We start from the raw sequence: 51,531 nt of genomic DNA on the forward strand, positions 1-51,531 counted from the left end.
TCATATTTGCTTATTTAATGTTTAAAACTCTCATGGCAGCTGAAAACAATAATTGCGAAGCATTTCTCCATGTTTATAAAGTTTCCGCCGCTCAAGTCAGCGCTATTGACCTATGCAAAATGCAAGCGTACAAAGAGCTCATTCCGCTGGGATGGTCGCAGCGTAACGAACAGCGCCTCTGAATAATTCAGCCCCGAACGCGTATCAAACCTTGATTGCAATCAACCGCGTGGATACCAACCATAGTTTGAACTTACCGAGCCATAACAGCACCTCTTCCTTCAGCTGATGATTGCAGTGACGTTTCCACGTTGAGCTATTTTTCTACACGACTTCCATGCACTACGACTTTATCAAATTATTACACGTGCGATTTCGAAAAAAACGGTACATTTTCCAACGCTACATTCTACATTCACGCTGTATTCTGCCTGAGTAAAGTCTAGCTGTGCTCCCCAGAAGTAAAGCTGAACAAACACAAACGGTTCAGCGCGTCACAAGTCGTCACGCCGGACCGATGTATCGTTGCACAGCCACACAAGCAGGTCTGAAACTGTTCATCAAATTGTTTGTTTGCAATCAGCGCAAAACTGGTTGCGCACACATTTACGGTCAAGTATGCTTTAAACTGAACACTGTTGAAGCCTCTTGCCACAGCAAGCCAAGTGCTGCGGCTGTGGGTGACGTTAGTGACTGAACCGGCCACTGGTTACAGTATCCGGCTGTGTCAGCCTGTCGCCGGCGTTCATCTCCGCTTTTCCGCCGCTTTTCATGCTGCCTGATATCTCAAGTGTTTGCAGAAGAAGAGACGCTGGGGCGCTCTCGTCGTCTCCTTTCAGCGAGGAGCCACTCGACGGTGGATCCTTTCGTCGTGAGAATATTCAGGTCAATCGACTGAAAACACTTCACAACGTCAGCACAAATAGCGTTCTTCGTTTCACAATTTTCTGAGGTGCTGAAATGTTGGGCCATTTAGGCGCATGCCGCAGAGAGTCCCGGAGGCCTTCTGGGCAGCTGTCGCACCAAAGACGCGCGCCGTGGCGTCAGCGTCCCATGAGTGAACAGATGCATGCAAGGATGCGGCTCACAGACAGCCTGCAACACTTTGACTTTTGTTTTTTTGCTGTGGCATAACACCTGCCCACAATAACACATTGTGACGAATTGCATTAAATGGAAAGTCCTACCGCCACATTCATACTTTCCGCTTACACCACACGTACTACGCCGACAACATAGCTGGTGCATGCTTATAGGTTCTTATGACATCATATTATCATATCAATGACATTCATGGACGCCCTTTTTTGAAAAATTACCTCGCGACAAACTGTAGCGAAGTCAGGAAAGCCTCGACCTTGCACATTTTCAGTACGCTCTTACACGGAAGCGTTTTCTTTGTCACATTTCCCCAATAATCTGAAAAGTTAACCTGCCAAACTGCTTCACCGTACGGTAGGTGGTGCTATTGTTTTGCCTTTTTAAGCGATACCTTGACATACTGAGTTGGAATATATAAAATAGGTTTTTACTGATCCGTTTCGTGTTGGAAATTTGTTTTTTTGTGTGGCACATGGTGCCTGCTGCTTTTTATACCGTCTTTTCGACGGGGAACGCACACAAATACAGTCACACACACACACACACACATACACACACACACACACACACACACACACACACACACACACACACACACACACACACACACACACACACACACACACACACACACACACACACACACACACACACACACACACACACACACACACACACGTGTGCGCATGCACGCACACGGGTCCACATTAATTAGGGATTATTGCATGACTCTAGCTGCCCACGACTTTCATGCAGTCCAAAATTGGTACCTGTAGACGAAGTTGCCGTTCAGGCATTAGAAATAAGCATCAGAACTACCCTTTCCATAAATTTACAGTAATGCAGCGCTTCCTTACCTTGATCTTGACCGTCGGAGATGATATGGTCACTTGCATTGGTCTTGGGCCTCATTTCAAAAGCATGATTTGTTTAAAGAAAACAAAGTCAAAGCCTCATGACTTCTCCTAATACACCGTTGTCGGGTCCTATGAAACGATTCCCTCAGAATTAACTTTGCTGACGGCCATGGCCTGATTTTGACATGGTGGTGTTTGAAGGCTGCCTTAAAGATAACTCTATTCTTTCTACAACCGTAATTCCCAGAAGCTCCATTAATTTCACAATTATGCGGTGCTTGTTTGACATGCTGCAATCCATCCAAGCAAACTTCTTCAAGCTCCTTTCAAGAATTTTCAATACAATTTCTGCCCACGGTCCGCAGTAGTGTTCAGAGCAACTCTGGAATCTACCGATATTCTAGCACGTACATTACAAGCAGACAGATGGCTGCCATTCCAGGACGTTGCCAATTATCGTCTGCAACGTCTTTTGAAGTGCGCGCAGCATGCCCTCGGGTGAGGGTCCATTTGAACCCATCCAAAGGCTTTTCCGAAATGATTTCCAAACGGTGCGGCGCAGCAACACCAAACTTTGCATAGCTGTAGGCAATTTATTAGCAAATGTTTTGGCATGCAAAAAATATGTGCCTTGTAAGGTAACCGACCTATTGCAGGTCAAATTCAGGCCACGGATTCAGCGAAGACAGTTTCTAAGGAATCGTTCAATATAATGCCACAATGAAAGGTGAGACGAAGCCATACATACCTGAGATAGTTCCTAAGGCAACTCAACAGTTAACTGAAAAACCTCTTTGACCTAGGGTCAGGCATAAAAGCTATTAAAAGGCCGAACAAAACCCAACTTGTTTTATTGCTCTAGACCTTGCTGCATCAGGTAGTCTTTGGTGTTCATTTCGAAACCATTAATAACAGAAACCACATTATACATCTTCTATGGACTTGTCAACACGCGTCCGGGTGGCCGGCTAGATACCCTTTGCTAGAGTGTGGGGGTCGATTTGAACCCCAATGAGATCTCGGGAGCTAAGAAAGCTAGATACACCCAATTTTCAGGGTTATTAACCTGTACGTGAACTCACTTAGGTCAAAGTTTGAGCTTCCTAGGTCATGGTCTTCAGCCCATGTGAGGTCAGTGACCTTATTTGACCTTTTTAAGGTCATGGTGACCACAACCATACAAGACTGCTCTGAGTTTGGCATTTGAATAAGCGACAAAGATCACGTTAGGCAGTATGTTTTTAAAATAAACTGTCGACACGGGTCATCTTAGGTCAATGACCTTTTTGACCTCTTAGAAGTCAATGGAAGATGTCTAATGCGGTTCCTGTTGTCAATAAATTCGAATGGGCACCACAGACTATCCCATATCAAGCCCTAGAGATTTAAATCAGGCTTGTTGTGACCCTGGTCTGACCTGCATACCTGACCTTAGGTCAACGTATTTTGTTCATTCCATATTTTTGGTGCCTAAGAAACCATGTCAGAGATGTATGGCTTCGTGAAACACTCCGTTATTGTATCAGATTAGACAATTCCCTAGAAATTGCCCTCGCTGAAACCATGGCTTGACTTTGACCTGCCATAGGTCAGCGACCTTACAAGATACATCTAACTCTTCATGTCAAACGATTTACTATTATATTATCGACAACTATGCAAAATTTGGTGCGGCTACACCGCGTCGTTCGGAAACGATTCTGGAAAACCCTTCGGTGAGGGAGGTCAATTTGACCCTTCACCCGCGCGCGTGTTAAATGTTAGAGTAGTTTAATGACCTGAATGACCATGGCCAACGTTTTGTTTTAGAAACATGCTGCCTAGCGTAATCTTTGACGCCTATTCAAATGCATAACTCAAATCTGTCCTGTATGATTTTGGTCACCATGACCATCGAAATGTCAAGCAAGGTAACTGGCCTTACATGGGCACCAGTAGCTTTTACTTAGAACAGGTGTCTAGGTTTTGGGGCACTTTGAACACCATCCCGGAATTTAACCTTGTTCGGCCTTATTCAACACAACGATTATGAGCTAGAAACCTAAGACTCTGACACAAATGAGTCTGCCTATAGGTCAACATACCTGTGAATTTCGTGTCTCAAAATTTCTTAGCTTCTGAGATCTCCGGGGGGAGGGGGAGGGTTCAAATCGACTCCATCCGAGCGAAGGGCATCCAACCGGCCACCCGGGTGCGTGCTCACATAAGCGCGCATCGCTGCATCAACGAAGAGCCATTGGCTTTCAAGCGGCTTGATGAGTGAAATGTAGATTTTGAGCACGAACCGCGCTTTTGATGTATAGTGCAGGCATTTGGGCAATTCTACTACTTACGACGGAAATGAGGCCAGGAATCGCACAACTTAAGAAGAGCGCCGTAACCGAGCACGCAAATGTAAGTAAAAACAAACATGTCATCCCGAAGGAACACACTAAAAAAACACGGGAAACGGTCGAAACAAGCACACATAACGGCCGCAGGTTCAGTTTATGCGCAGAAATGAACAAGTCACCTTGTGGCGAGTTGAAATGCGATAGGTGAGCCAACCCACTCACTACAGTAGCAGTTCTGGCGCTGCCAGTCTGGCAGTGACTTTGCCGTCATCAAAACGCTACATGATGTGATTTAACAATGACAATTGAAGTCCATATCTACAATATTGTGAAAGTTGGCTGTCAAAAACAGTCCTTTTCACTGAAAAGGATATCATAGTCACCAGTGAGCTTTTTTATTATATATCATGCTTGGCTCGATTTTTTTGCTATGTGGGGCATCACATTATTTATGGCATCGCATTATCATAAACGCGAGATTTACAGATTGTAAAAGAATTACTAAGAAATCATGTAATGTCTCACATCTCAACGCGTGTCATGCAATGTGTTTCAGCAGGCATTTTCATGAAAGCGATCTTTTAGTTCCATCTCCTTATATCCTTAACACTGACCCTGCAAGCTGCTTCGTCGTATGTTCCGTGGTTCCGCGACTTGCATAGTAAGCGATGCATGTGAACATCGAGTCTAGAAATGAATGAAAACGTTTTGCTTATCCGTTCTGTGTCAGACATTTGTATTTCTTGTAAATGGATTTTACGACTTTTTGCTGTCCTCGCAAAGGGCGACATAGATATGTATATAGAACACACACATGGAACCACAGATGCAATGACGAGAAGATAGCCCATGTATGACACTGGTTGTCAGGTATGACACTGTGTATAGCTTTATCGTTGTTCTATGAGTGTACAGCCCTGCTTATGACCTGCGACGACGCTGATCTGATGCAGCGTTGGTAACATCGCGCCCGCTGCAGGGTGGACGGGTATTACCGCTGTGTGGAGCTGGCCATCGGCCGTCTGACCCGTCGTGGGGACGCCATGACCTGTCCGGGCGACGGCGCGATCTACATGTACGGCCGCCACTACGCCATCGGCGCGCGGATGGCCAACAACGAAGTCGGTCAGTGTGGTGGCAGCGGTGGGATCCCGACATCCGTCCCGTGTGCTCGGCAAAGTCCCATCAGTCTCGATGATATCGCAAACGGGTGCAACCGGGGACCTGGGGTCTATTCTGCAACAGAGGCTTAGCAGTGCGCGTCACCAGTACGCTTCACGCGTAGATTAAGGGGAAACGATGCAGAAATGGAGCGTACCTGCTCGTGTTCTGCATGTGTCCTCCATGATTACTGATCGCGGCTCACCCTGCGCCAACTGACCGTCGTTCTTACGATCCGCGCCATCCCGGCTCTACTTGTCTCCGGCTTTTTATACGTCCAGAACACAGGATCGCCCCCACTAGGGGAGGTGCAAGCTCGCATCACCCGTGGAGCCGACTTAGCAATTATCCACTTTCAAAACCATTCCGGAAAACGCTATATCAGGTTAAGGCATCACGCTGCTCGGCATACTTGTATGCATGTTTGTTTTTCATTAGCAGTGATGGTTGGACACCCGTGCAGAGTAGTGCCATGGACATCGCAAAGTCACCATGCCAAGTACGAGACGCCAAGACTTGTACATAGCCAACATAGATCGTCCCTGCGTTCACTAATAGGCGAGGACGCCGCCATCGACGTGGTAGCAGTCCTTGCATTTCTAAACAACATTGACTTCACGATCATGTACTCATCTTTACGACATCTTCTAATGCCGCAAGACTCTGGTTGAAAGCTCCCTAGCGTACTTGCTTTGCACGCTGCGTGTTGCGATCGTTCATTTTGCACAGCTTGCGATTTTTGGACACGCTTTGGAACCTACAGCAACGATTTTATTTGATATGACACGCTTTGGACACCCAAAACAGCGACCTTATTTGATATCACGACATAGTTCTGCACAGTCAAAGTTTGAGCGCAAATGACAACGGCTGTCGACGCGCCCTTGAGCCCAAACAGCGACAGAACTCCAGACAGCGACTGGATAATTTTTGCGATGTGAACGGGACTATTGTGACGCCTGTGATGTTCCATAAAGGCGAGAGTTGACATATATTAGACTGATCTCGGAATGCGGCTGGGGCTAGCGTTGCTCGACTCTGTGCCGCTCCAAAACTCGGTATGGATCGCAGGCGTCGTGCACAGCAGCCTACCACTAGCGTGGGTAGCCCGTCCACGTTACAAATCACTGCTGTCAGAGACGCGACATGTGGATCTAGAGCATGCGATGACAAAATGTGACCAGAACCGGTTTTGCAATGCACACTAGGATTGTTTTAGAGACTATCAAAGTTGTGTTTGATTGATTTGTCTGACTGCATTTTGGAGGGAGCATTTTGGCTTCATTTATACAACTTGGTACGGTTGGTGTGAAGTATGTTTATTAGGGAATAAAAAGAGTCTGGTTCATCAGTAAAGGCATCCTAGTGCAAAATTACACCCATGTGAGTGTCGAAGATGGATTTAATGACACATGATGGGGCCAGTCTGTCCCCGTGTTTAGAACCAGGCTACGCATATGCAACACAAATGCGTGGATCCTTGACACGTGTCTTACTATTCAGGTCACGCGCAGAGTAAATTAAGCTGTTACCTGTATAACAAACGCTCGGTAATAACTTCAACATGAAATATTTGTTGATCAGAATCAAGGAACAGGATGTTTCTGGCATCGTCGCCGTTCGATCTGGAATGTTTTCAACACCTTATAATGTCTTGGCCTTCCAAATAATCTGAATGGGCTAGTGCATCTCAAGGTAACATTTGATACTGCTATGCATGCCTCATTTACGTTACATTTAACGCCCCTTCCGTTAGCTCTGTTGCATACTGTGGTGGCAAAATTTTGAGTATGCAGTGCATACAGGGTAAATCGCGTAACTAGAAATCGTTTGAGTCCACGCCCAAGTTCCTGTTACAAAAACGTCCAAGATCTTAAGAGTAAAGGGGGGGGGGGGGGGGAATGGAGTCCTCGACATATTGAGCGTGAAAAAGCCCGGACGGAAGCAGGTTTTAAACGGGAGTGTCCTACTTTTGTGGGTATATTCGCTAAACTATTCTTGGAAATATCAGGACTAGTACCCTTAACAATAGCACTGAGTAGTGCCACTGCAGCATCGTCAAGACATAATAAGCATATCAGGTTTAGTTATTTTTTGGTCCGAATCGCGTGGCTTACGCTTTTTAAAATCATTGCCCAGTACTGCGTTTTTCCTTGTAGTCGTGACTGCCTTCGTAAAGACAACGACCTTGCGCAGTTCTACTGGTGCGAATAAAAGAGCTTTGTGATTCGTGCGATAGTAGCGGCATTTACGCAGTGTTTGATAAAAGGAATGTTTCATTTTTGAAGATATTAAAGCGAGCATCAATTATGATGATGCAAGCTCGTTTATCCCTGTTGATATACTTTTTAAGTGGAAAAGACTGCCCTAGATATCCCAATTCTCTGTTAAGTAAATATGCTCCTCAATGCGCCATGGTTTGATTGCTATCGGGCCTTGCACATCATTGATTGAGAGCCAATTGACGGCCGGAATCTTGAATATCTCGAATCTTGAAATCTTGATATCTTGAATCAAGAAATCTGTATATCTTGAAATCGCGCTCACGAACGCCAGACATGAATGCCTCGAAAATTAGACGTTGACCTTGATGGCTGCATGGCTTATGAAATTGCAGATTTTAATGGCATTTTTATGATGTCACGAATGCAAATGTGACTTAGAAATACTATCTTCAATATACCTTTCCCCATTTTCACGGGCATGTAGCTCAGAAACTAGGGGGAGGGGGGTGGGCTTAGGTCTTAAAAAGGCAAAATTATGTACAGCACCGAAAGGTCTTAAAAATGACTATTCCAGTTAAAAAGCGTATGAATGTGGAACATTCCCCTTTAAACAGAATGCATTAAGCTTTGGTAGCATTCATTACAGAAACATTTTGACTCATAGGTGTGCCGCAAACATTACACAAAGCACACGTTGAAAAACTAAGGCAAATGAAATACCTTACGTTCATGGTGGGCTGGGGAATTTTGCAAGGAAAAAGTAATTAGCAATTATAAGCTCTTCTGAAGGATTTCGAGCAACTGAGGCTATGAATCAAATCGTGCGCGTCTGATGCAACAATAAGGGAAGAGTACAAACAAGCGTGATATTCTCTTTAAGGAGCAAGGGTCCTCCCACTAACGGATCGGCGCGCCTTGAGTGGTGGGTTCCGGGCAAACGCAACAAATATGGCTCAGCGCGTGATGTGAACCCAAAGCCACCCAAGGTGACAAGCGAAACACATTTTTACACCAAAGCTAGCACTAGTTGCCCGAAACTGCCGACGTGGGCTGGGGGAGGGGGGGGGGGGCAAGGGCCATGATAATGCACCGATGCCGTGACGCATCCAGCCGCTCGGGCTTTAGGGGAGGCGTGATGCCGTACAGCCTAACGCACTGACCAACCCACCTATATTTTCGATTTAACAGCTTACACGTGGCCCGTTTTAAACCCTTTGTGTGCGTATGAGCAGTGTTTAACCTGGTTTGTCCCCTGAACGCTAATATTTTTAATGCATTTCAGCTTTTCGCCTCTAACTGTTTTTTCAACTCATTTTGTGCCCTGTTATGCCCACCAGACAAAAAACATCATCATCATCATGCAAACATGCAAAAACATGCAAACGTGCATACATCGTCCTTTAAAATGACATTGGGAACTATGCTTGTTATTATCTTGCTATTAGTGTTACCTACTTTACTGTTTTGATGCACATATTTTATTTCCCTTTTTCTCGACGAACACAGCAGAGGCCGCTTGCCTATTAATCTCCAACGTAGCCAACCCGCACAGCGAAAAATGGCGAGGATCTCCTACCTACTCATTTTTAGAACAGTTGCATCCTGTGGCGAAAACTGGTGAGGGTCACCTACTTTTTCATCTTTGCTTTTACTTATGCTCAGTCTGTTGCATGTACATAAAGTCATGCCTATCTGTGTCTTGTTTCTTTCAAATAAACCCCCAAACCGGCCACCCTGTGTGTAAAGGGTACGTTGTTCATATGTATAATTGTGATGACAATTGGTGAAATATGTCATACATCCATATACTCCCATAAATATGTTCCAGATTGAGGCTCATAAAAGAATCAACATTATTGAGTGTTTCCCTGCTCGTTCTTTTTTGTCACCCAGTTCGACTTCCAGCAAACTAACGCATTCCTGGCAGTTTTCGTTTTTCCAGTAAGCAAAAGCCATGACTGCTTGCGTGTTCATTGATTGATATTGTTGATACTCTTGGCTCTGAATGTGTGGGTGGGGGATGAACAAAATGCCCTTCCCCTGCATTTGCTATTGCGCCGGTGCCATTCCCTAGCTTCACTAAGCTTCCAGCTGGGCTTCAGCTTGTAAAAGCGCGTTTATTTTGTGTTCCATAGAGTATACCAAGAGGTTTGCGTGTTACCAGCTGCGTCGGCCGGAGAGAGACCCCCTTTTCTGGAGGACTCATCTGGAGAAAACAGAGCTCGGCTCGTACTACTGCAAAGCTCTGTATGGCTTTGGCACGGCTCGGGAAGCCGTATATCTGTTGTGAGTACGGATATTGCTGTCGCGGTCCAAATGAATGTCGAATCCACCCGCCCGCGATGTGATAGCACCAGCTTAATTGGCTTTTACATGAAATGTGTCATGACGCGGTGGCTGACATCATTGTTTTACCGAGGTCTCCACAGAAAACTAGGTCTACGGAAGTGGCCGCAAGTACGTTTCCCACTAAGCCGTCCATTGGAAAGAAGCAGAGCTCAACAAGTTTTGGATACATTCAGATGATTGACATCTCTAGACCAAACACAGCTTTGTGTCCTACCGGACCGGCAACAGAGTCTGAACTAATGTAATTCTGAGACACTCATTCTCGGAGTTGCACCCTCGGGCTCGTCCGATAGCTCAGTTGGCTAGAGCGTATGGCTTCCGATCCACCCACCCGTGGTGCGGTGGGTTGGAGTCTTTTTACACTTCCTTTTTACCTTGACAGGCATGGGCATATGGCCGCTGGAAGCGGGCACGCTAAAAGGTTAGGTGATATTAAAGAGAAGGGTGGACCGTGCCGAGGAATATGGCACCTTAAACTATCACCACCAAATACTGCCGTAGACCTGGAATGCACGATCGGGTGATAGGGAGTCGAGGCCCACACTATAAACACTGCTTTACATGAGGTCTGGTCCTAAAAATTCATTCATGCGAGAGGTTCGAGTAAAATCTTTAAAAGATGCAGTAATTGAAAACAGTGGACATGAGCTTAGATTCACACTAACCAAAACGCGCGTGAACCAGAGTCGAGCGCTAACGCTTAGAAAATCTTGGGAGCTGAGATGGAATTCAGCTCACAGAACCAGTCTCAACAGGACTCAGCCACATGTCGTGGGCATGTGCCTGACCCATCGAACAAGCAATATTTGCAACTCGAATACACATCAGATGTGTTATCTATGGTCTTTGATTTAGTGACAAGCTTTTGATGGCTAAACACAGAAAGGCAAGCAACACGATACACGAACAAAGAGAAAACATTTCGTTGATAGACTGAAACCACGTCTCTGGCACTTGCACGACTATTTCGTAAAAAGACCTCAAGCATTCAACACAGAGTCGGAAAAGGATCTTAGCCGATCACTCAGACCCAGTATGCCAACATCCAGCTTAGAACTCTGACGAAATCAATATGGAACTGGCCGGCTCAGACTTAGACTTAGATTACAACATTAGGCAGAGGTGGATCTTTTTCAGATTTTTTCTGGAACACGTGATTGTAGCTGAATTCATATCACACAACGCTGATAGTCCTAATGTCAGAGCCGTTTTCAGGTGTGTATGTGAGGCGCCTGGAAGGGAGGTAACCGTGCAAACACAGGGTAGTCTCGTGGCTGTTAGCAGAATGCAGCCGGCAAGCAGCTAAACTGAATAGTTCGGCTGTTGCTTTGCATTGCGATATATCACAACTTCGCTCGAACTCATACCCACGTAAAGCGGAAAGCAAAAACTAGTTTAAGACCCTGACAACTCCCATCGTTTTCAGAGCCAATGAAGACAATGTCAAAAGCGGATTTTGCTTCTTTGCCGGCGGGATGTCGGACATGTTGCGCACCGTTAATCGACGATGGTGTCAGCTGTCTGCCGGAGGCGTCGTGGCGTTTAGAGCCTGGAAGAAGTGATCCGTTGACAGTGTTATTAGCTGCTGGTGGGGGAGGTCATACCATTTAGACTCGGAGCATAAACGGCTTTTGTTGGCCTAGTGAAGTCAGTCGTATGTAGTAGAGATTGTTTCATTCCAGACAAGCGCACCGACAGCGTTTATTGTGGAATGGCTTCCTCCATCTACCAACCTCAACGGTACCTGTCAAAAGGTGCCTTGACAGTTCAGAATGTTCCTTGGAGACAAATTTAAAGTGTATTTCCTTCTGGGGTGTACTTCCTGCCGCGTGATCGATAGCGTGATGATGGTGACTTTTTGTACGTTGTATTTTATTGATATGCATGATATGGCTGTACGATAATGATTTTAGCTAGCTGATCTTGCAGTGTCCGTTGATTTGACAGTTACAAACGGCGTTAATATAGATTCGATTGTGATTGTGATATAATGTTTCCCAGCATTTAATCATGGGACCTAAACATGTTGACCTGAACGGAATACAAATGCTATATCGATGCATCATCTTGTCTGAGGAACGGCACGTTAGCAAAATGCTAAAGTGTTTACTTTGATTGGTCGCGCAATGCGCTAGAATTATGCTGTGGTTGGCACATACACAAACACTGAAAAACAGTACAGGAAACGTCTTTCAATCCTCAGGAATGTCGCGGATAGTGCGACATGCTTTCTGGTGGCCAACTGTTTTTTGCAACCAACTGTACAACCAACTGGCATTTACCTGTAAACGCGCCCGGTTGGCCGGCTAGGTATCCTTCGCTCGGGTGGGGGCGCGGTCAAATTGACCCCTTAAGATCTCGGGAACTAAGAAAGCTAGAAACACCAAATATACAGGGTGTGTTGACCTGTACGTGGACTTACTTGGGTCAAAGTTTGAGCTGCCTAGTTTATGATCTTCAGGTCAAATAGGGTCAAATAATTTCGAATTCCAGGCTGGTCTCCAAAGTGCCCCCAGAACCTAGAAAACTGTTTCTAAGCAAAAGGTCACAAGGTCATTTGAGGTCAGTGATCTTGTTTGACCTTTTCAAGGTCGTGGTGACAAAATCATACAATACTGCTCTGAGTTTGGCATTTGAATAAGCGACAAAGATTACGCTAGGCAGTATGTTCCTAGAACGAAATGTTGACCTTGGTCATCTTAGGTCAACGACCTATTCTGACCTCGTGCAAGTTAAGGAAGATGTATAATGAGGTTCTTGCTATCAGTAAATTCGAAATGAGCACCAGCAACTATTCCATACAGCAGGCCCCAGAGTAAAAAAACGGATTGTTTTTCACCTTGGTCTGACCTTCATACCTGAACTTAGGTCAATGTGATTTGCTCATTCAGCCATTGTGCTGCTTAAGAAATCATCTCAGAGATGTATGGCTTCGTCAAACACCCTGTTTTGCTTCAGATTAAACGATTCTCTAGAAATTGCCTTCGCTGGACCCATGGTCTGACTTTGACCAGCCATAGGTAAGCGACCTTGCCATGTACATGCAATTTTTCATATTAAGCGATCTGATATTTAATTGTCTACAGCCATGCAAAATTTGTCGCGTTTAAGCCGCGCCGTTCGGAAACCGTTTTGGAAAAAACCCTCGGGAATCAATTTCATCCCCACTCGAGTGCATGTTATTACTGATACTGATTGTGTCATACGCCTTGAACTATGTAGGTGGCTACGGAAACACTTCCAGGTCCGAAAATTGTTCTTCATGGCGAGCAGGGTTTGCCACGCACTCGGGGGTGGGGGGGGGGGGGGGTCAGTGTGTCCGAATGTTCTTCCAGAAGGATTTCCGAATGACGCAGCGTGGCAACACCAAACTTTGCATAGCTGTTGGCAACTGACCCGCAAAGGTTTTGGTATAAAAATCTATATATCTTGTCATGTCACTGACCTATGGCAGATTAGTCAGGCGGTGGTCGTCAGAGAAGGCAATTTCTAAAGAATCGTTCAATGTAACACAATAACGAAATGTTAGACGAAGCCATGAATCTCTGAGATAGATTCTGAGGCAACAAAACAATTTCATTTAGAATTACAACATAGCTCAATCACCTAGGGCCCAATATGGTCAAACCGAAGTCAAAAGCCAAGTGTATTTTTCAGGGGCGCACTTTTTATGGGGTGGATTTCTGGTTATTATTCTTAATTGATGGATAACAGGGAACACAACAGATATATTTCATGGATTTCTTACGGCTTAGAGTAGGTCGCCGACCTAAAATGATCCAGCTCAACATTTTGTTGTTGGTGACATACCGCCTAGCGTAATTCATGAAACTTTTTCGTATGGTATGACAAAAGCAATTTAGCGGGTTTTGACAACCACGACCATCTAAAGTTCAGAAAAGGCCGCTGACCCTGAAAGAAAACCGGTGATCTTTTGTAATGAACAAGTATCTTGGTTCAAGGCGGTTGGATGAGGAGGTCTGAGGGCACTGAGGAACAACGATCTGGAGTTTGACGTTGTTGTACCCTCTTTTACCCAAAGGTTATGGACCTACGAACCCCAAATTGTGACATAAGCGGGTTTTCGTACAAGCCATCACACCCTGTTAATTTGGTGTCTCCAAATTTCATCGATGTCGACATCTAAGGAGGGCCAAATTGTACCCCTCCCCTCCCCTACAACCGAGTTAAGATTACTCAACCAGACACCCGGGTACGTGTTAATGTACATGGCACGTAACCCAGTTTGGGCCTCTGCCCCGGAGAACATAATGGTTTAAGAGCCAGGCCCACAGCGCACATTTAACATCATTCGAAGGTGGAACGCAAAATCCGTCATAAAAGCAAGAGCGGCATGCATCTCATGGTATTATCTCGATTCTCCTATTGTGTTTTGTACGTCACATGCTAAAATGTTTTTTGTGCGACAGGCGGACACTTTTAAAAAGGAAGTCATTTTCATTGGGTAGTTAGAGAAAGCAAGTTTTCAAACCTGCAGCTTTCCTTCTGCGCGAGGCTCGTAATGACGAAAATATATATTTGTGCCTTGAATGATTGAGGTAGCCAAGCAAAAGCATGACGCCAGGTCAACTGACACTGCTGTAATGCGGTTTCTCCCTAAAAAGAATACTACAATACCTTAGAAAAAATACCAGAGAGGAGTTCAAAATAGCACAATACCAGCGATGAAAAGCCTACAACTTGATAGTCACGGTTGAAGTTGCAGACCGGGCTAATCTTACTTACATGTTGACAACTTAAACATGCGCCCAAGTGGCAGGTTGAATGCGACGCGCACGGACGTGGAGTGGGCAGGCGTAGGAAATCAATTTGACCGCTACAATCTAAAAAAGTAAGAGAACTAGATACAACAAATACACAAACGGTGTAGAGCTGCATGATAATCCACTTGTGTTCTATTTTGTGGTGTTTGTATAAGGTCAGCGACGTTATTTGGCCTTTGGAAGGAAGAAATGTCAAACAATTTTCTGGATCATTTTGATAACTGTGTTTGCAATCTGCGTTAAGTACTAACGCAGGAGACATGCTCCTCAACACAAAATTCTGATCGTGGTCGTTTTATGCCAGTGGCCCCCATGATTTTTATGCAGCCAACTTAAGGCATCTGTTGACGTTGTTCTAGCACACGAATTCGAAAACTGCCATCCAAGCGTCACGTTCAGAACGACCACCTTCAGCAAATTTACCAACAATACAGCAGTTTGGTGTTGACCTTGATCTGACCTTCATATCTGACCACAGGTCACCGTTATAAGTGTGATGCAAATTTCGCGGTTATGCTGTCAAAGAAGTTACACCGAAGTCGTATGACTTCTCTTTTAAGGCTCTAAGACACTACGCTGTCGCATCCTATTCGACGATTCTCCCGGAGTTGCGTTCGCTGTCAGCCATGGCCTGGATTTGACCAGGTATTGGTGTTTGAAACCCGCTTGTTATATATATTTTCCTATCTTTAGACACCGTAGCGCTAGAAGGCGTTTTCAGTAGTTCCAACCATCTGACGGTTATGAGGTACTTGTTTGGCAACCATGCACTGCCTACGAGTAAATTCCTTTAGATTTCTCACAGCATATATCACTGGTTCTCAACACACTTTCGAGGCATTTGACTGCATTATACGTCCTTCAGTTCCTTGCAACCCCTGCCTTCCAATTCACCCACCAGTCACGTAGTGGATTCGAGTCGCCTCAGCCTCTCGCTATGTGCCCCTGATTAGAATTGTCCGTGGCCGGTAGCAATGGCCGCGCATAAGGTCAGGTGACGTCAGAGGGCAGGACGGGCCGTGCCGAGCACCGTGAGCTGTTGAACGGAGATGGTCGTTCTCAAGATCACTCGCTACAGTGCTATATGCCATCTACATTGCATTGGTTAACTTTTGGGCTTTTGAGGAATGTCAACAACTTAGGTGATTACATCCGTTGGTGATGACATCTGCGTTGCGACGGATCCAAACACAGCCGCCATTTTGAAAATAGCCCCGAGCGGTAAGCATTGAAGACGCAGCGTGTTGGGGTATCTGCACGATTGAGGGTGCTTCGTAAATATGACAGCGTGGGAGGCATACTTTTGTGTACTATGACACAAAATTAGCAAGGTCACAGAATATGACCAAATATGATGGTGGATCGTGTTTTCGGGGTTAAATAAGGCGGAAAAATTGCATTAAATGGGGAGGCCTACAATGCTATTTGGCACAGAATTCTGTCCGCTCCAAGCATCTTGTTAGCATACCTGCCATCATTTGCCGACTGGTATGCCGACATGTCAGTTAGCAGGCGCGTCGCTTTCTAATATTGATTGGGAAGGCTGTTCCAATAAAGCTGACCTGACTTCTCCCCAAATCCTAATTAATCCTTGGATTTTAGCCATCTTGATTTATGTCCCTGATGATAAGATTAAGAAAAAAATGGTCAGTTGCAAAATTGTTGTAATGAGGAGTGGCAAACGATTAAAAGCTGATGTGATTGTGGTGATCAAATTGATGCTGCTGTGTTAAGATACCTAATGTTCGAATACCAGCAGCACAGAAATCTGCTGCGCTTCATTGGACGACTGTTCTTTTGCTGCTCGTATGCTTTGCTGGTTTCAGAAAAGCATTGAAAGATTTATGTCAGTATAGCGAGGGTGGGGGTGGGGGTGGGGGTGGGGGTGGGGGTGGGGGGGTGGGGGAATTGAACTGATGTTATTTGACGCTGGTTTAGCCAACCGGACCGACAGGAGGATGTGGTATTATGCATGAACAAATTATTAAATCAAGTGCATTGGGGAATTCTATCAACTCATTTACCCATTGTAAGACTTGTGATATGACACTGTGAGGTTATGCGTACTTGACTGTATCATGAAATAAAAAAAACAATTTAAACATCCACCTGGCAACAGTCTGCGTTGGAGTTTTAATATTCTGTTTTATATTCATTTCGCTGCACCAGTTTAGCAAGTTCTCGATCAGCCTCAACTGATCAGCGTCAGATGAACAGCCTGGTAGCGCGCCAGTTCTATAGCGCAGCAAACATGCATAGGTGTTCAAATTCAAGCTATACACTAGTTGCTGGCACTATCAACACACTGTTAAGCTTTGAAATATTCTCGGCGTGAAATGCCATCAAAATTATCAGGGTAAGCATTGTTACCGTTGACAGAGCAGTTTCGAAGGCAACACTTCAGTAGAAATAATGTTGACCACAAAACTTCCAGACAAGCAGTGCCAGAAAAGAGCCATAAATGGATCGTTATCACCTAGTCCAGGCGCGTAGGAGATAGAGGCTCGTGAAGGGCTGAGCACCGGCCACCAAGGGGCCAATATGCATGTATTAATTTGAAAATATCCTTCAGTGTGCACAATCAGCGGTTGTGGTACCAGCACAGAACGACGTTTTGAAAGCTATTAAAACCTGGTTTTCACAAACCTAGTGTATACATCTGACATCTGTTGTTAATTTTAAGGTAGCAGATATCCACAAATACATGTGAACCTTTCCATACTGAGACTGGCGCTTCTGCGTATTTTTTGACAATTGTACAAGTTTCTTAAGCACAATTTTTAACCTACACAAGTTTACCAACAATTACAATGTGGTGGGAAAACTAAGAATAGTTTCTTGCAGCGTACGAGCACTGAAGCAGTAGACAGGGTGCATTTGCCAGCGGCCACCCAACCCGCAGCCGTTCAATCCGCGGTCCTCCAACGCCCCGCCGCCCAGCCTGCAGCCGCCCAGCCCGCAGCCGTCCAGCCCGCGGCCGTCCAGCCCGCAGCCGTCCAGCCCGCGGCCGTCCAGCCCGCAGCCGTCCAGCCCGCAGCCGTCCAGCCCGCGGCCGTCCAGCCCACAGCCGTCCAGCCCGCAGCCGTCCAACCCGCAGCCGTCCAACGCTCCACCGTACAGCTCGCGGCCGCCCAGCGCTCCGCCGGCCAGCCCGCGGACACCCAGCGCTCCGCCGGCCAGCCCGCGGCCGCCCAGCGCTCCGCCGGCCAGCCCGCAGCCGCCCAGCGCTCCGCCGGCCAGCCCGCAGCCGCCCAGCCCGCAGCCGATTAGCCCGCGACCACCCAGCGCATCGCTGCCCAGCCCGCGGTTGCCCAGCGCGCGAGCGTCCAGCCGAGCGTGAGCCCAGACTACGCACCAGCCCAGTGTGAATGGCAGCTCGCCGCCACCAACTAAGCTGCTGCGCATCCATTTTGCCGTCGGCACCCAGCGTGGTCAAAACATGGTGATCGCTGTACGCACGCGACCGCCAAAGACCACACTTCGGAATTGCTCCTAAACTGTGAACTCAGCTTACAGCAATTTCGTTTTTAAGATGTCGTTGTTTAAGATGTCGCTGCCCCTCGTTGCTGAGCTAGGCACACGTGAACTTGGTAAGACTATTTTGAGCCGCGTAATATGAAGTAACCCAGAACTGAATGAAGTCATAAAAATGTCACACGCCCTCTGCCGCGCCCATGACTATATCGCGCTGAAGCACAAGGAAAAAATAGTCATTGGTTAAGACCCACGACTTGGCCATACATAGCAGAATCCTTTAAATATCATATAAAAATGTAATAGGCCTGCTTCCCACGAGCTGCGAGGGTCATTTAGGGATGGCACCTTTCTCATGTATCATGTGTGCATCATGTAAAGTACGGCAGGGCTGTGACCACCCCTCAAAGCCAGGACTGACTGAGTTAGAGTCGAGCGCCCTGGTCATTACGCTATCACTGCCATTCCCTGGGCGATGTATAATAGGCTTGCGTCACGGAGATTGTTAGAGCTTGCGGTGAACGTTTTGACTGCCGTGGAGGAGTACGGATATCGCTGAAATCAACACCGAACAATGTATGTGCACTGATACGGAAGTAATATGGGCTCCATGGGCTCAACAAACGTGGAAATCAAATACCAAGTGCCGCCGATACTCGGAATTATCCTGCATTCGGAAGCCCACATTTATCTTGGAATACACCACTGCTATTCTCGGCGGACAAACCGTATACATCACTGCTGCTCTCGACGGACAAACCGAATACATCACTGCTGCTCCCGGCGGACAAACCGAAGACGCCTCTGCTGTTATCCGTGGGCAGCCCAACGGGAAAATCTGAATTCCGTATATCTTAAATTAGCATGTTGACGTTATCAAAAACTGCAAATTAGAGTAAGGGTTACCCTGTTACTCCTGTCACTGTGCAGCCACTACCCATGGCCTGAGTGGGAGAGAAGATTCTTCGGCCATATCTGCTCACTGGTGATAAATCTACCCGTTTTGTTTAACCCATTGTATGCGCTGATCTCTAAATTTCTGTCAGAAGCCATCCACGCAGCCAAAATTTATAAGCGGACCGAAGGGAGGGGTGAGCAACCCTTGTATTTATGCTGATCCAGGCCAGTCTGCAGAATTCCGCCAAGGTGTTGCACGGACATTGTGGCACTCCTGTAATCTCGTTCATGGTTGCATTAAATGTTTCGGGACTTTAGGTGGCACTCCTGAAATTTGTGCTTTTTAAAAAAGACGATAAATCCTTGAAATAACCTTTTGTTGTCTAACTCTACGAAACCCCAATCCTAGATTGTATTAGGGGAGAAACAGACATTGTAACGCCCCAGGAATTTAAGGTCTCTTGACCATGAGGGTGTTACGGGCGCTTTACGGTGTCTCTGAAATTTCGCACCAGTTGAAAGTAAAGGACGGGAGCCTCGAATGAAGCCCTGTGATGTTCCTTCACCAAAAAGATCGATTTAGGGCCTCACCAGGGTGGGAGGCACATCAGCTGTAGTGTCCCTGGCATTTGGTGCCCCCTGGAAAGTAGGTTCTGGAGCTCATAAAAAGCCCCTTGGATAAGAAACTCTTGGAAAAGGACATGATTCGTCGAAATGAAGGTGGTGGTGCCCTTTCTGAATGGACCGATACAGAGCTTCGTCCAGGGGAGGTACGGGCATTGTCATACGCCTGGAATTTGCCGTATCTTGAAAATAGAGGTTTTGAAGCACGTTGTGACCAACTGGAGTTTAATGCTTTTTTAAAAAAATAAAGACCACTGGGTTCCGAAATGTAGCGTTTGGCGCCTTTTCAGCATGACATTTTAAGGACCATTCGGGGCCCCAAAGTCTCACGGGTAGCCCTAGGGAGAACGCCACGACCCTCTGCACACGCCCCTGAACGCACGAAGGATAACACATTGAATGACTATCACCGACGGGTTTCAGAAAAACACGAAACCGTCAGAAATCAGAGATGACAACCGAGGCACACTCTAATTCGTCCACACAAATCCGGCCGCCCGTGTCGGTTGGTCGTGGACGAATAAATCTCCGTCCCGGCACTGGATCGAACGGGCCTAAATTTGCAGCGAGTGAAACTGCGACCCGAGCGCGCCTTCCGCAGGGGGTCGGCACCGAACCGAGCTGATCAGCGCCGTGCAGGAACTGCCCGGCGTCCAGAAGAGCGGCGGCAACTGTTGCACAGCGAGACGCCACCGCTCACTGCTCGCTAGGGGTAATAAGCACGAGCGCCTGCTAGTACGGAAAACCCCATAGTTCTTTATTACTGAGTACGTCCGTGGGAAGGTGGGTGATATTTCAGAGTACTTTTTCGCTTGACGTCCCTGAAAAACCGCAGCCTTGCCGCCGTTGGTAGCAAATCTGACAACTTCTTTTCGCGATTGGTGCCGTTCCTGAGTGCATTCGCAACTTGTGGCAATGTGCTGCTTGTGGGCTGGTGGAATTACTGTTGGTATGTATGGCACTGAGCGCTGTCGGCAATTTCCCCTGGCACCACCGTCCATCCTTGCGAAATGCACTTGGAGACTACATTCCGCTGTCGAATTCCATAATATCGCTAAGGCTAGCGCTCCGCCGCCGCTGACTTCCCGAAGGCAGGCTTCCAAAGAAGATATATCCCTGGGCACCACCGTTCGCTAGCGAGCTATGCCTTTGGAACACACTAACCGGCATCGAACAGTATTTCCTGACACTAACTCGCTGCCATTGACAATGAAACCAGGTAACAGGTGCCTAGAGACAGCAAAATCAACCTATGGAAAATATGTTCAATAACCATTGGCCAACGGTCACGGTCAATGTCGAGTTCAATGGCCAATTTCAAGTTCAGTAGTTAATTTTCAAGTTAGACGGTCAAGTTCTTACACAGATAAAGGACACGTTCATCTGCCAGCCGTGTCACCTGCAAGCCCTACCGTCTGTTGGTGTGTGTTGAGCCTATTTGCTGCTTGAAGCCCCTTGTTGGCGCGCGAAGGCTACCTGCGTCGAAACCGCCCCAAAGCTAGCTGATATTGTCTCAACGTGGCTGGATGAATACACCTCACACCAGTCCTATTAATTCACTCAAAACTCTTCTCTCAATGTATATTTCAATATACGTCACCGTAGCTCAATCGCTTAGAGCGCATGCCTTCCATCCCGTCTGTGATGGAGTAGATGGGCACCAGTGGCTTCAGCGCTCACTATTTCCCTGGCTAAGATGACCGCGTCCGCTGGCAGCGACCGCTTGAAGTCAGATAAGGTCATAAAGTGGTGCGGACGGTGCCAAGAATTGTAAGGCGTTAAACGTTCGACCCCACAATTCTGACGTTGAAGTGTGATGGCGCAATCTGATGATGCGTCAGGGCTCACACAAAAGCATCGCTTAGCGGGGGCTCTGGCCCCGGAATCAATGCAATAAAAAGCTGGGACCAAATTTATCGAAATCAACTTTAAAAAGAAATGAGTTCAATACATCAGCTAGAATTGGCGGCAGTAAATTGACCGCGCGCGTGCTGCACTGAATTTATCGCTGCAGAACTGACCAACGTGGGCGGCAGCGGCGTTACACTCGCAGCGGTGCCGCAGCCTGGATCAAAACAATGCCGGGCAGCCGATATTAGCTCCCTGATCCCGAAATGCCGAAGAAGCAGCTGTGGGGAAAATGTAAGCAAAACGTCAGCTTAAAATGTCAGCTAAAAAGACTGCCACAATGAAAACGAAATTTACAAAGATCACGCCTCGTTCTGTGCGCATAAGTTCTCATCGTCAGAACTAATCGAATTACCGTTTTTACCAACTTCTGTTTCCGATAGGCTAGCCAATCCCAGTATGGTTATCCGAGGCACGCTAGCTAGTCGTGGGGAAATGTGAATAAAACGTCAGCTTGCAATGGTCAACTGACATCGCTGCGATAATTCCGAACTTTCTCGAATATATTCACCTGTATGTAGGATCGTTGTTCCCAAAAATGGGTCTCCGGAGAGGAGCTGATTGACCGAGGTGATCCAGCAGGGTCGGAGTATAGCCCCGGATCGGCGTTACCTATTATTGCTATTGCCTTGGATCCAGGCGCGCAGCTGAGGCCGGGCAGACTCCGCGGCATTGGAGAGAGCCCTCCGTCGACTCAGCTCCAACCCTTCCGGCCATCCTCCATCCGAGGACAGCGCCCAGCGCTCTTCATCGCTCGCCTCGGGTGGTTTTCAATCGGGCCGGGCCGTTCTCCAAATGATTTGTCTTCTCTTCCGTAATTTTCTCCGACAAGTATAGGAGAATCCCATCTGCTGGCGGTAAACATTGTTATCCGAACGCCGGTGCTCTCCAAAAAACGTCTTCCACCGCAGGGCGGCAGCTGCTCGGCGCGCACAGCGGCAATTCCAGGGCTGCACGGCGTTCATCGTGAGCCGGGCAGCGGAGGCTTGTCTGTCAACAGCTATCTACGTGTGATGGCTTGTCATCCGTCGCACACTGAAACGAGGAAGGTCGCGGATTCGGTGAATTCAGTGCTACGGGAGAATGGAGATGAGGCCTTTATATCACGGTTGGACTAGTTATTTGGACTATCGCCATTGACTGACATGTGAAAATGTTTTATAATACGCTATCGTTGAGACTATCACGTACCCGTATGGACTATTGTATGTATTGTTCGGACTATCGTTTCCGACGAAGCATTCTCCGGTCGTCGTTAGGTGTTGTTAAGTCCTGGGAAAGAAGGTTTTAATTCCGGCCATGTTCGCATCATAAGCCGCTCTATCTCCTTGGGATTGCTGGACACCGGAGCGGGGTCTTCTGATTGTGAGCGTGAGGCACCGTTGATCTACAGTCAGCTGACATTCATCTTGTCAAGTGACACTTTGATAACTACGTTCCTAACACCTGGAGTGGCACCCAATATATATATATATATATATATATATATATATATATATATATATGTATGTATGTATATATATATATATAAATCTGTATATTTATATAAATATATATATATATATACATATGTATGTATATATATATATATATATATATATATATATATATATATATATATATATATGTATATATATATGTATGTATATATATATATATATAAATCTGTATATTTATATAAATATATATATATATATATATATATATATATATATGTATATATATGAGATAGATCCAGATGCCCACTGACCTCTCGCTGGGTCAACCTAAAGACGCCCTGTGCCTCAACCCCTTACATGTCGATTGGAGCTCAACCAATGAGGCAGGATCCAAGACCAAGAAGTGGGATGCTTGGTTGTCGTTTTAGGACCCGAACATCGATCTCCACATGCCACTGCGCAGGTCATAGTTGCTGAAGTAACCGCGCTACCTCTGGCTTCGGGATGATGACGTCAGAGGTTGTATGGAGGAACGTGACCAGGTGCGCACCGGCAAGGAGCGAACTCCGCGCGAGGAGACCGAGCGGGAGGTTCGGCATCACCGGAGTGCAATCAAGACCGCGCCAGATCGCGCATGCTTTTCATACTGAGTTCCTTTAAAAACTCAAAATCGTCAACATGGGGAGACATCGGTCGCCTGCTGGCATCTTCCAAGAGACACAAAGCAGAGACTACCGACCCAGCTGAGCGATATCCGCACCGGGCCAACAAACTGGACCAGCTCTTCGCATCCGTGGGCGCTCGGCTGCATCGCACGCTGGCCGGCCGCATCCTGGCTTGGCGGGCGCTCGGCTGCATCGCACGCTGGCCGGCCGCATCCTGGCTTGGCGGGCGCTCGGCTGCATCGCACGCTGGGGGAACGGTCCCGCCGCGCCCACCACGCGTGTTCAGCGGGGGGCTCCTCGCTCCCTGCGTCCTGTTACGCCCCGGGGCTGTCGGCAGTAGTGCAGCGGATGGGCTCATCCCGCTCATGTGAGGAGGATGGCGTCACTGTTGTAGGCATACGCATTTTCATACTTTTCTTTCTGCACGCCATCCTTCCAGGATCGGTGGTGCTTTCCGGCGGAGCGTGGGACAGCGAGCGAGCCAGCCATGGTCTGGAACTCCCTCCCCCCTCGCCCAACCAAACATTGGTAGGCCGAGCGGAGCCTGAGAGGTAAATGCGCATCCGTCCGACGGCCAAGCCGATTGGCCCGCAACAACAAAGCGGCGCCAGTTGTTGGCCGATTTTTTTTTGGGGGGGGGAGGCAATATGCGTCGCCCTGCCCGGTGGGGTTAGTCGCCGTTCTCCCCCCCGGAACGGCCATGACGGTGGCCCCGTCTTCCAGAACGAACCATCACGTCAAGAATCATGGACGCGGAAATCCAGATCGCCGGCGAAACAGCATGCACACAGGGATGTTGTCTGACATGTTTTGAAGATGTGCGCCGCCTCGCCCCAAGAACCCCGCCGCGCCGATGCCGCCGTCACCCCAGCTGGCATCAGAAGCGCCACGACAAGTAAAAACTGGACCAGAAGGCGACGTGCAGAACTCGTCCGGGGTGAGGCAGAAAGAGAGCGGGCGGGCTTTGCACCGTCGCCGGCGACACCATGTCTGAGATTTGGCCCAGGGGCACGTTGGGGGCTGAGCTCTAAGGGCAGCGCGGGCCGGCCCGGCAACACATTCGGCGTCACACCACACGTCACATTTAGTCGGTGTCCCGTTGTCCCGCGGACAACGGAACACCGACGACAACATGCGCGTGCGAGTCCACAGGCTGTTGTCCCTACCCTTACCGGGCCATGGATGGCTGGCGCTGCAAACATGCACCTTCACCCCTCGACCCCTCCGCAGATATCAGATTGACCCCAGTGGTCGCGGCCGTGTAGTTGGGGAAGGGGGGGGGAGGCGCTGGACATACGACCCTCCCGGCCGAGCACTGTGCCTTGAGCGCACTTCCATAATTAAGGATGGGGCAGGCTATCATGTTTGGTGTGAAGGATCGTAACTACTGGAGGGCTGCAATATTTTTTGTTTGTTTATCACTGAAGCAATCGTGAGGCCACGGCACGTCGTAAAATTTGGCGTAAAACTGATCAATGATCATGGAGCGCAGACGGCCCGGACAGTTCCTGATGGACGCTGGCAATGCCCGGACATTAACACGCGCTCGGGTGGGCGAGAGGTCAATGTAACCCTCGAAGGTTTTCCCGGAATGGTTTCCGAACGGCGCAGCGGAGCCACGCCAAATTTAGCGCAGATGTAGACAATTGAATAGTGTAATGATTCGTATTAAGATTTGGATGGAACTTTTAAGGTCACTGACCTACGCCGGGTCAAATTTGGGTGTTGGATTCAGCGAGGGCAATTTCTCAAGAATCGTTCATTGTAATGCAATAACGGGGTATTAGACGAAGCCATAATCTTTTAGATAGCTTTTTAGGGAACACAACAATTAAATGAACAAATTCCACTGGCCAAGGGTCAGGTATAAAGGTCAGGTCAAGGTCAAAACCAACCTGCTTTGTTTATCTTGGGCTTGCTGCGTGAGGTAATTTTTTATGTTCATTTGGAATTTATGGATACAGAAACTTCTTTATGCATCTTTTATGAACTTATTAAAGATCAGAATATTTTACTGACCTAAAAGGATCCAGGTCAACTTTTTTTAAAGAGCATTCTGGCTGGCGTAATCTTTGACGCTTATTCAAATGCAACTCAAAGCAGTGTTGCATGATTCTGGTCACCATGATTTGTGAAAGGTCAAAAAAGGTCACTGATCTTAAATAAGCACCAGTGACCTTTTGCGTAAAAGAGGTATATAGGTTCTGGGGCACTTCTTCGGGGAGATCTTTGGGGGCGGGTTAAAATTGATCCTACCCAAGCGAAGGGTATTGAAGCGGCCACCCGGGCGCATGTTAACTGAGTCATACCGTAACTCGCATAGAACTCGACTATGACCAGGATTGAAGAGCCAGGCGACCGTTGTCTTGCCCTTACGCGGATGAACGTTTGTGGGCAGCGCCACCGCCAATGCCCGCTCACCCGCTTCATCCTAGCTCTGTGGCTGTTGCTGTTGAGTGTTTATTGATGCTGGGTGTGACTGAGTCACAACGTGCCGAGTCGTGCGCTAACATCATCTGGCTCGTATGCTGACCAATGTGCTTCTAAGTTTAAATTCACTTTTGTGGGGAGGCGCAACAGCGGCAACCGGCGACGCACAAACATCCAGCGGCGACCGGGCAGCAGCGCAGCGCACGCACGCCACCCCAGAATCCCCCCCCCCCCCCCCCCCCCCCACACACACACACCCCACACACACACACACACACACACACACACACACACACACACACACACACACACACACACACACACACACACACACACACACACACACACACACACACACACACACACACACACACACACACACACACACACACACACACACACACACACACACACACACACACACACACACACACACACCACAACCACACACACACACACACACACACACACACACACACACACACACACACACACACACACACACACACACACACACACACACACACACACACACACACACACACACACACACACACACACCACACACACACACACACACACACAACACACACACACCACACACCCACAACACACACACACACACACACACCACACACACACACACACACACACACACACACACACACACACCACACACACACCACACACCCACACACACACACACACACACACACACACACACACCACACACACACACACACAACACACACACACACACACACACACACACACACACACACACACACACACACACACACCACACACAACACACACACCACACACACACACACACACACACACACACACACACACACACACACACACACACACCCACACACACACACACACACACACACACACACACACACACACACAGTCAGTATGCTGAGTGCAGCTTTTCCTGTGGGTCATCAACAGCTTACTCGCGACTAACGGGGTGCCACACCAATGGATGGCCGCTACAGTGGTGTTGCTGTACAAGACAGATGATCCTAGTGATCCGAGCAATTATCGACCAGCCTGCATTTTCCCAGCTATTGCCAGACTTTGTGAATACGTGTTATGCTGTCAAACGATAAATTGGTTGTCATCGCACAAAATTCCATGCCCTCAGCAGCACGACTTCCGCCTAGGCATCTCCAGTGAGAAGGTTACGCTCGGCGCTGTCGCATACGCGACCAAAACCATGAAGAGAGTTATAATGACGTCACTGGTCACCGCCGACATGTCTAATGCGTTTGACGGTGTTGGGCATGGCCATCTTCGGAAGAAACTGAGATGGTCCGGCATCGCTGCCGTGTGATTTGGCGTGTGAACCCGGGGTGGCACACAGTCAATACGGGTTCGAACCGACAATGTGGATGTGACACACAAGGTGGTCCAGTGTTAGATCCTGGATCCAGTCCTCTTACTCCTTTTTACCAAAGACTTGACACAACGTATGCGGTGCGCAGAGATCGTTATGTACCCTGAATACACCCAGTTTATTGACGTTGAGCTAATCCTCTGAAGACAGAAGCGGTCCCGATTCAATCGTGCTGACTACACAGTGATTGATGATTTTTCGTCACATTTGGCGAGGAAGAAATACAACCATCATTTGCCGCCAACATTCTGGGTGTCGCCATCGATTCCTGTCTTTTATGGGAAGAACACTATAATCGTGTGCCGCTGCCACGGCATTCTCATCGGACTCCCTGTGATGAGACATCGTCTTTCCAAAGACGATTCACTGCTACTGCTCCAGTCACTCGTTTTTCCCCGCTTACGACCATATTGTCTGTATGAGAAGCTGTGACGTGGTTCATACGCGGGAGTGTGATTTCGTTTTCAGGTGGGGAGCTTCAGCCCCCCTCTCCACACTTGGGTTTCAGTCCTCACTCAACTTTGAGAAGCAGGTGGACCAAATCCGGCGAGAAGCCAGTTGACTGTCGAGGCGACCAGACGCGATGAGTGCGAAAGGCTTTGAGCTTTGGCGTCGGTATCGGATGTCCGTATGCCGTGTGACCAGGCCGGGCGGCACCGACGCTGCGTGAACTAGAATGATATAAAGTCATCGCCTTATATGTGAATGCAATGCAATATAGTCATGCGTAACGTCCTCACAACTATTCACGTAGTGGACATGCTAGAATAGCCTGTAATACGCCGCTATGATACGCTCTCTCGTGCCGCTCGGGCGAAGGCCGTCGAGCTGCTGCAGCTGCCCAGGCTAGAAAGGAACCTACGCTAAAGGGACTACGCCTGACAATCCCACGGTGACGTCACCATGGGTATGCCACAGGACATTTGCGTGTTGAAGAGCATCACAATGCAGATTTTTGAATAATTAGTTTCGAAAACTTGTAAGCTGTTTTCCCCCATAAAATGAGCCCCAAGACGTTCTTTATTATACTTTCTAGCCACGTTTGGGGTTAAGACAGCAGTCGCTGATGAAATATTCCAACACCAGCCCATGTCCCAGCACCATCTTTGCATTCAACAACGGCGGCTTTCACCAACGTCAGGGATAAGCATCGCCCTGTCACAGACCGTTTTGGACTTGGATCCAGACACGGGTTACTTCGAACCGGTGACGAGTGTAAGCGAACGGTCAGCCCGATGGAAGAGAAATGTTCGAGCGTGCAACCACTAAGAAGGTGACAGTAGTCGCATTCAATGTTAAGAGAGGCAAGTTTTTAGGTTTATTTGCGAGGAGCATTATGCACATAGATAAGACTGTAGAAATAACCTTATTTCTCATGCAAAAACAGCGAAGCCGAGATTTAGATGCCTTGATAATTCGGCAACATGCATTTATCGAAACGAATGTCGGTGGTGTAGAGAGGCACTTGCAATTTTCCCGGACGGATGGCTCGCGAAGGCAGATAGAATCTGATTTCGCATGGTGTCGGGAATAGCAATGCCAGAATCACCTTTGAGCCCATCATGAGCTCGAAACTAAAGATTTCCAACAAAAGCTAAGGGTGCAAATGCCATTTTTGGAGTGATCCTTCTGTACACCATCATAGCCATACCTAACCTCAATTTGTTTGCATCTTGGAACGGTGCAGTTATGGCCCAAATTCATAGAATTTGGATTACATCCATGCAAACTCCATAACGCAGGTAAAAAACAACAGTTGGGCTTCTGCAAGCAGCTGTAGCAAGAAATTGGTGTACCGCAAGCCAATATGTATGGTTTTAGCACTGGCAACCTGCTTAGCACCATAGGACCATTTTGGTCCCCATTTGCTCGGGAACCAAAATGGTCCTTGCATGGTTAGATAGTCTCCTTAAGAGCAGGCTCCGTGAGCGACGACAGTGACACTAAGCTTACAGGCGGCGTTAGGCATTTACTGAACTCCTGACTGTTCAGAGTGCCTCTGACCGGTCAGCGGTCCATCGGGTAGCCAGAAGGCCTCTTGGGCGATGGGAGGGGCCTCCCATTGGCCAAAAGGGTCCTGAACAGTTAAGAAGACCATAAGTGCCCGGAGAGTTTTAACGATTACTAAATCACTCCGGTTACGGAACCCTCAATAGTCAGAGGAGTGCTTAGGTGACCAGAAGAACTTGACAGGGGAAGTCGATGCAATCCCACGTCCCAAGTTCTTCTGAGGATACAAGTTCAAGATGTTGTGCAATCGCGCCCAGTTTGTTGGTGGCCTTTGAGGCATTCATTGCGCTTGTTTTGACACCAAACATGTGTTTCTAGTATTTCTGGTTTCTGAGAAACGACAGTTTTCAGAAGCAATGCGCCGCGATCCACGGCCGGCTGAGGCAACCGACGATTCCGCGGGCACGCGCTGAAGTCCGGCACTGCTATAGTAACGGAGCTCAACATTTAAAATGCAGGTTTGAAGCAGACAAGGTGCATACTTTGTTTTAAAATAGGCATTGATTTAATTCGGCACGTTGATTAAGAAAATTAAACATAAACCTAACAAAATAAATTCAACATTTTGATTGCCCCCCCCCCCCCCTCCTCAATACCCGTCCCTGCCAAATGCTCCTAGCTGGGAGATTACCAAATATAAGGAAAAAACTTACTGCAACAAGTCTATCTTCTGTGGGATTCGTTCACTGGCCGTGACCAAAATGCTGCTCAAATTAAGGCTTGGTCATTATGAGACAAAATACTTAAGAATAAGAAAAATATGCACCTAAAACAAAACAGGCTAAATCTGTTCACAAACGCTTTTAGGAGAGGGAAGCTTGTGAGTCACATGGCTTTTTAACTCCCCTTATCATGCATAAAAATTGACGCCGCTGACATGATCCTACAACTAGACAAACTGTATTGCTTTCTACTAACCAGTATGGGCTGCATTCAAGTAAGGTTGGCTGCCTTTACGACCTGCACATAATATATATATATATATATATATATATATATATATATATATATATATATATATATATATATATATATATATATATTTATGTAAGAAACACTCATAATGGGAACATCACGAAGACACAATGGGAACACTATTGTCACAATCACATCAGAAGTGCTCACCGCCCACCACCTAGTAGTCAAGAGTTCTGCAAGAATGTATATATATATACATATATAATATATATATATATATATATATATATATATATATATATATATATATATATGGTGGCTATATTCAAAATTTAATCAGAGCCAGGATGTTTCCCTTCAATGAAAGCAAAAACGAAAATGGAATATTTTGCACTCATATCCATGCAAATGTCATGCCAACAGGAGCAAAGAAATTACGCATTTCAACCGGCACTGCAGAAAGACTCTTTTCCGGAGTTTTTCCTGTTACAATAGGGGGCTATGATCAGCAATTGATTAAAATTGCTCTCGAAGAAAGCCAAAAGTTTATTTTTGCCGCAATTCTATAACAATAGGACCGGAATCCCACAAAACCACCTCCTACTTGAAGTAAATCAATTGGTTACGTAAAAGATGGCAATGGAGTCCCCTACTCGTTGCCCACTTTTCCTAAACCAACTTACTCTACACACCTCATTGCCTCCTTATTGCATATGTCATTGGGTGTCACATCAGTTCCCAGCAGCCAAAAATGATATTGGGGAAGATTGAACTGATAATAATTGTCATCTCAATGCCAGCAAAACGTAATGGAATGATTACACTTCAAGCAGATACACTGTTTTCAGAGATGAGGAGGGAGCACGGTGAAAAATAATGCAAACTTCCCTCCAAAAATATCAACCACATCGCATTTAGCATATGTCTTCACAAACTTAGAGAGGGTTCTGGGGGCCTGAACTGAACAGGAACTTAGTGCAAACCCTGATTTGAAAATATATTTGACCGATGACCATGCCTAATCGGGAATAACACAATAAGGACATTAATTGGCACTTCAGAACCATTCTCACCCCTTGTTTTTCGTTCCCTGAGGAATGTCATCAGCTCAGAACCGAACGCATGGTTCTCTTCAAAGGGATAAAGGCTCGATGCATGCCACTGCGAGGGAAAGTCAGCAGCATTTTCTGTTGCTGTTCGGTGTCTTCAAAAGACAGTCTGAATAATCATATAAAAAATCTCTACCATAATTGTATCATCTCGCCGACTTCCCTGAACTGTCAATCAATGAAGTCAACAAGGCCTAGAAATTAAACCCAGATAGGTATTCTTGAAACTGCGATGCGAATACGGCCTGCAAAGTTGCAGTGCACTAAAAGTTGCCACCAACCTCACATATTTCAATTCATCACAACGACTGAAACATGCCCTGGTGACCAGCTGAATCACCATATCTAACCTTTATTCGGAATTTTCTGCTGCCTGGTTTGGTACGCTGAGAGATAACTGGTAAAAACAGCGAGTCAGCCGACAGGCCGGAACATAGGAAATACAGTGATATGCCGCCGCTGCGTCACCGAAGCGTGCAACCAACTAAAATGCATCGGACATTTTATCACGGGTTTGGGATAAAGCCTAAGAAAGATACCATGGTACTGTGAGGGCTACCATGGTATATTGGCTACCATGGTGACCAAGATACCATGGTCAATTCTTTTTCAGCAATGTTTTAGAAAGCGCCTTCCTTCTCATTATTTTCATACCAACTTCCTCGGGCAGTGTAGGTTGCCGAGTACCTAGCAGACCCTTTCTTTTTTAGCACCTTAGCTCAGGGCCCGTGGCCATAGCTAAGACTGACCTATTCCATGTTTTTTTTTAACTTAGGCAAAGCTCGCCACTACGATGTCTGGACCTCAAAACTAACTGACGTCTTCACGCCGTCAACGCATTTGACCCCGTCAGAAACGAGACAAGTGACGTCATTCTTATTTTTAATCATGGAAGGATGCAAAGTGTTTGCATGCACACGTTGAACGCCTTTGGTCTTTTCGTTCCTTATTGGACTGTGAACTTACACATATGCGTAACAACAATTCAGCCATCAAAAATATCGAGACGATTAGGTAAAATCCGTGTCCACGAATTGACGAGCGTTCGATTTTAGTCACCAACTTCCTGGATCTATCAGAGCTATGCACGTGCTTTTATGCTATTTCATGGTTGCTGGTCATGCCAGTCCGGTCCTGCCCGAACGCAACGCCGGGATACCCTTCCTGATTCTGCCAACATCCGTAAAGCCGCCACTTACAACTTTCAAGCCCACTGGCAGAGTTTGGACAGGCTTCAGTCTGTGCGAAAGAATTATGCAGCTATCTGTAACTCTGTTACGGAATTTCGACTCGGCGCCGGCAAATTGGCTGCTGTACGGACGGCTGCGGGTCGCTGCTGGGACGGCCGCTGGTAGCTGGGCTGGCGCTCCTGCCGCCTCCGTCCAGGTGCCCTGGGCAGTGAACGATGAGTGCAGAAGTGGCGCAGTATTAACTTCAGCGAAGGCATTATTAGACATGGCGCCGCTGGTTCTGAGCGCCTGTGGAGCGAGACCGGGCGCCATGCAGAGTGGCATCCAACCACGCGGTCGCAGCTGTGCAGCGGACGACCTAGTGACCCATCCAAGGCGAGCCTGTGAACATATGCGAGGGACACAACTTACTCAGCCAGTGACACTCAGCAGCTTCCGGCCAGAGCACGGAAAAGGCTCAGCGGGGACACGCCAACTGCTTCGCATGAGTGGCGGCGAGGCCGGCCTAGCGCCGCTTGCCGGAATTTGTGCTCGCGTGCATGTGGGCTTCAGCGGCGTGCCGACGGTGCCGCCAGCGGGCTGATTCCAAACACTAACAGCTGGCGGACCAGCGGTCATGCCGTGCAGTGGCGCAGGCAGGAGGGGAGGAGGGTGCGCACAGGGGGCACTGCCTCCCACTTAGGTCCCAAGAGGCCCTTCGGTCCTTAGGGACAAACGATTCATAGCTCGAGCTCTGGATCCCAGGAAACGATCCCTTTGAGCCCGAAGGGCTCGAAGGGTTGGCTGGAGGTTGTATTTAAGGACTCTGAGCCAAAGGGTCAGGCCCTAGAATGCATGGCAGATGATCCTTTGCGCTGATCGCGTCTCTATGTCGGCCTGGCATCCCAATACCGAGCAGCCGGCTCCGTATCGATCTGGATCTGGGGGCCCATTTCCTAAGCAAGGGGCAAGGCCGGGCCTTGCGATCCACATTGGTCAGGCCCCTGAGTCAATGAGGGGCCTCCTGTGTCCGTCAGAAACCCAGAGTGCCTAACCAATCCGTCTTGTGTTAGCAAAAGGCCCGAGTCGACCAGGAGCAGTCTTCGAGGGGCCCGAAGAGGGGTTCGAAGGGCCCCACGGGACCGACGAGTAGAGGCCCGATCTGAAAGCCTGAAGGGGCTGGCCGGAAGTCGTATCAAGGGCCACGGCCCGCAAGACCGGGTCCTGAAATGCTGTTCAGATGTCCCTTTGTGCCGATCGGGGGCCCCTGAATGGATGAGGGCCTTTATGTCGGTCAGGCACTACCAGTACCGAATGGCCGGCTCAGTGTTTGTTTCAGCCCTGGGTGCACATCTCCCAAATAGGGACAAGTACGGCGCCTCTAACACAGTGAGAGCCCTGTGTGAGTCAGGGAACCACAGTGCCTAACACGAAGTCCTGTCTCGGAAAAGGTCACGATTCATTCAAGGAAAGATCAGCTGAATAGGGACACGCATCTCGAATGTCAGAGGGCCTCTCACCAGATTCCAATGCCAGTTCGGGCTTACCGTAAATGCTCATTCGTAGAGGCCGTAATGGCCGAGCGGTTGGCGCCTTTGGCTCCAACGTGGGGCCGGGTTTGAATCTCGGTTGTGCTGTGGCCCTTGAGCGCTATTCTAACCAATGAAGTCTCTGGCGCTCCATAAAGGGGCGTGACGACGTGCGTATTTCTCCTTTCCCAAAAATATTCATCCGATCTTTAAAACGATCTGAAAAAATATTTCACGTCAAATATGCCGACAGCTCCTTTCTAAACGCCCTTATTTATGTTGCTTCTTAGAAAGACGTCATCGTTATAATCCGCTGTTTTTTCGTTTAGTTTTAGTCATTATCCGCCACCTAATATGAGCAGCGGGATCGACGCCGCGCGGCCTACGGAGACTGCAACGCCGGTCGCCATTTTTGTTTTTGTTTCTATGACTTGCGAGTACGCATGCTCTTAACAAAACAATATTTGTCGCATCCCAATTCTGACTGGAGATTACAAATATTCAAATGGAAATGAGCTGACCACGTAAATACTAACTTTTAACCTCGATTTGAAATGTACATTGACAGAGGCATCCTATAAAGCTTGTAACAATTATGACGAAAATTCCGAGTGCTTCTGGTTCAGAGTGCACTGAACCACTGGGAAAAAGGCAGCGCCGATTGGTTGTTCCAAGCAAACGTAAGATTCCTTCCAACGCAAACGCACGGTTTCTTCGGGTTTGGACAACAAAATGCAAACAGAATTTCATCTTCTTATGGCCTCTGTTTTCTCTTTCAGTTAGAGAAGGAAATAGTTATAATACACTAAATAAAATCACTTTTCCTCGAAAAGAGATTAGCCAAAGCCATTTATTTTTCATGCGTGTGTGTGTGGTTGTGTGGTGATCTCTCATTACCAGGGACCCTTTGTCAACCCTGCGCCCTTCCCCGCTTCACAAGGCTCTTGCTGCGACCCTGCTGCCATGCAAGCAGATCATCTGAGGTTCGTTGATATTTCGGTAAAGTCACGCTGGCCATCAGCACATGTTCCGGTTTAGGAACATGTGCGTGTAGTAATCATTATCTGATATGATCTGTTGCCAGATGCATTGCTTGGTGTGCTTTAGGAACAAATTCACCAAACTGTGCGCAGTGATGCCTTCGTTGTCCAGAACATCTGGCTGTTGGAAGTATTTCTTAAGAATAAAGTTCTTAAAAACTCAAGCGATATTCCTGGTGTTCATACTCACTGCCCAACGCCAGTTACCACCAACTCCCGTCAAGGCTTTCCGAGATGCTCCTAACAAATTCCAGCGGTATGGGCACGCCGCTTATTAAAACAGTTCAGTATTCTGGGCTTGCCCCGGCTTGTTTATGACATGGCGTGCTAAGTTGGGCCAGACTAAGTTCTTCGTTCACTGCCCGAGCAACGTCGACGGGCTAGAAGAGGACGTCCCCGTGACTAGGTCGTAACCCACATGTTAAGGAAGCTCACATGTTAATGTCGCGTTGAAACAATCCCCCACTGAACAGCGGAAGACTGTCAACAACGCCAAACCACGGTGAATGCCAAGGCAATCCCAGCTGTGCATTTTAGGCCCACCGATTGCTCCGTACTCTTAACTACCTATATGAGTAGTGGCCACCGAGGGACATTGCTGTCTCCGTAATATGTTGCCTTTCAGCCGGCTTGAACTAGCTGATGTCACTTTCTGTTTTTTGCTGCTTCTTGTTACCCGGCTAAAGCTGACGTGGGATGAAATAGATTAAAAAGATACAACATTCATTTTTTGTTAATTTTTTCACCATAATGTAACTGCCATGTTTCCTGTAAAGTCGAAACAACGGAAACAGCAGAATGATAGAAAAACATTGCAAAATGTGTGTTGTATCTGCTGAAATTGATGCACCAATCAGCATGTGCACATGTGCCGAGCAGTGCAAACTGTAAAGCTTTCGCCACAAAGCTCTGTCCGCTGCGTCAGCAGGGCATTCTGATAACAGAAACTAATACTGTCGAAACGTTCGACTTAACGTTAACACGCGCTCGGGTGGGCGGCGGGTCAAATTGACCACTACGAAGGTTTGCCAGACATGGTTTCCGACCGGCGCTGTGTAGCCGCGCCAAATCTTGCATAGCTGTAGATTATTAAACAGGCGGATCGTTTGGCATCAAACATTAGGATATACCTTGTAAAGTCGCTGACCTATGGCAGGTCAAGGTCAGGCCATGGTTTCAGCGAAGGCAATTTCTAGGAAATCCTTCAATCTGATGCAACAACGGGAGTGTTAGACGAAGCCATACATTTCTGAGATGCTTTCTTAGACAACACAACAGTTGAATGAGCGAAGTACAGTTGACCTAAGGTCAGGTGATGGAAGTCCCGCCAAGGTAACCCGTTTTGTTTCTCTAGGACTCGCTGTATGGGATAGTTTCTGGCGCTCATTTCGAATTTATTAATAGCAAGACCGTATATACAACTTCCATGAACTTCTTAGAGGTCAGAATAGTTCATTGACCTAAATGGCCCAGGTCAACGTTTTGTTTTTAGGAACATGCTGCCTAGCGTTAATTTTTGTCGCTTAGTCAAATGCAAAAACTCAAAGCAGTCTTGTATTATTTTTGCTCACCTTGACCTTCAAAGGTCAAAACAAGGTCACTGGCCTTAAATGAGTGTGTAACCTTTTGCTTTAGAACGGTTATCTAGATTCTTGGGGGCACTTTGGAGACCGACCTGAAACTTGACCTTGTTTGACCTTTTTCACCCAAAGATCATAACCTAGGAACTTGAAATTTTGACCAAAGTGAGTTCACGTAACAGGTCACACACCCTGTAAATTTGGTGTCTCTAGCTTTCTGAGTTCCCGATGGACAAAAAGGTAATGGGCAAAATATACGCATACCGCACATGCTGACCAACCTGAAGTGGGGCATCGCGTGGGTGTGTACCGACACGACACTGGGTGATCTGGCGCCGTCGGTCGTCATGGACCTGAGCGGCTAGACGTGCCCCCTCTCCTCTCCCCACCGGCTTGGGCGGTCGAGACCTGGCGCGGCCTCTGCGGCGCGATCGCAGAGCCGTGCGGACGGCGTGGGTGGTGACGATCTCGGGCTCACGGACGGTCGTGACCGCGACGGGCGAAGTCGTGATGGCTGCGGCCGGCGGCCGGCGGCGCTCGTGAGGCGGCCGGCCCCGCAGCGCCCTGACGTGGTGGGTCAGCGGCGGATGTAGCGGCGGGCACCGCTTGTCCGCCCAGCTGACGAGGGCGCAGCGAGATCTCACGGGGGGGGGGGGGTCAAATTGCCCCGCCCCCCACCCGAGCGAAGGGTTTCTAGCCCGCCACCCGGGCGCGTGTTAAACAAAATGTATCTTGCGACCACTGAAATGACTTGCGCTACGGTTGACTACTCCGTCTAGGACTATTTGCGGCATGTTGCTACGCAGATAAATGTGTGCATTATTCATCAATTAATGCAGCTATATAGCCCGAAGTAAACAACCCTGAAAGATGACAAATACAATCAAATCTGCTTGCATTCAATAAATCTCGGCTGATGTTTCAAACTCTATACGTAGATGCAATAAAACGTCATAGTACAACCACACGTTATTGTTGCCTTAGTGACATGTAGATGGAGTTTCAAACAAACCTATCAAGCCCATTAGGCATTTAGTGGCATGAAAGCTACACCGTTTCTCTCACGTTCCCTTGGTGGATACAAAGGTGGTCAATAGGAACATGAGTCTAACTGGATGTCTGAAATGATTGTTTTTCTAGTTTTGTTGCGGGCTGGCACTAAAAATTCCAGTGTGACCTCCCAAAACGGGATGCCCAATCTTCTCCTGCATGTTTCGGCAATAGTTGCCACTTGGTGACCATCACAGTGAATTTGTCTGATTAGTATTGCTATGGAGCGTAATTGTATCTTATAACCAGCGACTGCATTATTTTGTTATGGCAACACATTTTTTGTTGCGTTTAACAGTAGAAAAATCCTTAGCTATAGCTAGCTGCATGTTGTTAAGTGATCAGAGTTTGCATTACCACCCCTGCGTACTTATAAGCTAGAGCATATCGCAACGATCGACAGGAATATTTGCGTGACGTGGCCGATTTAAATGACAGTTCGGTTCATTCTTCTTCACGATAATTTCTTGCTTTTTATCAGCTAGCTCTTAGTCCTGCTATATTTCTGTTAATGCTCAATGCACCATACTTACATAAACAGTGCTTAGCATGCATCGTTAGGGCTAGTAGGGTAATTTGCTGTTTTATTTGCTATTCTGCTACTTCACTTTCTGCTACTTCTCACTGCTACTTCACTCCGCTGTCTTCCAGCATGTTCGCTTTGCTTCAGTTTCTGCCATCTCTGCGAGTCTTTGCCACCAGGCATTTCGGCAAGCCGGTTTTGACCGGTAAAAAGCGGCTGGCTCCAGCTGCTGCCAACGCTGCTCTTCGCACTAGTTGTTTATTTCTGCCTTCCGCACGATGTAAATACAGTTGCATCCTTTGGGATGTAAGTTAGTCGCACGCAGAGTGAACAGCAATAATTGAGCTATAAAAGCTTTTAAAGTATATCGGCTGTGGTACAAATATCTCCGCCTCGTGAGTGTCTTAGGTAACCTCGCTCTTTCGTCGTTCAGTTTTAGGCATTACTCAATGGAGCTACTTTGATCTCACCCTCGCCAACTGGTAGGATTCTTTATGTGTATATTCCTTTCACGCCATCTCAGAGGAGCGCACCAACTCCCCGGACGCCTCGACACAGCGCTGGCAACACTGCCGCATTGCAGGAGCGGGACGACAGACCGCGCGGGCAGCGCCTGCGAGCCAGACGCACGCGAGTGCGGGCAGTTCTGGTTGGCAAAAACCAACACGGTCGCGACAGAGTAGGAGCATGGGAGGAACGTGTCCCGCAGACGTCCCTGACAGCCGCCTGTCGGCCAACGCGGGCCTAAGACAGCGTCATCAGCGACAGGCGCAGTGACACGGCGGTCTGGCACCAGGCCACCACCGCGGTAATTGTAAATCACATTTAATAGAAATCTCAACGTCTGACATGCTGAAAATTTTCTGCTTGTGCTTGAAATAGTTTAAGAAGTCACCTGAGGTCCTTGGTGGTGGTTTTGCAGATTTATGAAGGTGCAAAGTTGTCATCGCCGTGACGCCTTTATTTTGCCATAAATTGGCAGGATGCATGACGTGTATTCTTGAAGAACGTATATTTAAATGTCAAAATACGTCGCAGTAAAGTGCGTCGCCAGATCGGGTTTTGTCGACTAGTGACATTTAATTGGATCCAACTGTTCAAAAGATTGGGCTTAAAACCCAGAATAATACTTGCTTTCCGAACACAACCGCAGTACTTGGAATATTAACGGAACGCAATATTTATGGAGAACAACAAAAAGGATGTGCCAGGGCTCACTTTCAACTGTGTCTGGCGTTCTTGTCAGTGTGTCAGTGACAATTTCCAACACTGTTTATGGCGGCAGGACAGGTCCAAAACAAATCTGACTTGTTCAGAACGCTCCCGTCCCGGCGGCCGGCCGGCTGGGCGCCGGGCGGGTGTCGACGGGCCAGCTGGTCATCCCTGTAGTCATCCATCCTCTGACAGAAAACAAGAGTAGTGCGTCTTGCACTGTAAACGGATCGAAATAAAAGGAAATGAACGAGCTGGAGAAATTGTCATTTTGCTACGCACACAGAGAGCACAACCAATGCCGTATCTCGGCGATGCGCGCTTGGATTCGCATTTTCAAGAGCGTCATTCGCGTATAATATTGATTGCCAATCAAAGCTTACTTCGTGATATCCAAACACAGAGCAATGCCAAACGAGCGGAATAAAATGGCGCAACGGCGTTTGGGAGAGATGAGCTTGGTGGTTGATCAGCCGCGAGCAGGGGAAGCAGTACACCACATGATGTTAGCACAGCACGCTGTGCATTCCGAGATGTCAGCAAACTCGGTGAAGTGACAGGCGTGATCCCAGGTTTCCTCGCAGATTGGCCGTCATCCTGTCTGTATGCTCTTGTAGCGGCACGAGGTCAACACCTAGTCGTGTGGGTCACCAATAGGTAGCGCCAAAGGGTGTTGTTGTGTGTGTGTCATTGTGCGTCGTGTGAGAAATGTGTGCGTCTCCATAGCTTCGCTGCACTGTTAATGTTAGGTAATGATATTGGAGATATGCCTACCATAGAACGGTTGCTGGTTAAAAAACATGATTTGTAGGAAATGACCAGCATTTGAAGATTAAGGAAAGCGTCAATTTTCATGGAAAAAGACATTTGAAACCATTGACATGCTTATATGTGCAAATAATATAACCATTGACACGCTTTTATGTGCAAAATAATGTAACCATTGACATACTTTTATGTGCAAAATAATTCTGAAGACTTCCAAAGTTCCACCTCTAATAAACATTTTTCTTATTATGTCATCGCTTGGTTATGCCAATATTTTTATGACGTCAGAGTTGCTGCCCGACCGGCCGCGTCAGAACTACCACCGCGGCGGACGGGCCGACTCCGTTGTAATCTTTAAACTCGCTTAGAGCCTGATCATTAACAGATGCGTGTTTACTGAACCGATATCCTTATTGTGTGCCTGTTTTATCTCCTTCCCGTGGTGTTCTTATGCATTTTTCTATAATGTTAAATTGCTACTTGCATTTTAATTCTTGGTTTCAGAGCTATTCCCTAATTTATTGGATTGCAAGCCTTATTTTTGTCATAAGTGGTAGAACTGTACAAATAAATGCATGTATTATGTACCGTAAAACGTGATTGGTATTCAAAGCTGACAATTAACGCGTTAACGGGAGTAAACGCGTTAACACGTAAATTACAATAGAAATATGGGAGATTGAACAAATATGCAAGGACGCCAGGAGAAAGGGCCAAAAAACGCCCACATGGCGATATTCGGGGCAAGAAAACACGTACTAACCAAGCGCTATCCCTGCTACTTCTTATCGTGCTGACGTACCCCAGACATGAATAACTCGCTAATCACATCTGTCTTGACCTTGAACACACTGAGGAGGCGGAATTCGTATCACATTTCTGCACCATCATCATACGACATCATGAGTGACTTCAAACTAGGCGGCGCGAAGAAGTCTGCACAAGTTTGCGAGCGCTTAGCTCAGAAATAAGTGGATATGAATTCTTAACCGGCATACATGTGACCTGCAAGGAGTAGATCTTGAAATGGCTATGTCAGTTCCAAAGTCCATAAAATTTGGAACAGTCTTTAAATCTCGATCGTTTCACAGCGTGTACATGGTTGACTTGACAATGTGCGAAGTGAGATATCTGAGTACTATGTGATAATGCAGTAATAGCCTCAGATGTTGTACCAGTTACAGTATGCAGGGCTGAACAAACGTCCGTCACCGACAAAATTTGGAACGGCCTAACTTGTCACCTGTAGCGAAACTTATCAGGAACCGTTGCAGTAGTGTTTTAAATGGGTTAAACATAGAAAACACAGATAAGTGAACTGCAATGCGCTATGACCGTCACAAACATAAAAGTGTTCGTTTCATGAGTTTCAATTTCCCGCCATGCCAAGTCTCTGTGGTTAGGTCGAATGTATAATGGACGAATGGCCGGCGCAGCGGGCCACTGAAGACCAACGAGCACGTCAGCCAGTTCAAACCTAAGATGTCGCATGCACGGAAAGGGCGCGAACATGTGTGAACAGCGCCCGTGTAATGACCGCAAATGACTTGTAACAAAACCTGTACACCATTTCACTACATACTGGGCAATGCCAATCTAGGAGAAAGCACTTTCGTGCTTTTTAATCCTTCCGTAAAAATCACTCAACCGCTTTGCTATGACATTGTACACTCTTCTTGGTGTGACATATTACAATACCATGATTTGGAATTCCTGTATTGTATCATATTACAGCAATGACCTGTTCCTAAAACTGCAGTCATAGTTTCCATAGTTTGTGTAATGCACATGTAAAGCACGTGATGCCATAACAGATCGCATCTGGGACATATTTACTCCCCAATCTAGAACCAACAACCGGAAATCCAGCCCTGGATTGCTTATCATTTGACAGATAACCCAGGGCTGGATTTCTGTCTGGGCCTGGGTTTGTTTGTCTGGGTCTGGGTCACATGTCGGGTGGTCAGGCTGAAGTCAGTATCTGCGTAACGAAGCGTGTGCAACAAGGTTTATTATTTCTGATTCGGGGTGCTGCGAACATATGACTACAATATTAAGGGCTTAGCAGCTATTCTGGTTTCAGCCCTTCACCAAAACCATAAAACAAAACGAAACCGTGACTTCCAGGAGCACTTGGGTAGCTTACATATCACACCACAATAGTATTTGTCCGCTTGCCTATTAAGGGCATGTTAAAGTACAGCACACCACTGTTTCAATGCGCACCTGTCACGAACTCGTAAAAGATAGAGAAAGGCATGCAATACTGTTGGCCTGCAATATGGCAATGCAATACCGGCACTAAGCCGTTGTCGTGATTTGCATCGTAAAGAGCGGGCGGCACCAGCAGCTCAGTGCAGCAGCGGAGAGACGACCACTTGAACGGTGCTGTGTCGATTATTGCCCCAGTCAAATGTCCGGCAAAGAAGAGGCCGCGGGTCCGGCACAGAAACGACCGCAGGCCCAGCACAGCAAGGACAGTGTGCCTGGCTCAGCAGAGGCCGCGTGTCCGGCACTTGAGTGGCACACGTTTGGCACTTGAGCAGCCGAGTGTCCAGAGCACCGGGATGGAGAGCGCCAGGTTGGGGAGCGCTGGGCTGGAAAGCGCCGGGCTGCAGAGTACCGGACTAGAGAGCGCCGGGATGGGGAGTGCCGAGATGGGTAGTGAGCGCCGGACTGGAGATACCGGACTAGAGAGCGCCGGGATGGGGAGTGCCGAGATGGGTAGCGAGCGCCGGGCTGGAGAGCGAGCGCCGGGCTGGAGAGCGAGCGCCGGGCTGGAGAGCACCGGGTTGGAGAGCGCCAGGCTGGAGAGCGCCCGAGCTGGACTGCAGAGCGCCAGGCAGCGGAGCGCCCGAGCTGGAATGCAGATCACTGGGGTCGTGCTCGGGGTCGCTTAATCCTGAAACACATTTTCGTTGTTTAAATGGTCTTTCACAGTCCACGCAACGAAGACATGGCTCGGGCGCTCAAAGGTTCATACGTCAAATTGGACTCGCAGCACCGAGATGTTTCTTAAAGCAACGCAAAAGCTCAGTTTAAAATCACGCCAGCCGCTGATGAAGCTGAAAGAACCGCTAGTTAAAACTTCCCAATACATTCCCCCTGTTGGACTGTCCCTGCGGCACTGCGGGTACCGGGCTGGGGAGCGCCAGGGACAAGAGTGTGGAGCGCTGGTGCGTGGCTCAGGGCTGTCCAGGTCCGAAAGGATGGCTTGCTTCAGGTGCAATGTTTCGAAGACCGAGACACGGGAATCACGGATAAGACCCTGGAAGGATGCCATAGCACGTGAAGGATTGACAAAGTACCAATCAGCTTCAAACCAAACATTGTGCGACCAAATATTATATAATGGCGTCTTTAGAGACACAGTCGTCACTAAGTACACCTGCTGCTAAGACCCTGGTCTCACCACCTCAGAGGCCAATGTCCAGCCAAATGGGTAATTTCGGCACGACCACACCATTTCAGCCCGATTCTCTTGGCTAGTTGTCAGTTACGCATCACATCCAAGACAGAGCTATACGCCCAGTGCTTGTTGCTCAAAACTAAGTGACTCCGACATTGGTTCGATTTTGACGCTCCCACAGGTGGGATACAGAACGGTTTAAGCACTTCAAACAATAACACTCTGATCGCGGCAAAAATACTACAATGTGCTGACAAAGCTGAACCAAACGCCAGTTAAAACTTACCCATGCATTCCCACCGCTTGACCGTCCCTGTGGCACGGCCCGGCTGGGGAACGCCGGAGCTGGACTGCAGAGCGTCAGGCGGGCTGGGCTGTAGAGCGCCGGGCTGCTGAGCGCCGTATTGCAGAGCACCGGTCTGGAGAGCGCCGTGTTTTACAGCACCGGAATGGAGAGCGCCGAGTTCGCGAGCGCCGAAGCTGGACTGCAGAGCGCCAAGCTTGAGAGCGCCGGTCTGGAAAGCGCCGGAGCTGTACTACGAATCACGGCAAAGCAGCCAATCACGGCGAGGATTACATCCATGAGTCAAGACCAAGCATCCTGCTTGGCATGAGCATCTTTCAGTTGAGTGCATTCGTGCAAGCTTAATGACATTAATCTCACATCAATTTGTAAGGGGATAAAAAAATAAATCTAGGCTGATTTTGTGAGATTTTATTGCATGCACACACATAGATTCTTACCTGCAGACAGCTCAAGGTTCAAAATCTGGTTTGGTCAAAATCAAGGCTCAAAATCATCAACTTTTAAACCTTTCAACCGCCTTTAAACTAATAGTATTTTTAGTTTCCCCAATCTGCCGACCTAGTAATGGGGCCGTTATTTTATAGTCATCTAAAAGTGAATTAAGATAACTTCTTTACAATTGTTGTACACGTGATATTCGTTAAGTAAATTGTACGCCATCCAATGCATTTTTGACCACGGATCTTACTCAATAATCGAAAAGTTTGAAGCATATTGGCTATTGGCGTAGCGCGATAACTGCCGTTGTCATGACGATGGCAGAATCTGCTAAGTGCCGTATTCAGCTGTTACGGGCTAGTCACACCTTTTTTAGCGCTGTCAACCTCCATGTTACGGCTCTGCGGACTTAAAAGTGACACCATTTCTGCCATGAACGTCGTCAGTGAAAATGAACATTTGTGATCGGCACAGCAGGAGGCGAAGGCTATTTACCTAGAGGCTCATTGGTTAAAGTTTGAACCAGCGGTCACTGTAGACATGTGGCAGGTTGTTTCCAAAAGCCAAAGCGTGCTCGAAAAGAGTCACTGTCCTGAGACCCAAAGCAGAGAAATCAAAGTCATAGTAGGACTTTTCGTTGGATTGATGTGGTAATAGCCCCATGCTCACATATACTTTCCCGAATTAGGGTGTTTCAAGCTTTCGTAGCATTGTTTAGATAAAGATAAGGGGAAAAGGCGATTTTCATGAATTACACAACACAGGTTAAAGAAGTATGGCGGATGCAAAATATTATTTCCATAGTGCTGAACGCAGAGTGCAATGAGATTTCTCGCCGCCGGAGCGGCTATTTCAAATAGCAATACTGAACTATTCAGATGTACTTCAATAAAACTGGTATTAGCGATGAAATCAGAGGGGCCTGACCTAAAAATAAGTGAGACGTACAAAAAGATGGCGTGCATCCTACAAGCTGAGTGATATAAGGTGCTAGTGTGTGATACATTTGCTTCGGTCTGATTTACGTGATTCACTTAGCATAACACTTCCTGAAATATAAACTTTTATTTTTGCCTGGGCGCATTAAAACTGGGAATTGTAAAAACAAAACAGCAGCAATAAATGTCTACCACAACGTCTGGGATCGCTCCAGAGAGCGCAACGTTCTAGCTTTCAGCTGTTATATCCACGCAGTTTGTTATTGCGTGCACGACCAAGGCCATTTCCACGGACGGGATTCGCCAATCGCTCAGATCGCCGAAGCCGTTAGCGTTCGAGTTGGAGCCACTACCGGACGTCTATCTCTCCAAGGATCTGCCCGGATCAGACCCGCTGGCATCATGAAAATTTATGACAGCAATGTCGGAGAAAAATTGACTTAGATGGCAGATGCCCCTTATTTCATGGCGTTTAGGCGTCCCGTCACGTTATGCCGTTAATCCGGCGGGCATGCAAATGAGCTAAAGCTCCAATAAAATTGCGCAGAACGTCTGCAGTTGCGAAGAAATGGTCATTTGCGCTCATAAAGTATTACAACTAGACGCCCCTATCCTCAGAATGATATGCTGGTCGATGTGAAAACTGCATTGCCGAAGCGTATTGCAGCATTACTCAAACAACGCACCCTTTTCCCCCGCGTTCATGGCGACCATATCAGTCCCGAAGCCGTGTCCGCCGAGACCGATGCCGAGACGAGAAACTGAGGGCCCGGACGTCAGCCGAGGCGGCCGAGTTCGTCCTGTCGTTTGATCGGGACCTATCTGAATGTCATATTCATCAGCGGTGCCGTCTGCAATTCGCCGTGACAGGCGTGGCAGCGTTCAGAGGAAAACCGGCAAACCGGGCAGAAGCCGAGACACCATGCACGTTCATTATATATATATATATATATATATATATATATATATATATATATATATGTGTGTGTGTGTGTGTGTGTGTGTGTATATCATGCAAATTGCCACGGCCTGGACACCATACAAATCACGCAGCTTAGAGTTGCCTCGATTTTCATTACCTTGGTTTTTGCTTCTATTGACGTGCAACTTTCGGGAATAATGTCGCACCTCATCATTCACTGATGTTGCATGGATGAGATTGCATACGTTGGCGTTGCGTCGTCAATGAATTGGGCGCACCAAAAAGGTATTGAGCCAGTGTTCCTGCTCTCTTCAAACGACCTGGAATATTTTCTGTCGAACTTCGAAGTATTTATCACGCGCTGAAAGCACTTGCACTGGCAAAGCATTTCAAAGTTAAGCTTATCTAAAGCCCACTGCAATCCGCCCATCAGTTCGAGAGAGGCCTTGGACAGGTCGAGGGGTCCTGTACCAGTGTGCATTGCACGCTGATGGGATAAATTTCCGCCAGCAAGTGTTCAGGAAGAACGTGGTGTGTACTTAGCGGCAACATGGGAGATTGGTGTAATCAACCGTCACCAGGCTGGGTCGTTTTCATACCCTTGCCCGACGAGGAGGACCTGATAGGCAATCTGCTAACATTCAAACTCAGACAGACAAGCATTGGGGTAGAAACCGGCGTCTTACTCGCTTTCTAGTTTTTTAGATACGTCCCTAGCCTTCTACCCGAGCCTACTTACCCAACTTTCTAGATGTGTCCAGTTTTTGTGGTTTCATGTTAACGGGAATGTTCCACATTTGAAGATTTGAAGGTGGGCACCGGATATGGTGGGAAAAGCTTACTTGCAACTACTAGCAAGCTTTCAAAGTTCAAAAACGAAGCTAAGTAGCAAAATTTCAAATTTTGTAAAAATGCACCTCACTACGTCATTGTTTGATGGCGTCATGGAATGGTTCTGTGACGACAGCACTACCTGGCAGCATCTGGCAGCCAGAACTCAAGAATATCTCGACACACACGAAAGCTAACGCCAACTGGCCAATCTCGTCGTGGAGGCTGTGTCGAGTGGAGGATTATTGGGTGGTATATGCAGTTCTTTTTTGTCTTGGTGCTGGCCGAAAGAAATGCTTTGGTGAACTGCTTGACACACGCGGTGTAGCGATCGCCAGCCTTTATGGCAGATTATTAACATCAAATCACGATGTGCTGTGCTGCTTTTGTTGCTGTTGCGCTCTTGATGATTTTGTCAATACTTTATTGTCGACCCATCGTTGTCCGCAGAGCTATAGTCCTGACATTGATATCATGTGATGTGCACAGTAGTTACTTTCTTTGTTTGTACCTGGAAATGCGGTGCCATGCGAAATTAATAAATTTTTAACATCGCTATGAATTGATTGCCAAAGCAATGCTATCGCTTTGGTAAAGATGGCAAGGTTGGGCTACCAATATTTTTTTGCTTAGGAATATTATTGCTTAAGATTAATTCATAAATTTGTAACGTTGCTTTGAATTGATTGTCAAGGCATTTTTATTACTATGGTAAAGATGGCCAGGTTGGGCTGCCAAAAAATATTTTTTGCTTAGGATTATTTACGCAATGGGATCTAGGTCAACTGAGTGACTTGTCGCATTAATTTGTACATTTTCAACTTTTGCTCACTGTTGAAAGATGCGTTGTTTTTGACGTAACCGAATAGAACCCATTCGCTGTTCGAAAAAGATAAGCCATGCGCTTCATGCATGCCACCCTGAACGATCTTGAAACTTCGAACGGTGGCAGGGGGTAAGTAAGCGAGTTGAGACTCTACAGACGACGAATATGTCCTAATGGTGGTTTTTAATAAGTATAACGCATCGTATTTTTACCGTCCCTGTCACGTTCTTTCAGTGACGCAAAATAACACAAAATAGTACTCATTCCTATCCTATTTTTTAACCAGTGAAACACTACGACTACCGTAAAAACTGAGTTTTGGTGATAATCTTTCCGGATCTTCTAAAGGTAGGAGCGAAATCAATTATCAAGCCATGCCATCAAGCCAAGCCATCACATCATTGAAAGATCATTCGTGGAAGGCAGAACAATCGGGTGACGGGAGACGCATCGTTGTTCGTGTAGGCCTCTCGTGTATTTTTGTGTAGGCCACGAGTTAATCTGGCGCGCCATGTATGTATTTCACGGAATCTACGCCACAATTGCAATTTGGCATGCGTATAAGTGTACCAAAGTGTTGGGGCGCTGGGACGTTATGTAAAGGATCGTGGTCAGAGACAGCATTTGAACAATAGTACATGACATGTTGATGCGATAAAATGATGTTGGTGTGGTCGATCGTAGTGAAACATTCTCCTGGCAGAGCTGTCATAAATCCCGCATAAAAGAACAATTGGAATATTGCTTGATCTTTGCTGGCTTCAGAATCAGGCCTGACACTAATGACGCCAAATAGATTATCTCTACCTACGTAAAAGAAGGAATTCCCCCCCCCCCCCCCCCTCTCTCCCGGCGCCGTCGGTGTAGCGGTTCCTCACGGCTACCGTGGCAAAACTAATAGGGAGTTTGCACAAAATTTGTCCTTGGCTTGGCTTGGATATCTGGCCTTTTGTCACCTTCGCCGCTCAGGGGTCCCCTGGACGTCAAGAGCTTCAGTAAACGTCCAGGACTGTCTACTGCTTGGTGCCTCTCTGGCCGCCCATGGGCATTTTTTTCAGAGCGACCGCTCAGTGGCTACCGAGGGGTCACTCTAGCCACCACGGAGCGCTCCGGCCACTGATTTTTCTCTCTGACTGCTCACGACCGCTACTGATCACTGAGGTCATGACTGGAGATGCCGTGGGGGTCGAGGATGCCTTCCCATGCTCCGGAGAGCCGCCTGAAACCTGTGGGTTTGCAATGGATACGGAGAGCTGTGACCGTACTAAATGGTACGAAGCAGTTTTGTTTTGACATAAGATAGCATGAGACAGTTCTAAAGTGTTTCTTCTGTCTACTCGCCAAACCCTGTTTCTCTGCTTTGGGGTCCATCCTGCCGATCAGTGAACCTCAACTGGCTACCGTCGGCGCTCTGGCCGCTCTAGAGCATTATATATACTTGGAGCACTTCTAGCATTTGAAAGCCCCTGCTACACAAAAGTCACCTAGGTGCTGTCCATCATCAATTTAACCGCTTGTAGGTCAAATTGACCTCTCTCGCCTCGTATGCTCAAGGAACCCTGCTGTTCACGTTCACTCTCACGCGCACGTTCGTTTTAGGTGCTTAGAGTCCTGATGACCACGGAGCAGCCCCTCTGGCTACTGAGGAACCTCTGGTCGGTAGCGTACCCTCTGACCAATCAGATGCTGTGTTGGCCGTCAAGATCCCTTTGGTCATGAAGTGGATCTTGTGATTGGTTCATGGGTCCTTCTGACGAACTAGATTACTGTTTGGCTGCTGATGGTGTACTGGACACTCACCGATCCGTTTCGTCACCAGAGCATGTTTAACTTATATTTTGGTGTTGTGTCCCCAACGACCATCTGAACACTTCGGGTCCTTTTAGCTGCTTAGATCCTTATTGGTCGCCCAGAAAATCGGATTTGGTTGAGGTAGCCCTTCTCATGCTAGCATTATTATCTTTATTTGCTACCAGACAGGGACTCAACTTGATACAATATGTGACATTTTAAGATATGTTGAACCTTTGGGACATGTTTTCGGGACACACAGTTCCCATGCAAATACTTAAGCAAAAATAAAGCAATGCAGCTGCAAAACCACGCTCAATCAGGGCAAGGTCGGTTTCAGCACACCATTTGCGCCTAACATTTGGTCCACCGCGATTTCAGCGCGGCAAAACCCTCTCCTTTCTGCGCTAAATCAGCCGGTAAAGAACGCCGCGACCGCCACGGCTTCCTTTGCTGCGGCCAGACTTTGCGTCTTTCAACTCTCTTCGAAAGATGTAGCAATGCCGGAAAGTCACGTGCCACCACCAGCCGAGCTCTGAAATGCTTTTACCGTCCGGCTTCCAGCCTGCCACAAAAAGCTGACTAAGGTGGGGCTGACCAAGGCCGTACATAGCGCTAACGCAGAGCTCTTCAGAACCTCAGCAGCGAACAAAAAGCTTGGCATCAAATCTGCAGCAGGATGCAGCCATCGTCCGGTGTCTTAATGACCGAGGTGACCACTGGGACTTCCAGAACTCTCTATTAGATGGACAAAACATCTCCCAGTCCGGGATGAGTGATTATTGAGACGACATGGAGCACTCAGGGAACAGGCATTACAGGCACGGGAAAAATCACAAATAGTGAGAGCCGACGCAGTGGCGAGAATTTGTGAGAAAACATTGTGCAAGACTTGGCTGAGTAGTGCGGTACACCGAAGGATACAGCTAGGTAAGTGCCTTAATAACCGATACCCTACAACATGTACAATTCCACAACATTCATTTCTGCAAACAATTAACGAACGCATTAGCACTAACAATTGTCAGCCCCCATGGCGTCAAAAGTTGTCTGTAGCGTATGCATGCTAACTGTTGTCACTCATATCGTTCCTGACATAGACGTCAATGTTGGAGAAAGACATCAATGGTCTATAATCCTTATGCTTCTAGGCAGCTCTAAGAAACATCCATCCGAAGTTGTTCCTTGCAAAAGTCCGCTTAGATCGGGCAAGACAAACGCGCGCCTGGCGGTTGGTTCTGAGAGAGAGATACGTGTTCGACGCATGTAAAGCACAATACCTGCAGTCTGGTTTAGCCTGGTCGCGTCGTGCTTCGCGAAAGCATTAGTCCGGTCATCTCATGTCATTCTACCAACTGTTATGATCTTACGCCGAGGGACGATAATCTTAAGATCTCTGGGCTGACGTCTCAAGTCACAAAGGACGCAACTTCAGAGGGATAACGGAATGGTTGCCCAAGCCTCTTCAACCCATTGATCATAAAACAAAACCAATATCCGAGTGAC

At 47.5% G+C, this 51,531-nt stretch overlaps 1 protein-coding gene across 1 annotated transcript; it reads left to right on the plus strand.

The window, feature by feature from the left end:
- The first annotated feature begins 4,937 nt into the window (after positions 1-4,937).
- Positions 4,938-12,082, plus strand: LOC119099775 (uncharacterized). The gene is made up of 3 exons (XM_037222838.1): positions 4,938-5,416; positions 9,813-9,963; positions 11,453-12,082. The coding sequence occupies exons 1-3, from the start codon at positions 5,335-5,337 to the stop codon at positions 11,586-11,588; spliced, it is 369 nt and encodes a 122-aa protein (XP_037078733.1). The 5' UTR covers positions 4,938-5,334; the 3' UTR covers positions 11,589-12,082.
- Positions 12,083-51,531: the final 39,449 nt, after the last annotated feature.

The sequence above is a fragment of the Pollicipes pollicipes genome, unplaced genomic scaffold (assembly GCF_011947565.3).
Source record: "Pollicipes pollicipes isolate AB1234 unplaced genomic scaffold, Ppol_2.1 Scaffold_4881;HRSCAF=5763_pilon_pilon_pilon, whole genome shotgun sequence".
NCBI lineage: Eukaryota > Metazoa > Arthropoda > Thecostraca > Pollicipedomorpha > Pollicipedidae > Pollicipes > Pollicipes pollicipes.

Bases quoted from the DNA above. Each gene is read 5' to 3' on its own strand.
- LOC119099775 (XM_037222838.1), top strand. From the start codon at position 5,335: ATGACCTGTCCGGGCGACGGCGCGATCTACATGTACGGCCGCCACTAC. The intron at 5,417-9,812 runs GTCAGTGTGGTG...TGTGTTCCATAG, and splicing joins GATGGCCAACAACGAAGTCG to AGTATACCAAGAGGTTTGCG. The intron at 9,964-11,452 runs GTGAGTACGGAT...CATCGTTTTCAG, and splicing joins CGGGAAGCCGTATATCTGTT to AGCCAATGAAGACAATGTCA.